Here is a 72,089-nt window from a genome sequence, read left to right on the forward strand (position 1 = left end):
CCCGCACTAAGCGAGAGGTGTGAATAATGGAGGAAGGAGGGGGTGAGTAATCTTGTTTTCGACGAATTGTTTCATTTTGACAGGAATACGTTGTTATATAAGTGGCCTAGGAGAATAGTCCTTTTAGCAATTAGATTCCTTTCGACATGCAGGCGGTGGATGGTAAAATTTTTCGTTTAAGTGAATAGTTTCAAGAGTCAATTATTTCTATTGTGCAATGAATATTTAGAAAACATTCTATCAACTTTTAATTAAATCAACGATATTTTAAGGTTATTCCATTAAGTACTCGATTTTTTTGCCATTAATGATTTAGATTTATTCCATTATTTTATAAGTAAACTTTTATACCCTAAATAGTTAAAAGGTTAAAAAAAATTATTTTAGTGATTGAAGAATCGGCTCACCAAAATGCATGTAAATTCCATTTTCTTTTGCTCATTTTAATGTTATACACCACTTTGTGAAATTAAATGGTTGAAGTGGTAACAAGATGAATAATCCTTACAACCGTTACTAAAACCATATAACTAACCGGAGCATGTCACCACAAAATATATAACGCTCTAATTCTTTTTTATTGTTATTTTTTGTGTATATAAAGCTAACCGGAGCATATCACCATAAAAGATAGTATAAGGAACTAAAAAGACCACATATACAAAACAACATTAATAAAACAAATTTTAGAGAGGGAGGGGGAGTATGCAAATTGGCAACAACCTCACCATAAATAAGTTTTTTTAACAGGAAAGAGGATTGACCAAGTACAGAAATATTAAAAAAAACATTTAAGAATTATGATTTTCTAGAACAGGGAACACAACACCATTTAAAAGGACATATATTTATCATGCAACCACCCCATCGGAAGAAAGGTCCCAAATGATCTCCAATTGAGTGAGGCAAAGCAACAGAAGAACGAAATTAACCAACTTTAACATCTGGGACAAAACAACATTAGGAGCAAAAATCGTCCAAATATGGTCTCCAATTAGGAGAGGCTTCCAACTATGTTTCAAACATGTATAATTTGTATCTTTCACCAATAAGCATGGTTCACTGTCAAGATCAACATCATTATGATCAACACATACCTAAAAAGAGAAATAAACATTAATCCATGAAATAAAATTAAAAAAACTAATAAATCATATGTTCCCAATTCTTTATAAATGATTTATTAAATTTTAGTAGATGCTTCTACTCTATTACTTTATAGCCCAAGGCTACCATAGGATTTGTGTGTGCAAGATAAAATCAAAATACTTTCATTTCTCCGATGAGGTCAAATGCAAGAAAAAGTAATGTATTGAGAGTTAAACAATAACAACCTACTTCAGTATTTTAGGAATTATTAAACCAATCGAATATACTCATATTAACATATTCAAAGTATTATGTTATAATTACCAAAACATCCTACTATACTCAAATTCATAGATTCACGGCTTCAATAAATAGCAATTTACTTTTGCATTTCCACCAAAGAGCCTCATCGCTGATAAGTTTCTGAAATATCCTCAAAAAAAAGTTAGAATATTAGAGCCTTCTTAAGCATAAGGCAATTCCCATGTCACCATCTTCCTCTAAACTGTGGATGAACCTAATATTATTCCTGGTTATGTCCTCCCACCTGTATTGAGGACACAGAAGCCTTAACTCTCAACCAATCTCTAACCTTCCATTCCATATCAGATAATTTGCTCATAAGTCATATTTGTTAAAGAACATAAAATTCCCTTAAAAAAATTTGAAAGATGTGTTTGTTGATTTACCTTAAAGTCCTCTAGTTTTTCCATGTCAAAAGGATCAGCTTGCCATGGTTTGGAATCTCAATTATCAGGAGACCATCACTTTCTATCTCAATAGTTCTTCCAACACTGTGATGTGTTTCACCATCCCAAGCATACATAGGCTCTGCAACTAATCGCTTCACACATCAGACATTTTTCAACAAAAAAATCAAACCTCTACTAAGTCATTAAACAATAACAAAAAAAAAACATTAGCCCTAAAACATTTTTTAAAACCGCATCAGACCTGACTTGCTACACCAAAAATAATACATTTTTTTGACATCGGCATTAAGCATCAGACCTTAAAATTCACAATAGACAAAAAAAGAACTTAAATGTACACTTCCATTAGAGCTTAATGATGAGAAACATAAATTGTTTTGTCCATTTGCAAGTCAAAATCATCTCATCCAAATGAAAATGGAATCCTACAACCTCATGAGTTACTTTAAGACCAAGTAATTGTTGCTATCATCACCATATTACCTTAAGACAGGCTTTCAATATCCTTTTACAACATGGTCACTACGTCTTCTTATCATGGAAGGACTGGGTTTTTCGATGCATACTTATGTTTGGCTACTGTCTGCTGAACTGACCCTCCTGCCAAAAGACACAACGACCAAATTAAAAGGCAAATCACAAATTTAAAACTAAAGAAAATCTAAAATTCCATTTTCGATTAGAACCCAAATAATAAGGTTAAACAGCTTCACTTTGGGACAATTGAGGACTTTAAACAAATAAACACATATTGAGCAAGTGAAACAGAATCCAAATGAAATATTTTTTATGCTGATATTTTTGTTTTTCTAGGAGATAAAGGGAGAGGGAGGGATCGGTAGGGATCGGTTATTGCTTTTATTGTCCCTTTGTCAATTGTTTCAGTAGGTGGTATTGCCCCATGCCTAAGGTCCAATCCAACAGGGCCTACCCAGTTGGACAAGCTTATATTCATCAGTATTGATATTCACAAAAGAGTAAAAGAATATTAGAAAACAAAATAAAGAAACAAAGTTAAGTATAAGAACCTTGTATATTAAATTGCCACTCAGTTCCATGAAGATTTTTCCTGTTACCCCCTGAGTAGGAGTTTTTTGTGTCACGTCCTGAAAATATAAGAATTTGGCGAATTGGAGCATGAAAAAGAGAGTAATGAAAGGGGTAGAGGGTTAGAGGTTACAGAACATAAGAATAAGAAAATTTACCAATATGTCTGAAGTTGTTAAGAATTTGTAGAAAGAGTGAACAGTTGGCCTTAAAGCCTCAGTTAGGCATTCATTAGGACTTGTTTGATCACCTTGTTTTGTTGGACATGTTGCATCAAGAAGAAATATAAGCACCAAAACCATTCCCCTTGGTGGAAATGACCTGTCTTTGGAGGCAGTAACAAAAATTGACAACAACAGGAAGAAATTTAGAGCAAGTGTACTAAAAAACCGTATTAAATAAAAACAACCACACCATTTATCTTAGTTCTAGATCGATTCTTGTTGATTAAAACCCAATTTTGAAAAGATGAAAGCATTTTACCAAAATCCCTATCGGGATTGAAAGCTTTGGTATCCTTGAAATTGATGGGAAATGCGAATTACATCGACTTTGAGTAGATAGAGAAAGGAGAATAATTAACCTGGATAACGCTAAGCCTCATTTACATTTCTCATTAATGGGGATAAATGTAAGCACCAGAAGATGACAGTGGTGGTCGTCGAAGTCCATTTGTCTGAGAGAGAGAGAGAGAGAGAGAGAGAGAGAGAGAGAGAATATGCTGTCAACTGATGATTTGTGCGATGGTAGGTGGCTAGATTAGGGCTTCAAAAGTTACATCTTCATTACCATTTCCTTGAGCAGAGACACAAGTGTAACATCTGTACATTGTATTTTCTATTGGTCAGGTGGCGATGGTGATTTAGACTAAAGAAATTGAGGAAGAGAGATCGAGAGATTAAGAGAGAGAAGAAGTTGGTGACTAATGAATGGTGCGATGGCGGTGGCTAGATTAGGGTTTGAAAAGTAGGATATCTGTTACCTTTTTCTTGAGCAAAGACACGTGTGCGTTGGTTGTTTTATGAAGAAAAACAGAGGTAGAGAAGGTTAACGGAGGAAGGAATGGTCGGTGAGTTATTCCAGGTTGTAGCGGAAGCGTGAGGAGGGTGGTGGCACCGGAGGGCTGCCGGAAACTTGAAAGAACAAGGAATGAGACAAAAGAGGTGTGTGTTTTGACGGCTAGAGGAAGTTAAGGTTTAGTGTTTTCAAGATCTAAAGACAGTGTAAAGATACAATGAGGTATACTGTTAGAATGGAAGCTTGATAAGATTGTACGTTATGTTGTAATGGGTATACCTTTTAATTTTCAAGAAATGGGTAATATGTTTAATAATAGAGTATATATATATATATATATATTGTGTGGTTTGAGATAATCTACGAGTTTGATCCTTAACTTTTTTTTTTAACTCGAACAGTCATTATTACAACTTTTTGTTGTGCGTTTGGTCCGAGGTTCTATTTTAATTTGTTTATTCGAGCAAAATATATTTAAAAAAATATTATATAATGTGACCGAACAGAACTAAAAAAAAGGTATATTAAATTGTATATTCGAATATGACGGCAAAAATATTAAAAGACTTTTAAACCCTAAAACAAATATGAATAAATAAAGGTAAGAATAAATAATAATAAGAATAATAATAAATTGTTAAAAGAAAATGAAAAAGGAAGAATAAGTTATTATTTTTAAATGAAACAAGGACCAAAAATGTAATATTTATAAATTATAGAGATGCAATCTATTAATTTTTAAATTTAGAATACAAAAATGTGAATGAGACAAAAGCTCAAGAACCATTTCTATAATTTATTCTAAAAAGAACATGAAACTATTTTTTTGAAAAGTGGACACGGTTATCATATCTACACTCATTTCATTTTTAATAATTTTTTAATTGAATTACCATCGATTCAAACCCACCGATTCAAAACCCACCGATAAACTTAATTAAAAAATCATTAAAAGTTAACGACACACAGACAGTGTCCGTTTTTCAAAAGCATTTTCATGTCTTTTTAGAATAAATTACAGAAATGGTCCTTGAGCTTTAGTCTGATTCATAGTTTTGGTCCTAAGTTTAAAAATTAACAGATTATATCCCTATGATTTATAAATATTATAGTTTTGGTCATTGTTTCATATAAAAATACTAACTTATTCTTCCTTTTTCTTTTCCATTTTTATTTAACATTTTATTATTATTATTATTATTATTATTAGTAGTAGTAGAAAAAACTGCAAAAATGGTCCCTGTGGTATGCGTTTTTTTGGGGTTTTAGTCCAAACCATGACTTTTTTGGATTGGTGGTCCTTTTGAGCTAGTTTCGTTGCGTTTTTGGTCCCTCCAGATAGTGAAATGACTGTTATACCCTTGGGGTATTTATTTTCCATTTTTCTTTCATTTTTTTAAATATAATACTAATTTATTTATTTTAATAATTAAAAAAATAAAAAAAGGGCCCCTCTCTCTCTCTCTCTCTCTCTCTCTCTCTCTCTCTCTCTCTCTCTCTCTCTCTCTCTCTCTCTCTCTCTCTCTCTCTCTCTCTCTCTCGGTCACCGGAAAAACACAACCTCAAACATAAATGTTGCCTCCCTCGATTCCACCCCTTTTATCCCCTTTATTTCGATGGCAAGACGACTCAACCACCTCCAGATCACCACCGTTGCCAGCTGAAGAAATCCCATATCACAAACAGTCCCTGACGGCTTTGTTCAATGGGGAAGAAGAAGCGTCCACCAATTAACCTCCTATCTTCTTCTGTTTTCAACCACCGTCCACCACACACACACACACACACACAAAACCCAAAAATCGATTCTCTCTCACTCACATTGATTTGAAACACCATTTTTCTTCTTTTTCTATCTCTATCTCTCACAGATCTGAGGTGGTGTTTGAAACCAGACCTGAAATGTTAGTGTGTTGTCAACAGTGGTGCCAGAAACCACAAGTCGTCGTCTCTACTAGGGTTTGTAGAGCCGCTGCTGGTTACCGGTGCCGAGGGCTAGGGTTTTGCGATGAGAAGAAGAATAGAAAGAGGGAGGAGATACATGGGGCTATCGTGATGAAGTAGGAGGGTCGAAAGGGTGGTTGAAGCGGCTGGAGTTTATTGCGAAAGGAAGTGGCAGTCGGTGGTTCCGACGTGCTCTTTCTTGTCCAAAACTCCTTCACCGGGGTAGTTTCCGATCTAAGATAGAGCAACAGCGATCAGGGGTGTTATAATCAAATATACAATTTAATATTTTTTTTTAAGTTTTGTTCGTTCACATTATATATATATATATATATATATATATATATATATATATATATATATATATATATATATATATATATATATATATATATATATATATATATATATATATATATATATATATATATATATGCTCGAATAAACAAATTAAAATAGAACTCCGGATAACTATCAAATATCAAATATAATTATTTAATTTTTTTTATATGTTTTTCGTTTACATCATTCGTTTATATGTTTTACTTTTTTTTATTCAACTTTAAGAGGTTTTATTGTTACTTTTTAAACGAATAATCTTAAATATAAGAAAAAAAACAACTATTATACTGTTATAACAACTATATTTTAATAATTATTTGTTAAAAGAATAATCTTAAATAAAATCTACCACTTTTTAATACCCAATAAGTATATATTGCCTTAAATATTAAAAAAAATCCCCTCGTATTTTAATTTAAATCATATTTCTTTTGTTAAAATAAAGACGAAGAGAATTTTTTATTATTTCAGACAATATATACTTAATAGGTATTAATAGGCGGTGGATTTATTTAAGATTATTCTTTTAACAAACAGTTGTTAAAATATAATTATTATTTTGATAGTTGTTTATCATAACAGTTAAGATCACACATTTAAAAAGTAACAATAAAACCTCTTCAGGCTGAATTAAAAAAATAAAACACATAAACTAATGATATAACAAAATAGACAAAAAAAACTACATTAAATAGTTATTGTATTTTTATTTAACTATACATAAAAAATGGATTTGATATAATAATTATTATATTTTTATTTATCTTTGATTATTTTCATATAAATATTTTGTTTTAATTTCTATATTGATTAAGCTCATATTAATCTACGATTATTCCTTAATCGATACGGTAAGTTAAATAACTATAAATATAAATATAGTTATTTGTAAATAAAATATTAATTAAAATAGTTAATAAGATAATAACAGTCTTTTTAGGTAAGATTAAGCGTACAACAAAAAGATTTAATAGAGACTGTCCAAGTTAAGAAAAAATTTAGGGACCTAACTCATAGATTACCCTAAATCATAGGGACCATTTGTGTATATATATATATAAAATGTGTGTGAAAAAGTTGAAGTATCAATATATACTAAATTAAAGTAAGGACTAAAAGTAATTTTTTTTAAATAGAAAATGATATAAAGTAAATATATATTTTAACTATAAGGATAAAAATGTTAAAATTATTTAATTTATATAAATTGATTGTTTGATAAGCTGCGAAGAAAATCAAAACACGATATTTATTATCTTTAAGTCACATCAGTCACATTAAATTAAATTATTTTATCAAAGTCAAAGTCAAAATGGTTTTTGACGGTGGTTTTTACCCATAAATCAGGTGCCAATAGCAACACCCGAAGACGACGACACCTTTTATGAATGGGTCAACTAGACGACTCATGCTCAAACTCCTCGCATCAAACATGCGCCCACAGGAGCGTGCAATCAAAACACTTGTTTCCTCCTCAGGCCTTCTTGTCTCCATCGATTTTTCGCAGCTTTAATACAATGAAATGTGACAAACGACTAAACGAGTCCTCCCCGTGAAACACGGCGGCCGGACCTCACATTCGTCGATCTCACATTCTCACGTCTTTTGCGCTCCACAACTCAACATAGAAGAAGGAAAATCGTGCAATTATTTGAGAATAATGATCTTCTTCTCGGAAAAAGCTTTAGCAAATCAGAAAATGCGGTAACTCCGCTCATTTTACCACCACCATCTGACCACCACCACCACCACCACCGCCGCCGCCTCCACCCATCCAGAACGAAGAACATGTACCCAACTCCGCTCAAATCGACAAAGAGAAAAATAGACAAACAAACCCCATAATTGATAACGAAAAGGAAGAGAAAACAAGAAAAAAAGTTTGTCGCTTTGGGTATTCCCACCAAGATCTCATATGAGTTGTGTTTCGTCGGGTGTTTTAGGGTTCGGGGTGTACCATTATTGAATCAATTGGATCGGTTCAAAGAACAAAAAGAAAAAACTCACGAATTTCAAGTTTTGTTTGAAGAGATAAGTTAACAAGAGATGATGAATATATTGTGGAAAGACCCAGGGCTTCCGACAGATTCATTTTATGAAGTTCGAGCTGAATGCACCGATGTTCCTAAAAACAAATTTAAAATCAAGGTAAACCCATCTCTCTTCTATAATCATATTTATATATATACCAATCAATTTCACTGTTTGCTAAAAGTTCTTTTCTTCATGTTGGATCTACGAGGAAGACGACGAACATGTTTAAAATTACAAATTGGAATTTGATTTATCCTAACGTTTTAAATTGATTCTTTTTAAGGCTTCTAATTCGTAAAATGCTTATCTAGTAGGGGAAGACTCTTAGTGTAAGGAAGTGGTAATCAGCATTCAGTCCAGACGGTCATCTTGATATAGGCCAAACCCTTGGTCGAATTTATCATGGTGTACGTTTTTATTTTCCCAGCCAAATTACTAACGTAAATTTGAAATTTCTATTAAATTTGTACTTAATTTGACATTTTTTGATGAATCGTTGATATAACTAAGGGGATACATCCAGCGATTAGAGGAGAAGTATGAGAATTTTTACTCGGTTGTTTTGATCCCAAGAGTACATATGAGGAGAGAAAAGAGATACGCCTAACAAGAAGGTATTTAAGTATTTTCTCTTTATAATTCTTTTTTTTTTATGATGATCACTTTTATATATATATATATATATATATATATATATATATATATATATATATATATATATATATATATATTCGTTTTTATGATTTTATAGAAGAATATGGAAGACTAAAAGAATTATGCACATACATGTTTCCACTTGTTGGAAGTGGCAAGTTTATAACTGCTCTTGTAATAACAGAAGATGAAACCCCAACTCAAGATCCAATAGTGCTTCTAGAAGCAAACCCTGAGAAACTTATGACACCAACAACTCAAGCAACAAGTAATCTTTTTTTCCCCTTTTGACAAATGTCACAAATTAATAGTTGTTTAAATGGTTTTACACTTTTACTAATGCATACATTTCATATATTGTAGTCAATTCAGGCAAAGAAATATCTGTCCCAAAGGAAGAAGACAATAAGATAATCCAATGGAAACTTACCCTACATCAAATAGGTTGATATATAAAGATTCTATCATGTACATGTTTTAAAATCATTTCATTTTCAAGTTCCAACATTGTTTAATAATTATAATGTAGTGTTTTTTTTTATCTTTGGATTTTACTATTTATAATAGGTCTTGATGTGGTTCGAACAGACAGGATACTTGTGTTTTATGAAAAACAGGAGAACTTGTCAAAATTGTGGGATGTTCTTTCGGTGTATGCTTGGTTTGATAAAGAAGTCGGTTATGGTCAAGGTGGATGTTGATTTAATCATTTAAATTTTTCTTTTTCTTGAAGGTTTTTTTTATTATTATATTTTGTAAAACCCTTTTAAAAATGGTATGTGAAATATTCTAATTATGATTTGTATGTTTTGTAAACGTATCAAAACAGGAATGAGTGATCTTTGTTCTCCTATGATTATGCTTCTTGAAGATGAAGCAGATGCATTTTAGTGCTTTGAACGTTTAATGCGTAGATTGGTATTTATATATATATATATATATATATATATATATATATATATATATATATATATATATATATATATATATATATATATTCATTTACCCTAACGTATTATCATTTGTAAAGCTATGAGTAATGAATTAATGATTGTATGTCAAGAAATTAAATGTGATTTTATTTATGGGTTTGAAGAGAGGGAATTTCAAATGCGTAGGGGCATCTGTTGGGGTTGAGTCACAACTTTGCAATTTAGCAAATGTTATTCAAGTTGTTGACCCTAAGCTTCATCAACACTTGGGTACTTTCTTAATAACTTTTTAACCTTTTTACATTTTTTATAATAATAAAAATGCTAAAAAAAACTAATATTAACATGAATGCAAATCACCTAGGTGGTGGTGATTATTTATTCGCATTCAGAATGTGTGACACCCCCGAACCAGACGGCGGAAACGTCCGGGGGCTGTCGTGACTCAATTGAATACCATAACATTGAATATATATGAAACATAACAACATTCGTCACCATTCATTAACATAGTACAACCAGTAGCGTTTACATGTCATACATTGTTTAAACATTACATTCCCAAAATTAAATTGTTCGATTCATACATAAATAAACTGCAACCGTCACCGAATGTGATTTCTTTTGATTCACTGGTTCCCTGAGAATACAAGTATTTTGAAAATCGTCAACATATGAAATGTTGGTGAGTTCATAAGTAGTGTTTGAAATCCAATGTTTTGTATTGTTTGAAAACCACCAGAAAATCCGATATTTTCTGAACAGAAAAGCTTTTGAAAATGTTGTGAAGATCCATAGGTATGCTTGTTTGTTTCTATACTTAAAGAAAATTTGTTCATCAAGGTTGTATGCGTTTTGAATCTGTATGTATTAAAACAAAACCCTAGGAAAACCCGATGTTCTCCTAGTTCCTTGAATTACGTGAAGTTACATTGAAACCATTGCATAGCGTATAGTGTCAGTCCCAGGCGACGTTGGAAGGTTCTCGAGCAGGATTATTTACTACAAACCCGCGTTACACAAACGCCCAGTTTATAGTTATACTAACGAACCCGAAGGCGTCGTCAGTACTAATCGCGTTATCCAATCGCCCTGACTAGGTGTAGTCCCACATCCGAAGAGAAAGAGGTCACGAAGACCCCGGTGACTCCATTAACCGGTTGGGGATAAAAATGTACGAGGGGTCCCAGACCCGCCTCGCAAAAAGGCAGACTCCACTGGCGACACTAAAGGACCCTTGGGGACCAGTAGTCTACAGCCATTGAAAGTCCGGTTACGTCGTGTCGGATTGGTAAAACCCAACACTTCGTAAGATAGAGGTCTTCGGGCCTTAAGATCAGGTCATTGGGCTAGCTAGGCTCAACGAACAAGATTTTACACTTTTGGGGCCCAAAGATGGTGCGTAGACGTCTGTGCACACTCGTATGTATAGTGAATTCCAAATCGTTAGTTGTATGAATCGTAGTGTCGTAGTGTCATAGCGTCATAGGGTCGTAGTGTCATAGTGTCGTAGTGTTAGTAGTTTCGGATTTTATTGGTTCGAGACCGAACCAATTCGTTTAACAACGACTTTTGGTATTGTAGTGTATTGTATTTCGTCGATAGCCGCGATGCCATTATTTAATCAAATTGTGTATATTGAACTAGCCTTGAAATATTCCTGTTTTCAGCCCCTCATTATTTGTAAAATTTACATTTTCAACCCTTTTTATTAAATACTTCCCGGTTTGGTCCTTAAACTATTTTTCTTGACATTTTAACACCAAAAATTGTTGAAATTAATATTTTTCAGCATATTTTTCATAGAAAACAGTTTAGGTCCCTGAAAATACAATTTTCTAGGTTTTAACCTCTTCTTTTCGCAACTTTGACAATTTTGGCCCAAATCGTGAAACTTTTGCAACTTTGGTCCTTTTTAAATTTAAAAAGCATTTTAAACCTTTGAAAAGGATTTGGGACACTTATAGTCCACTGTTTTACAGAAAATTACAGTTTTGGCCCTCCAAAACAGAAAAATTCGCATAATGGGCCTCATTGGGCCGAAATTTTCATTTTTAGCCCATTAAGCTTGAAATTTATGTTTTTAACCCTCTAATTGAGTATAATTCCAGAAATAGTTTTATGGATACTGTTTTGGCACACTTCGTCCATCAGAATCTGTGAAATGTCAATTTGGGCCCTTAATTTTGTATTTTTCACATTTTTGGCCCAAAATTTGGGTTTTTAGCTTAAAGAAAATTGTTACTAAAACATTTAGCTATCTTTCTTGAAACACTTTGTATATAGAAATACATTTCATGCTAAAATCATAAAACTTAAGTTATATCTCGATTTGGAGGAGTTTTATGGCTAGATCCAACATTAAAACACATAAAAGCATACATATAAGCATGGAAATCATACAAGGCATACAAAACACGTATAGATCTACACTTTCACTTGTATTCCCCCCCCCCCCCCCCCCCACAAAACTCATAAAAACAGAAAATAGGGGGTATGAAGCTCACCTTAGGTGTTGATTCGGTTTTTGAAGAAAGATTGGAAGAAATGAAGTGATTTTTGGCCTTTGCACTCCTTGATGAACTTTTCGAGATTGTGGGGGTTTCTAGAGTGCAAGATCATGATTTTTGCATGGATTAGGAAGAGATGTTTGATAAATAAGGAATACAAGTCATAGATCCAAGCAAAACCTTACCTTAGATGATGATTTTTGTGGAAGAACCTTCTTGAATGCTTCCTAATTTTCGAGATTTTGGATGGAGAGGGAGAGATGTTCTTGAGTGATCTAGAGAGAATTTGTGAGAGATTTTTGGTGTGTGTGTGTGTATGGCCGAGAGTGAGAGAGAGGAGAGAAGAAGAGGTGATATTTGAAGTGATATGCATGGAAGAATGGGAAATAATGCATGGAAGTCCTATGGGTAATAGTGAGGTGGCAACCAAAGTCAACTTCTCTTCTTATCCTCTTGAGTTTGGGCCTTGGGCCGAGAATGGTGGGGAAAAAAAAAGATTTTTGGGCTTTTTGCCCTTAAGCCCAATATTTGAGGTAGTTTGGGTGTTCATTGGCCTTATAAAATAAAATTGTGATTTTTATGCTTTATTAAGCTAGGTTAGGTTAAATTATGGATCAAAGCTTGTGATTTATTTCATTCTAGGTCCAACATGGCCCAAAATGTTGAAATAAATAAGTGTGGGTCCAATTAGAGCCCAATTAGGGTTCTAAGCCCATGATAGTCTAATTGGAAGCTTATTGGTCCGTTTGGATCCAATAAGGGAGTCCTAATCCAAAATGGACTTAACAAGGACTTTTAGGGTCTCCAATTGTTTGATGACTATTTGTAGTTCTAGCATGTTGTATTTGATTGAAGTTTTTGATTCCCATTAACTTGAATGTATAGATTACATGGCTCAAAATTTTCAGTTGTGACATCATCCCCCCGTTAGAGGGAATTTCGTCCCGAAATTCTGTTTGAAAGCTAGATTTGAGAATGCTAGAATAGGTGAGGGTACTTCTGCTTCATTTGATCCTCGCGTTCCCATGTGAATTCTGGTCCACGCTTTGCGTTCCACCGTACTTTCACGATCGGGATGCGACTCTGCTTAGTACGCTTCACCTCCCTGTCCATGACTTCGACTGGTTCTTCGACGAACAGGAGATTCTCATTGATTTCGATTTCGTCAAGAGGAATGACAAGGGTTTCATCTGATAGGCACTTTTTCAGATTAGAGACATGAAACACGGGGTGTACACCGTTTAGCTCCGCGGGTAGTTGTAGTCTGTAGGCTACCGGGCCTATTCGGGCGACGATTTCGAAAGGTCCAATGTATCGCGGGTTCAGCTTTCCCCGTTTTCCGAAACGTATAACCCCTTTCCAGGGTGAGACCTTCAATAATACTCGATCACCGACCTGGAATTCTAAGGGCTTTCGTCGTTTGTCGGCGTAGCTCTTTTGTCGGTCACGCGATGCTTGTAATCGAGCTTTGATCTGGACAATTTTTTTCTGTGGTCTCGCGAATGATTTCCGGTCCTGTTATTGCCCTATCCGACGTATGCGTTCTTGCTAGCTAGGTGTCACCTACTTCAGCCCAACATAACGGTGATCTACATTTACGCCCGTACAGTGCTTCGAAAGGGGCCACCTTGATGCTCGAATGATAACTATTGTTATATGAGAATTCGATCAACGGCAGGTGGGTATCCCAAGACTTTCCAAAGTCTATCACACATGCACGAAGCATGTCCTCGAGCGTCTGGATGGTTCGTTCGCTCTGACCGTCCGTTTGTGGGTGATACGCGGTGCTCATATCGAGATGAGTCCCCATTGCCTTGTGGAGTGATTGCCAAAACCGCGACGTGAATCTACTGTCCCTATCCGAGATGATAGATTTTGGCACTCCATGGAGTCTTACGATCTCTCGTAGGTACAACCGCGTCAATCTCTCCATCTTGTAGGACTCTTTGATTGGCAGGAAATGGGCCGATTTCGTCAGTCGGTCGATTATTACCCATATGGTGTCTAATCCGTTCGACGTCTTGGGCAGCTTGGTCATGAAATCCATAGAAATCCCTTCCCATTTCCACTCGGGAATTGCCGGTTGTTGTAACAATCCGGAAGGTTTCTGGTACTCCACTTTTACTTTGGCGCACGTAAGGCACTTACCAACATAAGTAGCGATTTCCGCCTTCATGTTAGGCCACCAATAGTGTTGCTTGATGTCCAAATACATCTTGTCCGAACCGGGATGAATGGAGTATCGTGTCTTGTGGGCTTCCTTCATAACGGTCTCCCTAAACCCTCCGACTTTTGGGACCCAAATACGGTTCATGAAGTAGTATACCCCATTCTCTTTGACTTCCAGGTTCTTCTCCATTCCACGTAATGCTTCGCTAGTTCTATTTTCCACTTTCATAGCCTCTGCCTGGACTGATGCAATTTGAGTGGCCAAATGAGACTGAATGGTTATCGAGTGCGTTTTCGTACGGCGATTAGAGTACTCCTTCCGACTTAAGGCATCGGCTACTACGTTGGCCTTGCCTGGATGGTACTTGATCTCGCATTCATAGTCGTTTAACAATTCCACCCATCTTCGTTGTCTCATGTTCAACTCTTTCTGATTCAAGATGTGCTGGAGGCTCTTGTGGTCCGTGAAGATGGTGCACTTTGTACCGTACAGGTAGTGCCTCCAAATTTTCAAAGCGAAGACCACGGCTCCCAGTTCTAGGTCATGGGTTGTGTAATTTACTTCGTGCGTCTTTAGTTGACGGGACGCATATGCTATCACTCTTCCACGTTGCATGAGAACGCAACCTAAGCCTTGATTTGACGCATCACAGTAAACTACAAAATCTTCCGTTCCTTCAGGTAGGGATAGCACAGGAGCGCTACAGAGAGCTTGCTTCAAGGTTCGAAACGCAATCTCTTGTCGGTCTGTCCACTTGAATGGCACGCTCTTTTGCGTAAGCAAGGTAAGTGGCTTGGCGTTTTTAGAGAAGTTTTGGATGAATCTCCTATAGTAGCCTGCTAGGCCTAAAAATTGACGAATTTCTGTGGGCGTAGTCGGAGTTGCCCATCCCTCCACAGCCTTGACCTTAGAGGGGTCCACATGAATTCCGTCTTGGCTAACCACGTGGCCTAGGAAATTCACACTCCGAAGCCAGAACTCACACTTGGAGAGTTTGGCGTAAAGTTTTTCCGATCGCAGCGTCTCTAGGACTTGTCGGAGATGTTGGCCATGCTCCTCTTTGCTTCGAGAATAAACGAGAATGTCATCGATAAACACAATGACGAAGTTGTCCAGGAACGGTCGACAGATTCGATTCATTAGGTCCATAAATACGGCGGGTGCATTTGTTAGACCGAAGGGCATTACGACGAATTCATAATGTCCGTAGCGGGTTCGAAAAGCGGTTTTAGGAATATCTTCTTCTCGGACTTTGAGTTGGTGATATCCAGACCGTAAATCTATTTTAGAAAAATAGCTAGCTCCTTGGAGCTGGTCGAATAGATCATCGATTCTCGGGAGTGGGTAGCGGTTTTTAACAGTTAGTTTATTCAACTCTCTGTAATCGATGCACATTCTGAAAGATCCGTCCTTCTTTTTGACAAAGAGCACCGGAGCTCCCCACGGCGAGTAGCTAGGTCGGATAAATCCCTTGTCCAGAAGCTCACTGAGTTGGCTGGATAATTCCTGCATTTCAGCAGGTGCCAACCGATATGGTGATTTAGCGAGGGGAGTTGCTCCTGGAACGAGGTCGATTCGGAACTCAACCTGTCTCTCTGGGGGTACTCCTGGAAGATCTTCGGGAAACACGTCCGGAAATTCACACGCTACCGGAATGTCTTGGATGTTAGTTTCTTCTTTGGTCTTGTCCAGTATGTGAGCCAAGAACGCCAAATTGTTCTTTCGCAAGTGTTTTTGTGCTTTGATGCACGAGATGAGACGAAGATTCGTATTGGGTTTTTCTCCGTAAATTACTAGGGTTTCGTGATTTGGGAGACGAAGGCGAACGGCCTTCTCATGGCACATAATCTCAGCATGGTGGGGGCTTAACCAATCCATGCCGATAATCACATCGAAACTCCTAATTGATACTGGCATCAGATCTATTCGTAAGACGTGTTGATTTAGGGTTAGGGTACATCCGATGTAGATTTCCCTAGTGGATTCGGTTTTCCCATTGGCCATTTCCACCGTATAGGTTTCATTTAGCTTCTGGGGTTGTTGTTTTAATAAATGCTTAAACTTCTCGCTTACGAAACTTCGCTCCGCTCCGGTATCAAATAAGATGCATGCATAAGTGTGGTTTAGGAGGAACGTACCGGTCACAACTGCGGGGTCCTGAACTGCATCACTCTGACCCATAGTCAGCATTCTTCCTTCTCCTCTGTTTCCTGAGTTGTTGTTGTTAGGGCAATCTCGACGGAAATGTCCCGTCCTTCCACACCCAAAACAGGTGTGGCTAGGCCCTGCGTTGTTGCCGCCGGTATGGGTGTTGATGTTATTGCGGGGGTGGTTGTTGTTCTGGTTGTTTCCCTGACTCTGGTTCTGAGAAGGATAAGTCCTGCAGAACCTTGCAGTGTGTCCCCTTCGGTTGCAACTGGTGCAATGGAGTTCCCGGCATTCTCCTTGGTGATGGAAACTGCACTTGTTGCATTTGGGAAGACTACCGGAATAGGGTCTTGAAGCATTTGAAGCAGCTGAGGCTGGAGCATGTGGGGTGACTGGAACCGGTGCGGTGACAGCGTTAACTGCCACTGTTTGCTGCCTTTTAGAGGTCTCGGGGCCCTGACGCCCCTTCCTCTTGGGGTTCTTCCCTCTCCTGCCATCACCCTCCTTTTTCTTCTCAGTCTCTATTGGTTTCTCACCTCTTTTGTTGTTATGATCGTACAGCCTCTTTGCCAATCTCTTCGCACTGTCAAAAGTTTCAGGGTTCGCAGCTATCACATTCCCTTGAATGGGGGATGTCAGTCCCCAAACGAATCGTTCGATCTTCTTTCCCTCTGATGTGATCATTCCCGGGCACAACAGAGATAGTTCACTGAATCTCGATATGTAAGCATCGATGTTCCCGTTCTGCACCGTGAGATTCCACAGTTCCTGCTCCATCTTCTGTATTTCACCTCGGGGGCAGTACTCAGCCGTTAACATCTCTTTCATTTATACCCAGGGTATAGAGTTGGCTACAGGGAGCGTCATAGCTTCTACGTGGCCATTCCACCAAGTGAGTGCTTGGTCCACGAAAGTGCAGGCCGCGAACTTCACCTTCATCTGCTCGGGGCACTCGCATATCTCGAATACCGACTCTACCTTCTCGATCCATCGTTTCAGCGCGATCACTCCTCCAGTGCCGTTGAAAGTTCGGGGTTTGGCGTTCGCAAAATCCTTGTAGGTGCACGTTTTAGTGAGTCCTTGGTTCGTCCCGTTGTTCGAACTTCCGGAGCCTTGACCATTGCCTCCTCCATTGTTTCCTCGGTGAAGTTGTGCCATAGCTGCTGTGACCGTAGCAGACACGGCTGCCTGGAAAGCAGTGGAGTCAACTTCGGGCGGGATTGGTTCGGGATTTCCGCGAGTAGGTCGGCGAGGCATCCTCTTGTCACGAATCGGAAAGATGTTGAGTGTACGTGGTTTCCGTGAGGTTGTGGTCCTACTGACTAGGCGTATGGCTCGAACTTAAGTACTTCTATCATTTAGCATACAATCATTTAAATTGATTCTTTTTAAGGCTTCTAATTCGTAAAATGCTTATCTAGTAGGGGAAGACTCTTAGTGTAAGGAAGTGGTAATCAGCATTCAGTCCAGACGGTCATCTTGATATAGGCCAAACCCTTGGTCGAATTTATCATGGTGTACGTTTTTATTTTCCCAGCCAAATTACTAACGTAAATTTGAAATTTCTATTAAATTTGTACTTAATTTGACATTTTTTGATGAATCGTTGATATAACTAAGGGGATACATCCAACGATTAGAGGAGAAGTATGAGAATTTTTACTCGGTTGTTTTGATCCCAAGAGTACATATGAGGAGAGAAAAGAGATACGCCTAACAAGAAGGTATTTAAGTATTTTCTCTTTATAATTCTTTTTTTTTTATGATGATCACTTTTATATATATATATATATATATATATATATATATATATATATATATATATATATATATATATATATATATTCGTTTTTATGATTTTATAGAAGAATATGGAAGACTAAAAGAATTATGCACATACATGTTTCCACTTGTTGGAAGTGGCAAGTTTATAACTGCTCTTGTAATAACAGAAGATGAAACCCCAACTCAAGATCCAATAGTGCTTCTAGAAGCAAACCCTGAGAAACTTATGACACCAACAACTCAAGCAACAAGTAATCTTTTTTTCCCCTTTTGACAAATGTCACAAATTAATAGTTGTTTAAATGGTTTTACACTTTTACTAATGCATACATTTCATATATTGTAGTCAATTCAGGCAAAGAAATATCTGTCCCAAAGGAAGAAGACAATAAGATAATCCAATGGAAACTTACCCTACATCAAATAGGTTGATATATAAAGATTCTATCATGTACATGTTTTAAAATCATTTCATTTTCAAGTTCCAACATTGTTTAATAATTATAATGTAGTGTTTTTTTTTATCTTTGGATTTTACTATTTATAATAGGTCTTGATGTGGTTCGAACAGACAGGATACTTGTGTTTTATGAAAAACAGGAGAACTTGTCAAAATTGTGGGATGTTCTTTCGGTGTATGCTTGGTTTGATAAAGAAGTCGGTTATGGTCAAGGTGGATGTTGATTTAATCATTTAAATTTTTCTTTTTCTTGAAGGTTTTTTTTATTATTATATTTTGTAAAACCCTTTTAAAAATGGTATGTGAAATATTCTAATTATGATTTGTATGTTTTGTAAACGTATCAAAACAGGAATGAGTGATCTTTGTTCTCCTATGATTATGCTTCTTGAAGATGAAGCAGATGCATTTTAGTGCTTTGAACGTTTAATGCGTAGATTGGTATTTATATATATATATATATATATATATATATATATATATATATATATATATATATATATATATATATATATATATATATATATATATATATATATATTCATTTACCCTAACGTATTATCATTTGTAAAGCTATGAGTAATGAATTAATGATTGTATGTCAAGAAATTAAATGTGATTTTATTTATGGGTTTGAAGAGAGGGAATTTCAAATGCGTAGGGGCATCTGTTGGGGTTGAGTCACAACTTTGCAATTTAGCAAATGTTATTCAAGTTGTTGACCCTAAGCTTCATCAACACTTGGGTACTTTCTTAATAACTTTTTAACCTTTTTACATTTTTTATAATAATAAAAATGCTAAAAAAAACTAATATTAACATGAATGCAAATCACCTAGGTGGTGGTGATTATTTATTCGCATTCAGAATGTGTGACACCCCCGAACCAGACGGCGGAAACGTCCGGGGGCTGTCGTGACTCAATTGAATACCATAACATTGAATATATATGAAACATAACAACATTCGTCACCATTCATTAACATAGTACAACCAGTAGCGTTTACATGTCATACATTGTTTAAACATTACATTCCCAAAATTAAATTGTTCGATTCATACATAAATAAACTGCAACCGTCACCGAATGTGATTTCTTTTGATTCACTGGTTCCCTGAGAATACAAGTATTTTGAAAATCGTCAACATATGAAATGTTGGTGAGTTCATAAGTAGTGTTTGAAATCCAATGTTTTGTATTGTTTGAAAACCACCAGAAAATCCGATATTTTCTGAACAGAAAAGCTTTTGAAAATGTTGTGAAGATCCATAGGTATGCTTGTTTGTTTCTATACTTAAAGAAAATTTGTTCATCAAGGTTGTATGCGTTTTGAATCTGTATGTATTAAAACAAAACCCTAGGAAAACCCGATGTTCTCCTAGTTCCTTGAATTACGTGAAGTTACATTGAAACCATTGCATAGCGTATAGTGTCAGTCCCAGGCGACGTTGGAAGGTTCTCGAGCAGGATTATTTACTACAAACCCGCGTTACACAAACGCCCAGTTTATAGTTATACTAACGAACCCGAAGGCGTCGTCAGTACTAATCGCGTTATCCAATCGCCCTGACTAGGTGTAGTCCCACATCCGAAGAGAAAGAGGTCACGAAGACCCCGGTGACTCCATTAACCGGTTGGGGATAAAAATGTACGAGGGGTCCCAGACCCGCCTCGCAAAAAGGCAGACTCCACTGGCGACACTAAAGGACCCTTGGGGACCAGTAGTCTACAGCCATTGAAAGTCCGGTTACGTCGTGTCGGATTGGTAAAACCCAACACTTCGTAAGATAGAGGTCTTCGGGCCTTAAGATCAGGTCATTGGGCTAGCTAGGCTCAACGAACAAGATTTTACACTTTTGGGGCCCAAAGATGGTGCGTAGACGTCTGTGCACACTCGTATGTATAGTGAATTCCAAATCGTTAGTTGTATGAATCGTAGTGTCGTAGTGTCATAGCGTCATAGGGTCGTAGTGTCATAGTGTCGTAGTGTTAGTAGTTTCGGATTTTATTGGTTCGAGACCGAACCAATTCGTTTAACAACGACTTTTGGTATTGTAGTGTATTGTATTTCGTCGATAGCCGCGATGCCATTATTTAATCAAATTGTGTATATTGAACTAGCCTTGAAATATTCCTGTTTTCAGCCCCTCATTATTTGTAAAATTTACATTTTCAACCCTTTTTATTAAATACTTCCCGGTTTGGTCCTTAAACTATTTTTCTTGACATTTTAACACCAAAAATTGTTGAAATTAATATTTTTCAGCATATTTTTCATAGAAAACAGTTTACGTCCCTGAAAATACAATTTTCTAGGTTTTAACCTCTTCTTTTCGCAACTTTGACAATTTTGGCCCAAATCGTGAAACTTTTGCAACTTTGGTCCTTTTTAAATTTAAAAAGCATTTTAAACCTTTGAAAAGGATTTGGGACACTTATAGTCCACTGTTTTACAGAAAATTACAGTTTTGGCCCTCCAAAACAGAAAAATTCGCATAATGGGCCTCATTGGGCCGAAATTTTCATTTTTAGCCCATTAAGCTTGAAATTTATGTTTTTAACCCTCTAATTGAGTATAATTCCAGAAATAGTTTTATGGATACTGTTTTGGCACACTTCGTCCATCAGAATCTGTGAAATGTCAATTTGGGCCCTTAATTTTGTATTTTTCACATTTTTGGCCCCAAATTTGGGTTTTTAGCTTAAAGAAAATTGTTACTAAACCATTTAGCTATCTTTCTTGAAACACTTTGTATATAGAAATACATTTCATGCTAAAATCATAAAACTTAAGTTATATCTCGATTTGGAGGAGTTTTATGGCTAGATCCAACATTAAAACACATAAAAGCATACATATAAGCATGGAAATCATACAAGGCATACAAAACACGTATAGATCTACACTTTCACTTGTATTCCCCCCCCCCCCCCCACAAAACTCATAAAAACAGAAAATAGGGGGTATGAAGCTCACCTTAGGTGTTGATTCGGTTTTTGAAGAAAGATTGGAAGAAATGAAGTGATTTTTGGCCTTTGCACTCCTTGATGAACTTTTCGAGATTGTGGGGGTTTCTAGAGTGCAAGATCATGATTTTTGCATGGATTAGGAAGAGATGTTTGATAAATAAGGAATACAAGTCATAGATCCAAGCAAAACCTTACCTTAGATGATGATTTTTGTGGAAGAACCTTCTTGAATGCTTCCTAATTTTCGAGATTTTGGATGGAGAGGGAGAGATGTTCTTGAGTGATCTAGAGAGAATTTGTGAGAGATTTTTGGTGTGTGTGTGTGTATGGCCGAGAGTGAGAGAGAGGAGAGAAGAAGAGGTGATATTTGAAGTGATATGCATGGAAGAATGGGAAATAATGCATGGAAGTCCTATGGGTAATAGTGAGGTGGCAACCAAAGTCAACTTCTCTTCTTATCCTCTTGAGTTTGGGCCTTGGGCCGAGAATGGTGGGGAAAAAAAAAGATTTTTGGGCTTTTTGCCCTTAAGCCCAATATTTGAGGTAGTTTGGGTGTTCATTGGCCTTATAAAATAAAATTGTGATTTTTATGCTTTATTAAGCTAGGTTAGGTTAAATTATGGATCAAAGCTTGTGATTTATTTCATTCTAGGTCCAACATGGCCCAAAATGTTGAAATAAATAAGTGTGGGTCCAATTAGAGCCCAATTAGGGTTCTAAGCCCATGATAGTCTAATTGGAAGCTTATTGGTCCGTTTGGATCCAATAAGGGAGTCCTAATCCAAAATGGACTTAACAAGGACTTTTAGGGTCTCCAATTGTTTGATGACTATTTGTAGTTCTAGCATGTTGTATTTGATTGAAGTTTTTGATTCCCATTAACTTGAATGTATAGATTACATGGCTCAAAATTTTCAGTTGTGACAGAATGCTTATGGTTTTGTTCAGAAGAGAACTTTCTTTTGGTGATTCGTTGTATTTATGGGAGGTAATAAATAATAATAATAACCTTATAAAGACACCAAACTTTATTCAGACAAACATCATTACTCATTTAGCCACTTTACTCAATACATGACTTAATGAATTTGAAACAGATGATGTGGGCTTTGGAGTATGATCCTGATCTTTACAATTTATATGAGGAACCTGATTCTGATAGACCTGAAGATGCTAAAGCAAAACCAAAATCATCACGACAATGTGGCAAATTTGAAAGGGAAATTTTGAGAAGTGGGGCTAAAGATGAAGAAACTCTCCCCATTTCTGTGTTTCTTGTTGCAAGTGTCCTCAAGGAGAAAAGTGTCAAATTGCTCACAGAAGCCAAGGGACTCGATGATGTTGTCAAGGTCAAACCTTTTTCTTTTTCATTTCTTAACAACACAAAAGTTTCCTTCAACATTTTCATCATGATGATGTGTTTCTTGATTGATTGATTCATCTTTTTTGACAGATATTGAATGACACTTCATGGAATTTGGATGCTAAGAAATCTTGCTCGGGGGCTATGACACTTCACAAAAAGTATCTGAAAAAGGTATAAACTTGTTGGTTCTTGATGGATTGTTATTAAAAGTGTGGGATTTTTTTGGTTTTTTGATGAATTTTGGTTGTGTTTTAGGTGAAATTGGAAAATGCAACTTCATTATAGGATGATGAGTTTTGAGTGTTTGACTTGTGTTAATGATGAAATATAGAGGTTGGAGACAATTTTTGTTTGTAATTTGTAAAGACTACTAATGTATGTTGTGTACAATTACAGTCGATTCTTATTGAAGCAATGTGTATTAAACTACATACTGTATTCTGTATATGTGAAACCATGAAGATGACTAAATTATACAATATATTTTTTTAGACAAAATTACATAAATGGTCCTCATGGTTGACAAAATCGACCAATTATGGTTCTTATGACGAATTCTTTACACAAATGGTCCCTGTGGTTTCAAAATCTTGCAAAGACGGTCCTTTTGACTAACGGCGTTAACTTTTTCAGTTAAGTCCTATGTGAAATGACATATTTTCCCTTCATGCATAAGGACGCTTTATGTAATATGTTTCTACCACAGGGACCATTTATGTAATTTTCTCTATTATTTATTATTTTTTATTTATTTTAATTATATATTTAAGGATTTAGATTTGTTTAAATTTATTGTTTAATATATATATATATATATATATATATATATATATATATATATATATATGCTAACATTTTTTAACGTTTTGCTCAAATTATTTTTTCTAATCTTTTTGACATTTTCTTCAAATAAATTTATTAATGTTTTTTATGTTGACGTTTTATTCGAATATTATTTATTTATTTATTTATTTATTTGACGTTATGTTTGAATACATTTTTCAACATATAGTATGTTTATATTTGTTAAAGGATTTCACGACTATTGTAATTATAATTCGTAACTTAATTCACTTTTAATTATGTTTTCATTTTTTTTTCTTTTATCAGGTTATATAATTATTATTTTTTAATTCAAATATTTAAGTATATAAGGTTATATAATTATTATTTTTGTAAGATAATTTATTAACATTTTTTTATAAAAAAAAGTGTAAAATGGTTGTTAAACGTGAATATGATTAATATAGATTAGGTAGACATAGGCTACGCTGAGACCGCCTCAAAATGTTGCCAAGAACGTCTAGGTCATTTCACATTGGATTTAAATGTAACTATTTCGAGGGTTTTTTTTTTTTTTTTTTTTTTAGCAGTGTTATAAAAAAATCACAATTAGGTCCCGATTAATCTCAGTTTAATCCCTAAGCGCTACCTGACCGATTAGAGGCCCTTGCGTTGTGATTTTTTACAACACTGCTAAAAACAAAAAAAAATCACTCAAAACAATTACATTTAAATCCAATGTGAAATGACTTGGTCGTTCTCGGCAACGTTGTGAGGCGGTCTCAGCTTAACCTATGTCTACCTAATCTATATTAATCATATTTACGTTTAACAAATATTTTACACTTTTTTGTAAAAAATGTTAATAAATTAGTTTACAAAAATAATAATTATACAACCTTATATAGTTAAATATTTGAATTAAAAAATAATAATTATATAACCTGATAAAAGAAAAAAAAATGAAAACATAATTAAAAGTGAATTAAGTTACGAATTATAATTACAATAGCCGTGAAATCCTTTAACAAATATAAACATACTATATGTTGAAAAATGTATTCGAACATAATGTCAAAAAAATAGATAAATAATACTCGAATAAAACGTCAACATAAAAAACATTAATAAATTTACTTGAAGAAAATGTCAAAAAGATTAGAAAAAATAATTTGAGCAAAACGTTAAAAAATGTTAGCATGTATATATATATATATATATATATATATATATATATATATATATATATATATATATATATATATTAAACAATAAATTTAAACAAATCTAAATCCTTAAATATATAATTAAAATAAATAAAAAAATAATAAATAATAGAGAAAATTACATAAATGGTCCCTGTGGTATAAACATATTACATAAAGCGTCCTTATGCATGAAGGACAAATATGTCATTTCACATAGGACTCAACTGAAAAAGTTAACGCCGTTAGTCAAAAGGACTGTCTTTGCAAGATTTTGAAACCACAGGGACCATCTGTGTAAAGAATTCGTCATAAGGACCATAATTGGTCGATTTTGTCAACCATGAGGACCATTTATGTAATTTTGTCATTTTTTTATGAATAAAAGAAACTTCTTATCAACTTTGTTTGTTACTTGTATAATTAATGTGATATCAGTGAAACATGAATTGGTTAAGAAGAATTCATCTTACAGAAACTTAACTCCCCATTTCAAATTCGAAAACGTTAAATTAAACTCTTCAATGTTGCAACTTATAGCATAACAAATCCAAGTGTTGAGTTGTTATTCGAATCGAATATCATAAGTGGTGTGCACTCTGAATTTCTTGAGCTTCATTTGGCGACATTGAGGTAGGGTTTTGTTGACCATCAAAACGAAATCCGAACCGGATTGATTAACAACATTTCGTTCAAAATTGACATGTCCATACATGTTCCTATCGTTTGGAGAGTGTACCTGTTCTTATGGTGCATTTTGTAGAAGGTAAACGAGAGAGGAATTCAAGAAGCAAGCAATCTGGTAACAGACTGATTCGATCTTCTTCCACCTCCTCCATAATTTTATCAAACTTTATTCATTTTGGGGCAATTTTAAGTTTTTGTCCTTCCGCCATTTCAATAGCTGCAACCGAGCTCTCGTCGATTCTCCCGTCAGATATACAAAACTCAAATCACGGGGTGTTTGGGATAGCATTTTAAACTAAAAGGTCCTTTTTAGAAAACAAATTTTTGATTTATTTCTTTTTCCTAAAAAAATCTTTAAAATGTGTTTATGTAAACTTTTGAAGGTGCAAAGGGAAACAAGCCAAAAGTTGGTAAAAGTCACATATTCGTAACTTCTTAACCACCTCATTTTTCTTCTTCTTAAAAAATCAATTTAAAAGATCTTTTGAAGTTACCAAACAACTTTTTAAACTTTTGACTTTTTAAAAAAGCCAAAAGTCAAAAAAAGTAATTTCAAAAGGAATGTCAAACACCCTCTAAATACAAACATTTCGTTTTGACCCCTACACTTTGAAAATAAACATTTCGTTCCTATAAAAAGTTCCTTATGTTATGTTTCTTTCTTTTTCGTTTTTTTAGTTTTCTAAGGGCTTAAAGTCTATATTACCTTCTAAAAGGAGCATGACTTGTTATAGCCTGTTTTTATTGATAACGTAGCATTTTCTTTAGCAAAAAAAAAAAATCAACGCAGCCTGTTGCTCAACCCCAAGCGAAAATTCATGCCTTTCTTCGTCAGCCAAGTAAGGGGTACAACAACCTTGGAGAAATCCTGAATAAATCTCCGATAATATCTTGCTAAACCTAGAAAGCTTATGATTTCCAAAGTAGACTTTGGGACCTCCCACTGCATAACAACCTCCATCTTGGTAAGGTCGACCAGAATCCCATTCTGGTTAACGAGGTGTCCTAAGAACTGGACCTCCCGTAACCAAAATTCACACTTCGAGAACTTGACATAAAGCCTCTCCCGTCTCAAAACTCCCAGAAGCTCTCGAAGGTGCACCTCATGCTGCTCCCTGGTCTTGGAATAGACCAGGATATCATCGATAAAAACAATGACTGAACGATCAAGCATTGGCTTGCACACTTGATTCATCAAATCCATAAATTCCGAATGTGCGTTGGTGAGCCCAAACGGCATCACCACGAACTCGTAATGACCATAACGAGTTTAAAACGTTGTCTTCTCTAAGTCTTCATCTCTAACCTTCATCTGATGATACCATGACCTTAAATCGATCTTGGAGAACCAAGATGCATTCTAAAGCTGATCAGAGAGATCATGAATCCGTGGAAATGGGTAACGGTTCTTCACAGTCAACTTGTTCAACTCCTGATAATTGATACACATATGGTGAGACCCATCCTTCTTCTTCACAAACAAGATCAGTGCTCCCAAGGCGAACTGCTCGGTCTGATAAATTGTTTGCCAAACAACTCCTGAAGCTGAGAGGACAACTCATGCATCTCTAGTGGTGCTAATCGGTACGACGCCTTAGCAATTGGGGCCACACCAAAAATCAGATCAATCCTAAACTCCACTTGCCTCGCGGGAGGCACACCGGGTAGTTCATATGTGAATACATCTGGGAACTCTCTGACTACAGGTACAACTGAAACTGAAACCCCCTTCTCTACCCGAGTGTCAATCACATATACATGATATCCCAAACATCCATGTTGTAGATACTGTTGAGCCCTGTTAGCAGAACAAAAGGCTGATCCAACATTGGTACCCTCTCCATAAATAATCAGTTCTCCCCCACTTGGGGTTTGGACTACAACTCGCTGCCCCTCACAATCTATCAGGTCACCAAATTTTCTAAACTAATCCATCCCTATTATCATACATACATCCCTCATAGGAATAGGGATCAAATCGATCGGGGTAAGACACCCCAAAAATCTCCAAAGTATAATCCCAAAAAATGCTTGATGCAGAAATCCCGTGCTTGTTGGCGATGGAAAATTGCAACAAGCACTCCAACTCTCCAAGAGACATATCAAAACTCATACCGAAGGAACGAGACACAAAAGACTGACTCACACCCGAGTCAAAAAGGACAAGAGCAGCAAGGAGTTCACTAAGAAGGTACCTAATAGAAATACAATCATAAGCATACAAATAAATATCTCGATAGAATAATAAATGGAAACATACCAATAATGACATCCAGCGCCGCTCTGGCCTCCTCTACCGTGAGCGGGAAAGCACGACCTCGAGCCCTCGGGGGCTCCGCTCTGCCCTAGCATCCATTTGTAATCCTTAGAGTAGTCGGGGATGGAGGCTGCACCGGTCTTGTAACAAGCAATGAACAATTTGCCTTCACATGGACAACCTGATCATAGTGATAACAAATCCTGGTGCTCAATACTAGGCCCTGCTAATGAAAATCCTTAAAATATGGCCCTACCCGCCATATTAGTGGCACCCAGAAGAAAACCGACCAACACCCTCATGAACCTTGTCGCACTTACCACAAGTACATGAGGGTGTGGACCAAAAACACTCCAAATCACTCAAAAGCCTCAAGAATGCTCAAATGAAGGCTATGGTTTCAATTTTAGGGTTAATATTAATGGAGGCTAGAGATAATAGGGTTTGGACACAAGCTAATGTTGGATTAGCTATCTAAGCCCATAACTATAATTGGCATAAACTTGAATTGACAGTAGCATAGTCCTTTTGGGTTGCCCTCAAACCTAACAATTGAATATGATAATTTTTAGAAAGAGGGATAGAGAGAGAGAGCATGATTTATTAATTTATTATATGGTTAATAAATTAATTAGATATCAAAATAAATAATTTGTTAATATATTATAAGAATAATATATTAATTGGAATTAGTATTATTTAATTAATAATTAATCAGAAATTAATTGGATTAATTAAAAGTAGGAGGACTAAATGTGACAATGTTCAATAGTTGAGCATTGAAGAATTCTAGAACCTCCCATAAAGAGGGGGAACGAATTCTAGATCCCTTTTAGGGTTTCCTTGGGCTTTAAGGGTGCTTTGGATGCCATAGGGAGGAAGTTAATGGATTAGGGTTATCTTGGTGATACCTGCCTTATCCAATATCTTCCTAACACCTATATAAAGCCCTCTTTGAGTTTAATTTTGTCCATGCCTTATTCCTTAGAGGAAATTCCGATTTTTTCTTTTATTCTCCTCTCTCTCTCCCCCCCCCCCTCTCTCTCTTCAAGTCCCCTGGTTGTTAGGGTCTGGGTGTGGACCATTAGAGGCACGCCACTTGTGGCGCTTGCTACCAAAGGTTTTCAAGTAACGATTCAATATTGTTTACAATAACAATCGTAAAGGTTATTTTTTCTTGTTCTTATGGCTTAGTTAGTTCGTATGAAAGTTTTATAGTATTGCATTCAAAGTATGTTGCCTTTACATAAAAGACACAGATCCTATTAGGTTGCATCTGCCCTAATTAATTGAGATTTTTTTTGATTATTTTCTGCTTATGACATTGAACTTGTAACCCCAAATACCCATCGGTGGTATTAAAGCCCAGTTGTTCTTTCACGTATTTGCATATTGGTGAATCATCAAAGAAACCTGTTTACGATTTATCACAACTCACGTTGTGTGCTTGCATGCTCACGTCGTGAACCTAGACCATATCCGAAAATCTAGTGCTAATCTGCCTTAACAGCTTTTATATGATAAATACATGCCTTGTTTCATCCTTAAATCCGATTTTGATGTATCTTGTATGATAAATTAAAAGCTTAGATGTTAGGAGATTAGCATTTGACTTGATTTATTATTTTGTGATTAATATGATTAAGTTTTTAAGTGCTTAAATAATTAATTTGAATATTAATGGAACTTACTAATAAATGTCAAATAATATTTGGTTTATCTTAAATTTAAATTACCTTAATTTTAAAATTTATTACAAACCCTAGTATTCTAAAAAGTTTAAAATACATCATTATGGATCTTATTATTAATTTAATTAAAGTGATTAATTAAAAAAATAATTAATAAATCCATAAATGCTTTAAATTTAATTAAATCAAAAGTTTAATTTATTAAAAGATTAAACCCTTGTTATTTTAAAATATTTTAGAATACACCTTATACTATGTATATAATTAAAAGTTTAATTTGTATTATAGTCAGTCGAACTGTTGGTACGCCTCATTCACGAAGTCATACTATAAGTGGAGTTTAAGAAATCAGCCTATTAAAATGACCGTCATTTGGTATCCATTCTTACCCACCGCTCTCTTGTATGGTGGAGGGTCGTTAGCCGAACGAGTTTGATAGGACATAACCTCATTAAAAGTATAATGATAAAAAGTAACTAAACTATTTAAAAATGTCATTCTTAGTTACTTTAGGAAAATATGAATTTATATGCTAATCCATGAAATTGGACATTACACTTTATGAGTCGTTAGTGGAGCATGTGTGGTTAATTGGTACACTGATGGGGGACTAATAAAGGGTAGTAATGGGTGTCTCGAAATTATCATTGATTAATGGAGTGTGTGGTTAACCGGTACATTAAAACGAGATGATAAATGTCATCGATAGTGGCAAGCTAATATGCATGGTTATTCACATATCATTTGTGATACTCAGCATGTCAATCACAAAAGTGAGAGCATAATCGAGATTAAACATGTCATTAATTAGATTCAGTGAATATCAAAAGATCTAGGAGTTTCATAAGATTGAAATTGGTAAAAGCATTACCTACCTAAAATAGATTTGAATTTGATTACGACATCCTTCTTCAAAGTTCGAATCGAAAATATGGATCGTAGCATTAATTTAAATTTATGGGTTAATAATTACGGATTAAAGTCAACTAACTTGAATTCTATTTTCTCCTATTATAGATGTAAAGTTCAGACAACAATGGTCTTCATCGTTCTTTTGGAAATGGTTTTCCTCTACCATCTGAAGATGATCTTCCACTTTCTAATGGAAGTGAAAATGCTTTCTCTTCTTTGGGAAATGCTGGAATTGAACATCATGCTTCTCCAACTCTTCCTCCTCCTCCTCCTGTAATTCTCCCCATGTCATGAGTTAAGAGATTCTAAACTATTCAAACCCTATTGGCATGTAATCATAGAGATGGAAACTATGTGTGTACGCATGTTCTGAAAATGAAATCGTACATTGAAAAATTGGAAAGGATGGGTGTCATTTTCCCAAGGGAACAAGCCATTGATTTGGTTCTACCTTCGCTTCCTGAGTCATATTATTAGTTCGTCGAGGACTTTTATATGAACAACCACGACGTGACCCTAATTAATCTAACACATATGTTGATTGTTGTTGAAGCAGAAATGCTTAAGAGCACAAGTAAAGCAAAAGTGTTTGAAGGATCTAATTCCAAAGTTTCCATGGACATTAACAATGGTAACAATGGTTGTCTAGAAAATATTTCTCTTCCCAATGGAAAAGGATCAACCAAGGTCAAACTGTTTGATCGTATGGTAAAGAGAAAGGCTGGTTCTGAGATAGTTCCATGTGTTAAACCTAAGAAGTCAATATGTTTCTATTTCCAATTAAAGGGAAATTGGTTGCGAAGTTGCCTATATTACCTAAAAGATCTTAAAGATGGTAAAGTCAAGTCGTGCGACTCTACTTCAGGTACATCCATTATATAACTCCATTTTTTTAACAAGTTCTTATTCATAGATTATTAATACATGATGTGATGATCACATTTTGATGTTTTGTAGGATCTAAGAGAAAGAAGGAAGCTTAAGAAGAGTGAGCTGAATCTAATCGTGAGAGATGGATTTCGGTCGCATGGTTCGATGATTAGATTTTGGAAGCTACTGCTTAGGAGTTATGATAATTTAATAAATTGATTAGGAAATTTCTAGAGACAAAGTTTTCATTTTATTCGTTGTAAGGAAAAGTTCCAAATTTTCATTTATTATCAATAAAAGTGAATTTTTGGTTTATTTGTTGGCTTGCTTTATATTACAATGGCATTCATGAATATGTTGGTTGCATTTGTATTATTAGCAATGTTAAATATGGATTTGATTATTGTTACACATCGCTTGTGGTAATGTATTAATTAATAAAGTGCTAGATAATTCTCATCACCCAAGTTTCAATTAGATAAAAAAAACTTGGAGTCATGCAATTTGAATTGTGTGATGTATGAGAATCTTGATCGTTGGAAGATTATGATTAATTCATTGATCAGATGTTTATGTGAGTCAAAGTGAAGGATTAATGGATCTGATTCATATGATATGGACTATTCAGATCTACCATAAAGGATGAATAACTTTATTCGTCATGATTTGCTGATGTTTCAGTAAGTGTGGTTGTGTTTATAAAATTAAGCATAATTCTGATACTTTAGAAAAGTTTCAAAGAGTAGCAAAACAAATAAGAAGAATCTTTTAGGCAGAAAGATAAGGGTTCTGCAATCTGAAAGGAAAGGAGAGTACTTTAGTATCATGTTTTGTGATCATCTTAATGATTTTTGAACTATGTCTCAATTGATCCTCAAAGAACATCTTAGTGCAATTGTTTGACTAAGAAGAGGAATCATATATTATTGAAATGGTTCAATCGTGCGATGATTCATACTTCGTTTCTAATCAAGTTTTAAAGTCATGCTCTAGTTACTACACATCGTATCTTGAAACTTATTTCATACTAAGTAGGTTTATAACACCTCATATAATGTGGAGTAATAATGTTTTCTTACTTTATCACATTTGGAATTAGAAGTTATGGTGTTTTGGTTAAAACAAATGATAAACTAAGACCAGTTTCATGAAGTGTTTCTTGTTGAGAATCCACACTAACTTTTGAATATTTGTATTAGCTCGTCAAGGAATGTTCCTTGAGAGAAAAACTTATATGTCAAGAAGTCAGTGGGGGTCTTATTGATCTTGAAAATTTTCAAGAGTCAATCGAGATTAAACCTTTTATTTATCACTAGTACACGACCTGAGGTTGATAACCTATTGTGTTTAATTGCCACATTCTTGTTTCTGTACATCTTTTAGTTGACTTGGCAATGCTTATAAGTTCTATAGTTCTCATTTGACTGCAAAAGGCAAAGCATGTTGGTAAGTGAAAGTACATTGATCAATATGGGTGAGTTGTTTAACAACTTGGAAGCACTAGTAGGCCCTTGAGCAACCAGATGACAAGAAATTAAGAACAAGCAAAGTTCAGCCCATGAAAGCTAAATTTGAATTTGGTTTTTTCATAAACCTTGTCTTATGATTGACAGGTTGAAAATGATAAATTCACATGGACAGGAACATATACACCATAAAATCTAGGTGGCAAAAGGTTTCACTCTAATTTATAAGAATAATTATGAGGAAACATTTTCGCTAGTAGTTTTTAAGAATATGATAAATATCATTATGGTTAGTAGTTGTGTTAATTGAGTTCTCAAATTCTCAATATGATTGCAGCATCCCTTTTCATAGTTCGAATTGAGAGAATTGGCAAGGAACTATTTTGAACGTTTAGGACATATGGCTATAAGTTTTGAAAGGGTTTGAACACACACACACACACGTATACTATCTAATGAAAGGTGTATAAGCTTGAGAATTCTAGTTGAAGACTTAACAAAGCGTCACGTATCAGAAATATGCACTTTAGTAAGGAAGTCAAGAGTGTTGATTTCTAGAAATCCAGTTGATTTTTGGGTACATGTCAAAGCTAGTGGGAGCATAATTGTTGTGCTATTAGGAGCATAATTGTTGTGATATTAGGAGCATAATTGTTATGCTAGTGGAAGCATAATTGTTATGTTAAATGTTGCAAGTTGGCAATACTATTTATAGGAAACAAAGTTTTTAAATTTGCAAATTGCAAAGTTTGGGAATTGTTTCTCTATGATAGACTTAAGGGAGAGAGCACTCATACTTTAAATCTAAAAATTTAGATTGAAGGGTTTAATAGAACTTAGTCTTGGACATATATGAATATCATGTTGAAATGATTCAACATAGGAAATTCAATATATGGAAATATTATAGCAAGTGATACAAGGTCTTATGAATCGAGTCTCATATGCTTCAGATATAGGATCGATTGTGTATGCTATAATATTCACTTGTTTTGATTTTTCGAAAAAATTCCTTGGGCAATGAGAAGGGAAAAAGGACTAGAACTTTGTGTGACTAAAGTTCTTGAAGAACTGTCAAGAACGTTCTAAGGTTATACCAAAAGATTGGCTACTTGTAGACAGCTGGAAGTATGATATTGATTTGGACGGACCATATTGACATGATTCTGGATTGAGATTATTCTTATTCAGAATTGATGGTTATATGGAATATGGAAATGTTTCCATAGTGGGAGTTGGTTATTAAAATCTACATGTGAGTTAGGAACTTTAATGCAAGGAAGGTTTTCAAGGAGTGTATCTTGAATTTGAGACTTTGTTTCCATGGAATTGTTTTAAGTAACAAAGTTTTAACGGAAAATTTTTGTAATATCGTTGGCAAAGTCTCTGTGACTTTGAGGCTTCGACATCACAAAAGGAAATTGCATATAAAGATGGAATTCTAACACATTTGGTAGTAACAAGAATTTGGAATTATGAAATGAGCATCATTGGAATAGTGTCCAGTCGATATGTTCACAAAGGAAGGACCATAGAGAGACATAGTATGCATTTTCATAACATGGAATGATTGATGTTTTAATTCAAGTGTTTAGTTGATTACTCGAAACATTATACAGTAAATAAAGTCTTAATAAATATGGTGATTAAATAATACGAGTCTTATTGATATTAAATATTTTTGAGACCATAGTTAATTAGGTTATTATTGTGTTTCACTTTGCATGTTTTACTTCCTGAATAATATGATTATTCGAATTTCCACAGTCGATCGTACTTTTGGAAGTAAGTAGCGAATTAAGGTTGTCATGAATTTAATTCTAGATTGTCTATGGGGATTAGACATAGCAATTGTTTGCTACAATGTTCATGAGTACTTAGAAAATAGGGATTTTAAGTATTAGATAAACCTACGCTATGTGAATTACTTCATGGATTTTATCATGATTAATTTGGAGATGATAATATCTTATATTCTTTAAATGGAGATATATGAGTTGTTGTTTACAAGTCGGTTGTGCATTTATAATACATAAATGCATCAGTAACATGATGTTATAAAACGTATTGTTGTGCATGAGTTGATAAGTAAATAGTGCAAGCATATAAGTCAAAGTTTATCCTTTTCTTTTGCCCCAACGGGCCAAAAGCGATATTTTTGGGCCCCTTGTAGAATGGAGGAATATTTGATCACTTATCTTGTAAAATGGAGTTTTCTCATGTCTATATGATATCTTGTAGAACGGAGGAATATTTGATCACTTATCGTAGGACATGCTACTGACTGGGTTAAAGTTCGACAACGGCTTTTGGTAGTTACAATTTGTTGATCAGTTTGTGTAACAATTGGTAAAAATAGGAACGATCGTACGATGTTATGTTTTGATTATTAAGCAATATGAGTATTTTATCAAGAATGGTTGAAGGAATTTAACCTCTTTTATTTAAATAAGTTATTGTGAAATATAAAACAAGTAACTATTGATAAATTTCGTTATGATGTATGACTACGAACCATCACCGGTTTGTGAAATTAGCATATAACATCATTTAAACGCAACAATCTTAATTTTTGTATCAACATGTCTCTAGTTGATAAGTAAGTTAGGTTCTATGTAAAACGTTTGCTTAATAGATGTGGAGAATCTAAATTTGACAAATATACGTACCAAAGTGATAAAACGTGTTTAACGACATGGTTAACCGATTAAATGTCATGAAATTATACATTGGTCAATAAATTTTATATTTAAATAAATAAAAATATAAAATGAATTATTATAAGGTATAATTATAATGTATTTAAGTGTTTTTGAATAAAAAGAATAAAACATAAACATTAAAGTTCAAATACACAAAAACTACATTGTTATTTTATACTAAGTATACATGTATGTATTTGTACATATGTATTATTATCTAGTGAATGACTAGTTATGGGTCATGATTTAAGTGATTTCATGTAAGGAATATGATTTCTAAATCAATTAAGATAAGAGAATTGTTGGAGATATGTGCCAACTTAACTAATAAGTGCTTAATCACTTAAGACATTTTACTAAGAATGCTTATTAATCCCTCTTCTAATTTCCGAGATTAAGACCTTCCCTCTCCTTAACTAGAACTCCTAACTAACTAAATAACTAGTAGTTAGTTAGTTAACTAACTCTATCTCTAAGCAACCACCCAAGCAAGTGGCTAGACAAGATCACATCACTTAAACTCACATCCCATCACAAGCTAGTCTAGGTTTTGTCCCCTTATCCTCTTCCACCCTTTCCTCCTTCATAATCACGAAGTTTCCTCATCTTTTTACCCTAAATTCACCAGCCAATACTCTAGGGAATTACTCTCAACCTTCATCTCATTTTCAGCCACAAGAACTTCCTTCCAAAGCCATCAAAACCATGAACTAAAGGGTTGTTGTCCCTTTTGTGTTTCAGCCACCATTTCACCCATCTACACCTTCCTTTTGCTTGATATTTTTACCACCAAATACCCCTGAAAGCTAATTTTTATGATACTCAAAATTATTGATTCAAAACAGTGAGTAAACTACCCTTTTTCTTACTCTTTTGCTGTAAAGTTTTCGTGACAGCAACATAGCCAAAACAGTGGCTGTTTTGGAGCATCAAACCAACACCCAAAAGTTCTTCATCTTCAAGCTTCCATTCTTCAAGTATTCACATAAGGTGAGTTCATACCCCTACATTTTCATGTTTTCTTCAAGTTTTAAGGGAGGGAATACAAGTTAGAACACTAAACATAACTTAAATTTAAATGACAGCTTTCTATAGAAAAGTTGAGTCCTGTTCACGGACTGTTTTGACCATCTTAAACTTAATATCTTTCAAAACTGTAAAATATGAAAATAGTTCAAGTTTATACCTTTCTAAGGACTACTCGCACGCGTTCATACGATTTTTCTACAATTTATGGCGATTTTTATAAAACTGCCTATCATTTCAGAAGTGATTTCGGACCAATCTATGAAGATGTTCATTTTCACACTAGTTTGAGACCACTAAAAATCATAATAAAAATTATGAATAAAGTAGACTCATTTTATAAACTCTCAGAGGTGACGGATTCAGTTTTTGACTTACGATGATTTTGCTATGAGTTTTCTAAAAATAGGGACAGTAAAGGGTAAAACTGTCAAAAGTGGTTTATAGATTTATTAACACCTTCTAATATTTTTGAGCAATGTTTATACATTAAGGAAGTTAAAAAACAATCATTTAAATATGTTTAATTACCATTTTTACAAAAGTGATAAGTACAAAAAGGTCTTTAGTATCAAACTTAAGGATTATTTCATGCAAAGTTTCTAATAAAAACGTAAAAATATGAACAACAATTACGAAACATACCAAATCATCTTTTAAAATCTATACATACATATACATATATATATATATATATATATATATATATATATATATATATATATATATATATATATATATATATAACCATTTACATATATATGTTTTGTTTACAAACTTGTCTTCTACATCGAAAATATACATATATAGTTTACGAAACTCTACTCCATTTGTATCCTGTTGAGCAAATGGTAAAATATTGTCAAATGTATATCTAAAGATTTCACGTCGTTTTTCATAGCTATCCCAGTCTTAGGGGATAATCATTTATACAAACATTTTCAACACAAAAACACGTAAACTCGTTGAACAAATTTAGTGAGTTTTGTCTTCACGATACCTTATAAAGTACACACGAAAGTCCTGTTAAATATAACCAGAGTCTCTTGTAGGGAGAGCATGATAGTTGTGTATAGATCTATACTGGGACCGACAATCCTACACCTTAGCTGCTTGCAACAGCTAGACCGGTAGGTCTAGGGGTGACAAATGTCATAACGAAATCGACGCCTGAAGAACGTTGCGAACAAGGCAGTCTGGGTCAATCAAGCATGGTTATAAGATAAAAATTAAAACTCACGTAAAACAACAATGACACTTTTAGTTTACACGAAGACAGTCTTCAAACAGTTTTATATACAAACAAAACTACATAACATCATTTTAAGTAGGAAAATTACTTATACGCTTCGGTCTTGGTTCATTTAAGGCCACATCTCATTTTAGGGAAAATATAGGATTTTCCGGAAAACAAACATTACTACATTTCATAGAAAAGGTTTACAAATATACATACAAATGCTTATGAACTCACCAACTTAAATGTTGATACTCTCTTTTCAAATAACTTGTATTCTCAGGAAATCAGTAAATCAGGTAACAACTGGCTTTGACGATGGGACGCTTAGGCGTCTAAACAAATCTTTTAACAACATATTGTAATTGATATTTTGAAACATGTAATACATACAAATGATGTAACTTTTTCAATTATATATATGTTGGTTGTGTTTTCTTTGAACCTTTATACTCAACGGTTATGATACACTACATGATAGTCACCCGCCCCTGGACATTTCCGCCATCCTGGTTTGGGGGTGTGACAGTTTGGAAGTTATACTGGCAGTTATAGTTATTAGACTTATCCAAGTGGGAGACTATTGGATTAGGTATCTAAGACCATAACTATAATTGATATAAACTTGAATTTATAATAGCACAGTCCTTTTAGGTTCCCCTCAAACCTAGCAATTGAATAGAGGCGCGACACTTGTGGTGCTTGCTTACCAAAGGTTTTCAAGTAAGGATTCAAGATTATTTTCAATAAAAATATTAAAGGTTAGTTTTCTTGTTCTTATGACTTAGTTAGTTCATAGGAAAGTTCTATAGGATTGCATTCAAAGTATGTTGCCTTTACATGAAAGACATAAATCCTATTAGGTTGCATGTACCCTAATTAATTGAAATTGTTTTTTGATTATTTTCCGTTTGTGGCATTGATCTTGTAACCCTAAATACCTATCAGTTAAGGCCTTTAAATAAGGTCCAAGACCCTAAGTTAGGGTTTGCACGTGATATTTTATGATTAGGATGCTAGTTGTGTGTATGAATCTTGCATGTGTAGTATATGATATGTATACCGAGCAGGGTCTGATGTCAGGCGAGGCCTGATGGATGTATTGTATGATATTTATCTTAGTGATTCTTGCATGTATTTATGTGTCTGTATGAATGTCAGGCGGGGCCTGATGCTAGGATAGGCCTGAAGAATGTGATGGGCGGGGCCTATCTCATGTTCTGACAGATCTGTTCCGAGTAGGGCTCGATGTCGGGCGCGGCACAATGGTTGTGGGGAATGGATCATTTTATGTTTGATATGTATGATACGGGGGTATTTTGGGGAACTCACTAAGATTTGTGTTTATGGTTTTCAGTTTATGTTTCAGGTACTTCCTGATTAAAGGGGAAGGGCTCAGGATGATCGCATCGCACACACCATATTGTTTCGCATTTTGTTGACCTTATGCATTTGAATGATTATTGGCATACTCTGAATTTCTTTTATGGTATTATGAACATGTTTTGGATGATGTTTTATTATTATAAAAATGAAATTTTTGGCCTTAAATTTTGGGATGTTACTTCATCTTGAGAGCTCATTTTCCTAGATTATTTGTGTTTCCAGTTAACATAGATTTCTTAGTTAGTAATTATGGGGACAATCACACAGGTGAGAGATTCCTTGGAATCATCCTATTGGTGGTGGAATATTAGCTTCTCAGTTTCAACAATTAATGGATGTGCTAAATCTGGTTCATATTTCAGAGCAGACTGACACTTGGAGATGAGATTTTGGGTTGGATAATGTTTTTTTCGGTTAAAGACACAATATCTCATTTGGATCTTTTGGTCCTTCATTTTGCTGATGGTATTACTAGGTGGAATATATTTCTTTCGATTAAAGTTATCCTTTTATTTGGAGACTTATTCTTAATAGACTACCTACTAGATGCAACTAGATAGAAGAAGTGGTGATGTGGATTCAGTGATATATATGTGTTGTCGTGTTGAGCAAGAGTATGTGGAACATTTGTGCTTAAAATACACTTTGGCTCGACAACTTTGGAAAAAGCTTACGGTTAGGATAAACCGATAAACCAATCAGTTCCTCTTTTTTATTCTTTTCAAGATTTGTTGCAATAATTGATAGCCAAGTTGTAACAAGTTTCCGAAGGGTGATTATGGAGACGATTTGTGTTACTTTGATTTGGGTTCTTTGGACATATCGGAACACGATAATTTTCAGGAACGTGAATTACATAAAAGAGTTTATTTGTTCCGCTATTTCCGTGGTTGCAAAACCCCCTCATGAACTAATTATTTGTTCCTTTGCTAGTTTCTAGCTAGCATTTTTTTAATACATATAGTTGTTCCAAAAAAGGAAGACTAATGGAAAAAGGAGGATATCACACTTCCGTATTCAATATCGATTTGGACTAATGAAAAAATGGTCCTGTGTTGTTGTATAAAACATAGTCAAATCGAGATCATAATGAACGGCCAACAATTAAAAAGACGTTAATAATCACATTGCAAATATCATACAAGTACCCAAAGATATTATCTCAAAATCTTTGAATAACCTTTGAATAGACCGAAGTATGTTTCCTTGAGACTCTCTAGTGATATTAAATTCTTACTGCATGATTGAACGGTACGTTGCGAATAAACCATTAGTACTCTTGAGAGGAAAAATTATTGAGTTTTATTCGATGAAGATCAATGAATCTAGCATAAATATTTATCATGAACAAAAAATTATACCTGTGATTATATATATATATATATATATATATATATATATATATATATATATATATATATATATATATATATATATATATATATATATATAAAAGGGCGGAGCCATCTTAGAACCACGGTAGGCCCATGCCCACCCCCAAATTTTCATTTTTTTTTTGCATATAGATATATATATATATATATATATATATATATATACCTATTTGGGGGTAAGTTATTCAATAAACACATGTAGCTTAGCGGCAAGGCACTATATCTCTATTCCATAGTTTAAGAGTTCAATCCTAATGCCATTTAATTCCTATGTTTTTTTTGTAATTCATTTCTAAAATTACAGTTCAGCTCATTATATTTGGAGGTTAAATTCTTTTAATAAGTAAGTTTTCAAAATTTACATATTTCACACATCAACTTTTATAAATTTGCATAATTCCATTTTCAGCTAATTTAATTTATTTTTTAGTTTTTCTTTTTTAGATTTATTTTTATTATATATATATATATATATATATATATATAATATAAAATTGTATTTAAAAGTCCATTTTTTGTATCTCTCTCTCTCTCTCTCTCTCTCTCTCTATATATATATATATATATATATATATATATATATATATATATATATATTTCAATTATTTTATAAGGAACACCCTAAAAAAAAATTTGGCTCCGCCCTTGTATATATAAGGGAAAGTGAATATATCCTTAAGGGTATATAAACGTAGGTACCCAAACTCATTATAGTGGTTTTGTATCATATATATATATATATATACTAGGCGAATGCCCGCGCGTTGCGCAGAAGCATCTATATAGCTGAAATATCTACCAATACATGTTTTTTTAAATATAACAATAATGTGGTTATTAAATTTGATATAATAATTCGTATTTTAAATTGATATAATATATTGATTATATATACATCTATTAAAACCGCATAATCTCAATCTTTAGAATGGCCTCTACCCGTGGGTTATTCATGAATAAAATTAAATGTAATATATGGTTTAATGTTATTTATAGTTTTTGTTATTGTTAATTATTTTTTTTTAATTTATTTGCTTAACGTTTTAATTTCTATCATTGTAATTATTTAAAACATCAAACAAATTTTTTTTTATTTTAAAGGTAACAATATAATCATTTATATAGAGTTATTTTTAACTATTTTTATTGTAAGTTATTTTAAGCTATTTGTGTGAAAACTTTTAACGATTATAAGAATATCTTTAAGAAATATTTTAGTTAAATTGATACTACAATTTTATTTTTGTACTTAGCACTACAATTTTTCATTTTTAACTATTCACAAAATATTCTTTGAGTTTTAAGTAGAACTGAAATTTATATTGAAGTTGACTTTGTAACGTTATATTTAAATTAACAATTTAAGTATTTTGTCTAAATTATTCAAAAGTTGTAGCTTTAAATTGAGAATGGTTTGCATACAACAACATATTAAATCTAATAAATTAAGTATAATATGTTAAAAGTTAACGACAAAACATTCTAAGTAGAAGTAAAAATATTATTTTAATATTGAAATTTAGTTTATTTATAATTACACTTTAGGTTTGATACTTATTTAACCTTATTAACCAACTTATAATCATTATTAGAAAGACACTACAATTTATCACTTTTAACTATTTACAAAATATTTTTTAGGTTACTTAAGTTTAACTAAAATTTATTTAAGTTGATATTGTACGGTTATATTTAAAATAACAATTTAAGTGTTTTACACAAATTGTTCAAAAGTTGTATCTTTAAAATAATAATGGTTTACATATAACAACATATTAGACCTAATAAATTAAGTATAATATGTTAAATGTTAAAAACATAACTTTATAAATAGAAGTCAATATATTCTTTTAATATTGAAATTTAGTTTATATATGATTACACTTTAGGTTTCATATTTATTTAAGCTTATTAACCAACTTATAATCATTATTAGAAAGAAATTGAAAAGTAATGGGAGTTTCAAATGAATGTGGTTAAAGGAAAAATAAATGAGAGTTTCAAATGCATGAGATTCAAGAAAAAATGCTAGCTTTATAAGTATATAATGATAATGATATATATATATATATATATATATATATATATATATATATATATATATACACACACACACACATTGTAATTGTCTAATGTTCTTATAATTCAACTTCTAATTTGATATACTTCTATGATTTTTTATAAATTTCACATTTATCTTCCTCTTATATAATTTTCATGATCAACTATAATATATATATATATATATATATATATATATATATATATATATATATATATATATATATATATATATATAACATATGAGGTGTTCGGCAAAAAGATGTGATGTAAGAGGAAGATACTAGTGAAATTTCGAAAATATTGAAAGTAAATCAAGTTAGGGGTTGATGTTTAAGAGCATTATAATGAATATATAAAACAAAACGATGTATTTTGGTGGGTTAGGTACCTAAGCTTATATACCTTCAAGGGTATATTCAGTTTTCATATATATATATATATATATATATATATATATATATATATATATATATATATATATATATATATATATATATATATATATATATATATATATATATATTGCATTGTGTCGTAACAAAAACTTGTCCGCAAATGGTATTTTTTATGTTAATGACCAAAAAATGGATTTATGATAAAACACTACCATTTTATATTATATGAATAACTCACAAATCAATGTTTTGTTTTAACAAAATCTCAAAACAAACCCAAACCTCAGACTTATTCTTAATAGGCTACCTACTAGATGCAATCTAGATAGAAGAGGTGTTGATATGGATTCAGTGATATACCCATGTTGTCGTGTTGAGCAAGAGTATGTGGAGCATTTGTTCTTAAAATACACTTTGGCTCGACAACTTTGGAAAAAGATTACGGTTAGGATTGTAACAGCCCAAAATACAACCCAAAAATTTTCGTTTTTAAAACATTACTAAACCATAAATATCAAATATCAAAAGATAAAAACCATGAATCGTGTATCCCTATTGTCATAATAAATTATCAAATCAAAACTAGTGTCAAGACCATATCAAAATATAAGAGTCAATCTCCCAGGCTAAACTGCGGTGTGTGCCATGCCATCATCCCGAGCCCTTCCCTTTGCTAGCTGAAGTACCTGAAACCAAAACTGAAACTGTAAGCACGAAACTTAGTGAGCTCTCCCAAACTACCACATACCATACAATAGCATATAAACACATATTGGGCCTTACCCACTACATCAGACCGAAGTCCGGAACCAACCAGGGGCTTGCCCTCTGCATCAGACCGAAATCCGGAAACTGCATCGGACCGAAGTCCGGAACTAACCAGGGCCTTTCCCTCTGCATCGGACCGAAGTCCGGAAACTGAATGAACATAGCATAGCATAATCATAACTACTAGCATAAACACATACTGCATACTGCATTGGACCGAAGTTCGGAACACAAAACACAAAAACATGCTTGAATCACAAAGACATCAAGCACACTGAACTACTGCATCGGACCGAAGTCCGGAACTACTGCTAAATAAACGGGCCGACATTGTGGCCGTAGACCCATTCCTACTGGAAAGAAACTCACCTCGTAATGCTGGCTGCTGAGATGCTAAATCGGAAACTGTCTGACTGCTGCTCCGGAACTCCCCGGCTACAAATCCCATAAACACTAAATCAAATACTGATAACTAATCTCAGGGTATCATGACTATTTTACCCCTGTTCAAAGTCAACTTTCAGTTGACCGGACTCGCCGAGTTGGGCCGCCAACTCACCGAGTCCCTATCATCTGACTCACCGAGTTGTATGAACAACTCGTCGAGTTCTCCTTCATCATATGAACATGTCCAGTCTGTGACTCGCCAAGTTGTATAAACAACTCGTCGAGTCTGTTCTTAAGGCAAGAAGATTGCCTTGGACTCGCCGGGTCATGGCGTAGACTCGCCGAGTCCCTCCATCTCTAATTCTGCTTCCTAACTCACCGATTCAAATCTTCATTCCCTCGTCCAACTCGTACACTAAAAAGGGGAAAATAATTAGGGATTATGAACCGACTCGTCGAGTCTCATGCATGCCATTACTATATAGTCGATTCAAGTCGATTTCAGTGCATCCAATTCATAGATTTGGGCTTCTAGGGCTGGTTTTACACGTAAAGTTTACAACTTTACGTGCATGCACAAGAGAATGGGGCTTAAACACCAAAACCATCCAATAATAAGCACTTAGGGTTTGGAACAAGGCTATATTTGCATAAAGGTAGCTACATTGAGCTCCTAGAGCTCAATAACATCCAGATCTATGGTTTCCACCTTAATGAGAGTTCAATTCTCGAGTTTGAATCATATAAAGTTCCAAGAGAAACATAAACAAGCATAAAAGAGGGTTTAATGGAAGAATAAGCAAGGTGATAACTTTATTACCAGAATATGTAGCAAATGGAAGCTAGATTATGGATCTCCTTTCTCTTCTATTGGTCATCTTTCCTTCCTTCTCTTCTACAACTTCCAAGCAGGAATGGGGCGTTACAAGGATAGACCAATCGGTTCCTCTTTTTTATTTTTTTCAAGATTTGTTGCACTGGTTTGATAGCCAAGTTGTAACAAGTTTCCAAAGGGTGATTATGGAGACGATTTGTGTTACTTTCATTTGGTTTTTTTGGACGTATCAGAACACGATAATTTTCGGGAATATGAATTACAGAAAAGAGTTTATGTTTGATTCCGTTGTTTTCGTGGATGCAAACCCCTCGTGAACTAATTGTTTATTCATTTGCTAGTTTCTAGCTAGCATTTTTTAATACATATAGTTGTTCCAAAAAAGAAGAGTAATTGCAAAAAGAGGATATCGTGCTTTCGTATTCAATATTGACATGGAGACGAAACTATCCTATGTTGTATAAAAATAATCAAATCGAGATCATAATCAACAATCAACAATTAAAAAGACATTAATAATCAGATTGCAAATATTAGACAAGTACCCAAAAATATAATCTCAAAATATTTGAATAATCCTTATATTAATAAAAGAATAGTTTTAATCTCCTTTTGACATGTGTCACTCTAACACAACTCCACATTAATATTATACCATGTGCCAAAAGATATATTAGGCAAATCACTATCACAATTAATGAGGTTAAGGTTTTAAATAAGAGATTTAAAACTTTTTATAGAAACATTTATTTTTTTTTAATTATATGTTAAATTTGAAGTTATAACTAACTTTAAAATTTTTGCATATCTTTTAATTAATAATTTATTTAAAATAATTGATTAATAATTAAGGATTTTTACTATGAAAATTAAATTAATTTTATAACTGTGATTTCCACGGGTTATATACTAATCTTTTATTAGACCGAAATATGTTTAGTTGCATTTCTCTAGTGATAATTTGTTATGTTTTGACAAACACAAAAAAAACTCCAAGAAGAAAAAGAGAAATACGGGCCTGGCCAGATGGATGGGAGGGACCGTGGAGTAACCGGCCCGCCAAGTCCATCAGCTCAGGGGACAATAAAAAAGACGACAGCCCAAACAAGCGAATTAATTCTGCAGTGACAGACGTGACGCAAGAGATATTCCCAGGCTTCGATTGCTGGGTTCGCAGATGTTAGTTGATTCTCCAGCTCTAAAACGGAGGAGATTCGCCGTTGCTGATCAACTTGCTATGGTTTGTGTTGCGTTTTTGTTCTAGTTTCTCCGTAACGTTGATCGAATCTGATAGGGGTTTATCTTGTTTGAATCTTTGTGTCTTCTGTAAAGTATTCCTATCGATTTCATAAGAATCACGGAAAATCAATCAATTAGGGTTCAAGAATTATTATCCGATTCAAGATTGTTGGTCAGCATAATCAATGACCAATACATTATTTTAAGTATCGGATAAAAAATCAATTAACTCAGGAACATAAGAACAACATTGTGTAACTTATTTTTGTCTTTTCGATTTGGAATATCTACTAGGTTCCTTACATACAAAGTTATTTGTATTGATCCTTATCTTGTTTGGAACTGCTAGAATTTGAATATACAATCAATTGAAGCATTAAGAAAAGTAAAGAATTAACAAAAGACAAGACCTCAAGTTCTTGTAGCTATTATATCTTGGATCTATAATGCTTGATGTTTTGCAATGATGATACTTAGTGTTGATGATATCTGTTGTAATTCAGGAAAAGCTTGTTGCTGCAAAGCAAACTTATGGTCGGGAAATCCGTGTATTCGAGACAACAACAGCAACAATCTCCCAAACATCAAATGATGTCTCTGGCAGTGGTAGGAAGTTCACTTCCCCTGTAACTAACAAGTATTATTTGATTTCACAGTTAGCTTTATGATTTCACATGAACATGTTCTTTATCATTTGGACAGAGGAACCAGATGACCTGGAATTCACCACTGCAGATTATTATCGCATCCTGGCTACTAAAAAAGAAGGTGGGTGTAATTATATATATATATATATATATATATATATATATATATATATATATATATATATATATATATATCTGTTCTATTAGCTATTGTTGCTATAATATTTGCTCTTTTCATCACACATTATGTGCAATTGTGAGCAGATAAATATTTGAAAACAAAGAAAATTCGAGACGCAGAAACAGCAGCTAGTAGATCAAGAATTACCAAGGTAGATGTTAACTTAAATCAGGAAGCAACTTCTTTTTATCTTTTGTAAAATTTTAATTTTCAGATTATCATTTTAAGTAACTATATTATTTTCATCAATTCATTTATTTATATAATATACAGGCAGTGATTCGTGTAAGGTTCCCAGATAACCACACATTAGAAGCCACATTCCACCCAACAGAGACAATGCAAAGTTTAGTTGATCTTCTTGTGAAAGTTGTGGCTCGACCAGACCTCCCTTTCTATATATGTGAGCATATATACAATATAACTTAATAAAGCATAGTGAAAATGAATAAATATATTATATATAAGGGCATTCTTGGCCTTTTTTTTCCCTTACAGATACTATACCTCCCAAGAAGCAAATAAAGAACATGTCTCAGGATTTCTATTCTGCTGGTTTTGCTCCTGGTGCAATCGTCTATTTTTCATATGACCTACCACAAGGTTGATACTTGTTGTGCATTCTCCTACAATATCTAAATAAAATATTGTATAAAGCTTGATGAAATGGTCTGTTTGTATGTGAAGGTGATGATACTATTGTTGCACAAGGCCCATTTCTTAAAGAGGATGTCATGGCTTTAAAAGATCTAGACAGCCTTATACCCGACCCTGATCAACCTGCTCCCGAGCCTGTTGTGATGGCTGCTACTCCAGTACAGAAGCCAGCTGGCGAGAAGAAAATGGTGAAGCCAAAATGGTTGAAAATGTGACATTTCAAGGTAAAAAAAAAAAAAAAAAGTCTTTTATAAATTGTAATCTAAATGGAACTTTATTTGGTTTGTAAAGCACTATTAGAAGGGGAGAATGGAGATCATCTTTATTGATTTTCTTGTTAAGGTTTAAGTTGTAATTGTAAAGTATTACCAAGTGTTTATCAATTCATTGTTTGGAACTAATTTAATTTCAACTTGTCTTTTATGTTAATAGATGTAACGTTATTGTATATAAGTTTTGTTAAGGGAGTTTTAGGATGTGCATTCACAAGGTGATACATATATAGACGTTTTGAAAATGCTAATAAGATAATTAGTTACAACAAATGATTGAAGATATAAATTTATATTTACTCTTGGAAATTGTTTTATTTTGGCAGCAATTCCACAAGCTTCTAAAAATCGTTTTGGCTTGGTTATTAATGGGTCAAACTCAAATAGAAATAGATTACTGAACTGATCCTATTGAACATTGGATTAGATTGGTTTTAACAGTCGGATATTTATTATTTGTTTTCCATTATGTCCGATTGGATTCATGCAATGTCCATTCATTTTGTATCATTTTTTTTTTGTTTAAACACATTATATTTGACCTCTTAAATTTGTCTTTAGCTATGTGGCAGTCCCTTAATGCGTACATTTGTCTCTGTCATTGTGTCTTGACTGACCTACTATGTCTTGTTGGGCTGTACCTATCATTCACATCAAAGTCAATGACTTGGAAACAAATGCACAAAGAAAACCAAATGTATAACCTTAACTAATTTGGTGCTAAATGCATAGCAAGATTTTTAAAAAATTTAAACCTCAATTAGTAAAATCAACTTTATCATGTTTTATATATACAGTTGTTCAATGCAAACAGATAAAGCGAACATTTAAGCCACATGTGATCATAGATCTATTTCTTTACTAAGCAAACAAAATCTGCTAAAGAGCCAACCCAAGATAGATAAACAGTGGCCAAGATGATTTTTTTTTCTTTGGTTGCAAATTTATGCAATTATTCCATTTCATCAATAAAAAGACAAATACAAGCTTTGATTTATAGAAAAATAAATTACAAAACAGTTCAAACTGATAATCTCTCAACCAACAATTAAAAAAAATACAATCAAGTAATTTATCATAGTTGATTTCAAAGAAAAAGACAAAATTGCAAAAATGGTCCCTGTGGTATGCATTTTTTTGGGGTTTTAGTCCAAATCACAACTTTTTTGGATTGGTGGTCCTTTTGAGGTAGTTTCATTGCGTTTTTGGCCCCCCAGTAAACTGAAATGACTGTAATGCCCTTGGGGTATTTATTTTTCATTTTTCTTTCATTCTTTTAAAATCTAATTGTTTTCTATTTATTTTAATAATTAAAAAAGTGGGGCCACCTCTCTCTCTCTCTCTCTCTCTCTCTCTCTCTCTCTCTCTCTCTCTCTCTCTCTCTCTCTCTCTCTCTCTCTCTCTCTCTCCGTTATCATCCCAAACTAATGAACCCAAATCTGATGAGGTAGTGTCGAAATCTGATCAAGGAAAAAGCCATGATTCAAAAGACACAAAGATGAACTATTATTCAACATACATACATTGATGAACCTTGAAAAAAAATCCTAAGTTCTCAGATTCGATAAACATATTCATCGCACAACACATCGTTCAACAAACTGCACACATCGATTCAACTTGTTATGAGGTTTCACAGACTGGTGAACTTGATTCAACACACACACATACATGCTGATGAAACCAAATATCAAACACCGGACCGACCTGTTGCACCTACGATCAAACACATCATACCATTCTTTCACCTTCATCTCCCAACAGTTCCCCACCCCTGTACAAACCAATTTTGGAATTGATTTTTCCAGATACAAAAAGGGGAAACATCATAGGTCTTGCCTAAAATCAAAATAAAACCTGTTGTAGAGCCAGTGAGTTCCCCACCCACATTGGTTAGTCTTCGGTCAAAGAAGCATAATGCTCCAACACCTGCACCCGTAATGGCGTCATCACGTGCTCCCACTGAATATCCTGGGTCGAGCATCGATTCCCCTTCTCTGTTCAAGTTCTAAAAAACGTAAGAAAAAACTTCTCCAGGTTGCAGTGGATTTGGGGTTTGTTTACTAGAGTCAAGAACACGAACTGGGTTGCGGGAGCTATATTGATGAATTCCAAGCAAAAATAGTTGTGCTTTCCAAAGTTTGTCATTGGTGCCTGATGGAGAGAAATCGGTGAGTTCATGTGAGGATTTAGGGAAAAGAAGGGAAGGAGCAGGCCTATTGGCGGCGATGAGAGGGAAAACAGGTTAGGGCAAAAGAAGGGAAGGAGCAGGCGGCGACGGTGTGGGGGGAGGAAGTAGACGACAGTTGTGTGGTGAGGGGGGAAGGAAGAATCGTCGACGATGATGGGTTATTCAAGGGTGGAGATCATCAAAAACATTGCGTCTTCAGTGGTTTATTTGAGAGAGAGAGAGAGAGAGAGAGAGAGAGAGAGAGAGAGGATGTGGGCCCAAATTAATTAATTAATTTCTTTTTCATTTAAATTAGTCATTTCAATTTTACAAGGGACCAAATTTACATAAAAACATGGCTAAAAGGACCACTAATCCAAAAAAGTCGAGGTTTTGACTAAAACCCCAAAAAATTGCATACTATAGGGGCCATTTTTGTAATTTTGTCAAAGAAAAATATACATCCACTTGTTAGACTTAGGGCTCCAAACGGTTAATAAGTTTATTTACAGGTTATTTCAAATCGTTTTTGTCGAGTTTGAGGACAAAAAGCAAATTCGGAACATATTATAAGTTAAGTTCAAGCTTATAGAGACTTACTTCGAATTATAATAGAGCATATTTAGCTTTATGTGATCATTTGTAATTAAAATTTGCTAAAGAGCCAAGGACTCTTTGAAGAAGAAACTTATTTGAGGGAGCAAACATGTCTATTATACGAACTTCTGGGTTTAAAATGCTCTTTCATTTAAACAAAGTTATGGGATGAAGCCATATACCGAAAACAATATACAGGACATATGCGTCGTCTACGACAGTCGGTCCAATAAGCGGAAAACGTCCGGCAATCACTACATATCTGTTCGTCGGTGAAGAACACAGTGTCCTAACAGTTTCAGATTCCTTAGAGCTATCCTTCTAATCACGATTAATAACATCAGCGAGCTCGCAATACCTCACGAATTTAGAGATTATTGATTTCAGTTATCATGATTTAATTGATCTTCACTTGACATCGTGTTGTGATCAGGTAAATACTATGTTTGAAATAATATTGCTAGATTTGAACTGCTTTTTTGGTCATATATTGAATTCATTTTGATAAAGTCCACTCCACTACATTTCTCTCCTATCACTATGTACAGTTTAGAATGCATAGCATTCTTTTGGTTATATATAAATCTCTATGGTTATTAACTGAAATTTAGAGAAGAATTGGTAAATTGTCTTTGCTAACTTATAGGTTTAGTATAACACTGTTTATGTTTAATCTCATTTGTGAAATTTGATTGTATTTCTGATGATAAGTAACTGATTTTCTTTCGAATTATTTCTAGTTAGTTTGTTTTGTTTGTTCTGTATAATCAAGCGTACGTGATATACTTCATCTTTCAAGCCTTAACTATAGAACGGACACAGTCACAAGGTGCCTATCAATTATTGTGCTTGGAGCTTCTGGTGATCTTTCCCTGCACTCTTTCATCTCCATTGCCAAGGTTTTATTCATTCAAATGATGTGCACATATATATATATATATATATATATATATATATATATATATATATATATATATATATATATATATATATATATATATATATATATATATATATATATATATATATATATTTGGTTATGTCAGGAGCAAAATGTAAGATGATGATTTGAGGGAGTTTTTCATGACATTTAACACACGTATTTGTTGGGAATTCACACAAATTAACTCAAATTACGTACATAACCTCATTATAATTAGAAGCTCCATAGATCCATACACTGTCTGTTGGTAATACTAGTAATCAATAACTAGTTGAAATGAAGAAAAAGAACAAAGCGGCAACTCAAGTGTACATTCGGCTTAATCATGCAACAAAAAAATAAAATCAAGCATATACAGCTGCGATAATTAGCATCAACGGGTACAACAAGTAGACCATGGAATTTCCTAAGCTTTGGGAATCACTTGTACCTGAAACACACATGAAGATTATACTTAGTTTACTGAAGAGAAACAAGAAAGATAGAAAAAGGCCGGGGGGAATGTATATATGATGGTGATACCTGGAGTAGTCTTAGAGGTGGAGGTGATGCATGAGATCGGGTTGACACGTTGACCACATCTTGCTGGTAATTCTTGGGCCTTAGTGACATTGATACCAGCATTCTCAGCATTTTTAGTACCTTGATTGCTTATCATACTACATAAGCACTCTGGATTGGATTTTATCACTGATTTCAATGGATCACAACAGCTATCAGGGGGATCCTGTCCCTGCCCTTGATTATTCAGATAGTTCAGGCAAGGAATTAGCTGATTCAGGCAGGCTGAGCCACCACCACCACCACCACCACCACCACCGCTTCCTTGTGCGTTTCCTTCTTCCATAAATACCCCTGCCAACGTTATCATTATTATCAACAACATACCTTGCATCGAAACCTTCATTTCCAACTCTTACGTGATTTGTTTCTCTTTCTTTTCTATCAGCTATATATTAATTTCTTTGAATCTTTGTGAGGATTTAGATATAATACACACATACAAATAGGGGATGATGCATGATATTTGTTGGTGAACGTAGTTGATCAAACTGAGAGCATGTTGACTTTTTATATTAAATGCACAAACTGTCACGGAGCTTCCCAAATAGGTTGAACTACCCAAACCCCAAATAGAAATAGATAGAGACGATGCCAACTATTATTATATTATTTGTGGTAGAATTAACAAATGATCATGTTTCTAGAAATTCTTTGCAGTTGTAAAGCTACATGTTACCCACTTTTCAAATTGGAGAACTATTTAATGAATCACAGATCTACCGTATTGAGTATTGATCACTATTTGGAAAAGGAGTTGGTGCAGAATTTGTTAATAGAAATGAGAGTAAATTAAAAATTTGGACCTTGTACTTTATTCAAAATCATAAGTTTGGTCCATTTTATTTACATCTTCTTAAGTCGTATTTATGTTTGCACTTTGTTGTGGATTCGGTTGTTGAAATTAATCATGATTTGGTTCATGTTTAACTCAGTGTTTAATGCATTAAAAATGAATAAGTGGTTACCATATTATTAGGTGAATGTGGTTAACCAGGTAGTAAAGTATTTCAGTGTTAATTCTTTAGTTTAAAGCTTTTTATTTCAGCTTTCAATGTAGTGGTCTATAAATTTCTAATCTCTGTTTTACTGTTAATAGAGCATAAGAATAAAAAACTTCCTAAAGTTCTTCCATGTGTGTGTACCTCTGATTCCTAACTCAATTTACATGTTTGAGTGTGTAGCTTGATCTCATGCTGTTTGATTTCCAACATTTGGTATCAGAGCATACGGTTCATGCCCAAATACATCCGCTACAAATCCATGTTATCATCCAGCCAACTTGTTACAAGAGAGAATGGTGGAGTGCCATTTCAATGTCCGATCTTGACTCCCACGAACTACACCACGTGGGCGATCAAGATGGAAGCTATAATGGATGCCCAGGGATATGGGAATCCATTGAACCAGTAGAGGGAGTAGTTGTGGATGAGAAAAAGAACAAGTCGGCTCGGGCTTTTCTTTTCCAAGCAATACCAGAACACATCTTGTTACAGATGGCAAAGAAGAAGACAACAAAGGAGGTGTGGGATTCTTTAAAAACAAGGTATATTGGTGTTGATCGAGTACAAAAGGCAAGATTACATACTCTTAAAAGCGAGTTTGAGGCGTTGCGAATGAAAGACGAAGAGTCTATAGACGAGTTCGCGGGTAAATTGAGCGGTGTGATCTCAAACTACAGCAGCCTTAGCGATACCCTTGAAGATGAAGTATTAGTTAGAAAGCTTCTCGACTTGGTACCAGATAAGTATCTCCAACTGGTGCATCTATCGAACAGTACTCGGACATCGATACTATGTCGTTTGAAGAAGCCATTGGTAGACTCAAGGCGTATGAGGATCGCATTCGACTCCTGAGTGGGATTGCAAGCACGAAGGGAAGTCTTCTTCTTTCTACAACCGACGGTCAAACTGTGCAGAAAACTTTAGGTGGAAGTTCATCGAATGGGGGAGTTCGTGGTTCAGCGTCCCATGACAGAGGTGGACAGAATGGTGGACGTGGCAGAGGGAGTACTAGGGGTAAGGGAGGACGTGGAGGTTCCAGATGGCAGAAAAATACAGGGAACAACTATCAGAAGGGTAGAGATAAGAAGCATATAAAATGCTTCAACTGTGAAGAATATGGCCATTACGCGTCTGAATGTAAAGCACCAAAGAAGAATGGAGATGAAGCTAACTTAACTCAGACACAAGAAGAGGAACTTGCCTTAAACAAAGAGAATGTGTTTTCGAGAAAAAATGAGGCAAAGAATGAGAGGGGCGAAGATATATGGTATTTAGATAATGGGGCAAGCAAACATAGGACAATAGTTCGTGAGTTTTTTTGCCGAGCTTAATGAAAACATTACCGGGCAGGTACGGTTTGGTGAAGGGTCTAGAGTTCAAATAGCGGGAAAGTGTTCGATTTTGTTGCAATGCAAAAATGGTGAACAACAATTGATCACTAATGTGTATTTCATACCAACTTTATGTAGCAACATCTTAAGTTTGGGACAACTGACTGAAATTGAGTATAAAATCGAAATGTTTCAGGAGTACTTGAGAGTACACGATGAAGGCGGTCGTTTAATTATGAAGGTGCTAAGATAAAAGAACCGGTTGTATAAGATCGTGCTTCAAACCTCTAAACCCGTGATCTCTTAGCAAGTCTTGATGACACAACATGGTTGTGGCATGCCAGACTAGGCCACATAAAATTTCAAATTATAGAGTCCATGGTACGGAAAAACTTGGTGTGGGGTGTTCCACGCATAAGGCGTCCTGCACAACTAAACTTTGCATTGTATCATTTGATGCATTGTCCGATACGTAACCAGGTGATGTGAATGGTGGTGATGGCGGGACATTCACGTTGCCTTGATGGGTAGGGTTTTCAACATGGCCGCCAATTGTTTGCTGGTGGGCTTCTCTTCCATATTTATTATTAATAAATGTTTGAAACCAAGACTGGTATGATGTGGGCTCATCTCCTCAAGCCACGAACCAATCCCACTTTTTTTTCTCTTCAAAAACATCACGTGTAACCACAACTCTATTTTCTTTACTTCCTGGTTCCGTTCCCAAATGCACCATCATCGTACTCCGATCACTTAGTTTTGTGGAATGATTAGCCGGCTTCTTCACATGTCCAATGCACCCAAAGACTTTCAAATGCTCCAGTTTCTTTCCTTTCCACCCTTCATATGGAGCCATACCCTTCACCCCCTTTGTCAGAATACGATTTAACAAGCAGACTGCATGATGGACAACCTCCCCCCACATCATGTCTGGTACACTCATTGATTTCAAAAGGGACCTTGTAGCCTCAAGGGTGGTACGGTTTCAACGTTCCACCATGTCGTTTTGTGGTGGTGCGTATGGAGTTGTTAGTTGTCTCTTGATTCCATGTTGTTTGCAAAATACAGTGAACTGTTGGGCGGTGAACTCTCCTCCCCGATCAGTTCTCATGCCCTTCAATTTGAAAATGCTTTCATTTTTCACATGTGTCTTAAAACTTTTGAAGGTTGCAAAGGCTTCATCATTCGTCTTTATCATTGAAACCCACATATAACGACTGTAATCGTCAACTAATACCATACACCCTTCACATATTTGTGCAGGACGCCTTATGCGTGGAACACCCCGCACCAAGTTTTTCATTACCATGGACTCTATAATTTGAAAATTTATGTGGCCTAGTCTGGCATGCCACAACCATGATGTGTCATCAAGACTTGCTAAGAGATCACGGGTTTAGAGGTTTGAAGCACTATCTTATACAACCAGTTCTTTTATCTTAGCACCTTCATAATTAAACGACCGCCTTCATCGTGTACGCTCAAGTACTCCTAAAACATTTCGATTTTATACACAATTTCAGTCAGTTGTCCCAGATTTAAGATGTTGCTACATAATGTTGGGATGAAATACACACCAGTGATCAATTGTTGTTCACCATTTTTGCATTGCAACAAAACCGAACCCTTTCCCGCTATTTGAACTCTAGACCCTTCACCAAACCGTACCTGCCCGGTAATGTTTTCATCAAGCTCGGAAAAAAACTCACGAACTCTTGCTTGCCCCATTATCTAAATACCATATATCTTCGTCCTTCTCATTCTTTGCCTCATTTTTTTCTCGAAAACACATTCTCTTTGTTTAACAACACCATGTTATTGTCTTCTTCTCCATATCAGGCCGGTCTTGGTTTCAAACATTTATTAATAATAAATATGGAAGAGAAGCCCACCAGCAAATAATTGGCGGCTATGTTTAAAACCCTACCCATCAAGACAATGTGAATGCTCCACCATCACCACCATTCACATCACCTGGTTACTTATCAGACAATGCATCAAATGAGACACACCAAAACAAGAGCCCCTCTAGATATGATAATAGCCCGTTCGAGGTTTTTGAAATTTTTTTGGAATCTATGGCGAGACAGAGCCAATAGAACTTGAGCCAGAAGAGTTATTGTTTTTTGGTGAAGAACCAACGAGTTACTCAGAGGCAACAAATGATCAGGCCTGGCGGGAAGCAATGAAGAAGGAACTTGATTCAATTGTTAAGAATCAAATGTGGAGACTTACTTACCTTCCGAAAGGTAAAAAACCAATCGGTTTGAAATGAGTCTTCAAGCAAAAAAAGGATGTAAATGGTAAATATTAAACAACACAAAGTTCGGTTAGTCGCGAAGGGATTTGTACAACAAAAACGAATTGATTACGATGAGTTTTTTATGTCGGTAGCTCGTTTGGAAATGATCCAACTGTTACTAACCATAGCAACTAAAGAGGGTTGGGGAGTTCATCACTTAGACGTGAAATTAGCCTTCTTAAATGGTGAGTTACAAGAAGTTTATGTATCCCAACCAAACGGTTTTCAGATTAAAAGGAAGGAACTAGTGTTCTAAAAGGCGCGCCATGGCGTGAGGCGTGGCTCCGCCGTTACAAAAAGTCTCATAACGTTGCTGTTAGGCGTGGCGCGTGACAAGGCGTGATATGGCGTGCCATGGCGCGTTATGGCATGTTATGGCGCGTGTTTTTTCCTTTGAGACACAGTTTTTTGCTCTTTGTTATGTCTTTTCTAATCGGAGATACAAGTATTGTGGTTTTTGTTAAAATTTTGTTACTAGTTATTGATCTAACACTTCTAAAAAGTAGTTATATTTAATATAAATTTATATTTATGTGGTAATATAATTTTAAATTAATACAAAATCGCCGCCTTACATCACGCCTTGAAAAACGTCATGGCTCGCCATGGCTCGTTAAGCTTGAGGCTTGACCTTTCCGCCACGCCACGCCTCACGCCATTTAGAACCTTGGAAGGAACATTTGGTCTACCGTCTAACCAAATCCTTATATGGGTTGCGACAGGCTCCAAGATCGTAGAGCATCCGACTTGATCAAGCACTCAAGGAACTGGGATTTTAAATAATTTTTGTTACTTAATAATCCTTTTTAATAAATTTTGTTACTTAATAATCCTTTTTGCATATAAGATCAAAATAAAAAATAATAATAATTTCGCAGAGATGAACATCGATCCTTAGATGGGGCTCTGTGGATCTGTTCTTGAGCAAAACACCTATGCGGATTTGTTCTTAGCAGAAACGATATTTCCATGGCAAAAATCGGGCACAAATTTGGGATTTACTAATCACTAAACTATCATACATTCATACAAACTATCATACACCCTAACAATATATAATTAACTCGAAAAACGAGCAATTACGTTTTCATGCCTAAAAATTTGGCACTATGTTTTGCTCAAGAACAGATCCTCAGAGCCATTAAGTGATTGTCACACCCCCAAACCGAGACAGCGGAAACGTTCGGGGGAAAAGGACGTCATATACAATATCATCACAATTGAATAATAGTAATCAAAGAAACAACAACCATTGTATTGATAACATGGTATTTACATTGTATTTGAAACATAGCTTGAATGACTTCCAAATGTATATAGTAAAAACTAAGAATAGAAGCTATTATGCTCCGTCTTCTTGAAAGCCTGCACGTGTACCTGCCTACTGGTTTCTTGAGAATACAAGTAATTTTGAAAGTGTATCAACATTTAAGTTGGTGGGTTCATAAGTAGTTTGTTTTAGAAAATAAGTTCTTTGTTCCTTGAAAATGTTCGTATGTTCCTCCAGAAAATTCTATATTTTCTTAGTAAAATGGAATGTGGTCTTAGTCCCTTTGGACCAAAATGTATAAATGTTATCGTATTCTTAAGTAGTAATATTACGTGGATTTTAAATATGTATGAAAACCCGTTGGATGCATGATTTCCGAAATGAAAGTTGTTTTGTACTTGAAAATAGTGCAATGTAGTTTTATGATAATACAACCCTTATGTATGCATGCTCTCGGGTAAAAGTTACTCCATATATGTGAGTTTTTGTGTCTTAAAATAGTGTACTCCTGAAAGACCTATAACTTCCTTCTATAATCCCCGAGTGTATATAAGTTATATAAAAATCGAGATAGAATAAACTGTCGAATATAATGGGTCTGCCTTAAGCCCACAACCAAACTAGGAACATGATCTAAGGCATACCCAACCATTTCCAAGTAGATCGTGTCTAAATTTTATATAACCCTGTCGTATACACGTAGCAATTATGGATGGAGTCTAACCATTCTAGACGAAATGTAGTCTTAACTACCCTAAGACCAATAAGAGTAAGTGTTTGTTCATGGAAATAGTATACTGTAGTAGTAGTACTACATAAAGAAAACTTCTTTATTTATAAATGTAATGTATAATCAAGAAAAATCCAACATTTTCCTTATAGATTGAGTCGTAGTCTTAAGGATCAAAGACCGAATTGTACAAGTATGTTCCATACTTACGATAGTAAGTGCAGTTTTAACTGAATAAAACCATTATGAAGTAGGAACTACTGTAAATTGTATGTGTCGTTGTTTCCCTATGTGAGTTATTATAACCGTGCAATTGACATAGTAGCCTGTTACGACGTTCTTCGGGCATCAGAATGTTTTGACATTTGTCACCCCAGACTTGTCGGTCTAGCTGTTGCAAGCAGCTTAGGTGCGGGATTGTCAGTACCGATATAGATCTATACACAAGGGTTACGCTCTCCATACAAGAGATTATGGTTATAATACAGGGCTTTAACCAGTACTCTAAGAGTATAACGAAGTAGTGTCTCACAAATTTGATTCTACGAGTTTACGTATAGAGTGAATGAATACCCTTTTCGAAATATAGGAATCCCCGTAAACTATATGTGTCGTTGTTTCCCTATGTGAGTTATTGTAACGACCCAATTTTCAAGTCCGAAAATTTTCATTTTTAATTAAACACTTTGCAAAACATTTGAAAATAAACATCATTCGATCATATCCTTTCCCTTCGCTGCAGAGGTACCTGAAACCAAAACTAAAAACTGTAAGCACGAAGCTTAGTGAGTTCCCCCACAATACCTCATACCAAGCAATCATACAATGAACAGCTAGGATTGCCCATACTCATGGAGATGCAGGCCTCGCCCACACTCCGCTATCTGAGAGATACGGGCCTCGCCCACACTCCGCTATCTGAGAGATACGGTCCTCGCCCACACTCTGTTATCTGAGAGATACGGGCCTCGCCCACACTCCGCTAGCTGAGAGATACGGGCCTCGCACATACTCCGCTACTAAACCATAGCATACAAGTATCACACAGACAACGAGTATAAACAATTCTATCATACTGGCATATATCATAATCAAACTCAACTATGAGATACGGGCTCTGCCCACACTCAGATACTAACATATCGTCTATACGGGTCGGCCTTGGTGCCTTAGACCCGTTCCTACTGGAAGGAAACTCACCTCGAAAATTAGCTACTGAAAGTCTGACTGCTAGACGTCTGACTGCTGCACCGGTAATCCTCCGGCTATAAATCCATAAACATAGATTAGCCACTCATAAATACCCTTAGGTAAAATGACGGACCCACCCCTGGTCCAAGGTCAACTCCTTGGTCAAAGTCAACTTCCAGTTGACTGGACTCGCCGAGTCATGGGACAGACTCGCCGAGTCCTTCTCCTACTAACTCGGTCCTACTCGTCAAATCCCTCTTCCCACTCACTGAGTCACCCTTAACTCACTACTTGGGACGATTGAACCGACTTGCGTTCCGAATCACCAAGTCCAAGAACAACTCGCCGAGTCCCCACGAGCAGATCTCCTACTCGCTTCCAAATCCTCAACAGAGCATCCTTTATGAGGATTGGGTTTTTGGGAATATTGCTACACGTTAAATTGCTAATTTCGCGTGCAGATACGAAGGGTTGGACCATCAACACTTAAACCCCTCTTACTCAGTAACAGTTCATATGACTCGCCGAGTTTGAAGAACAACTCGTCGAGTTCCAGGCAATCTTCATAGGACTCGCTGAGTTGTTCATCCAACTCGCAGAGTCTAATACCATCTTCATAGAACTCGCCGAGTTCCACTTTGGGACTCGCCGAGTCCCTTCGACCCATTTCCCATACAGACCAAATCTGAGACATGCAACGCTTCCAAACCATAGATCTATGTTTCTTGGGCATGCTTATCACGTAAAGTTGCAAACTTTACATGCATGCATGGCCCTATAAGCTCAAAAGGCAAATCCAAGCTCTTTATGAGGTCATACACTTAATTGGGACCTCAATCACTTCAACCACAGAGACTTTATACTTCTAAGATGCCCATAAGGTCCAGATCTGAAGTCCTTTCGGAACATAGAGCATAAACACATGGAGTTTGAGGTTTTAGGGCTTGAAAACCACCAATTTGGGACAAAAAGGGGATCTAATGAACTAGTGATCAAGGTAAGAACTTTTCTACCTGAATGAAAGCTTCTCACAGTGTAGATTCCGGATCTACCTCCCCTACTTGCACACTTCAACCTCTTCCTTCTTCTTCTAAGCTCCAAACCTCCTTCACAAAGCCAAAATCACTCACAAGAACAATATGGGGGCTAGGGTTTCGCTCTACATCTCTCTGGAAGTGTTAGGGACAAAGGAGGCAAAGTTAGAGCATTTAAATAGGGTGCAAACACCCGAATTAGGGTTTTTTTTTGCCCAAACAGGGTCTACTCGCCGAGTCCGAGAATCGACTCGCCGAGTCCAAAGCTCAGACCCCACGTCTTATCCCGCTCCGACTCGATGAGTTGGTCCTTTAACTCGCCGAATCCAAGGCAAAAATGCATTATTTTAAAAAATATTAATTACAGGGAATACGTACCAGGAACCAGGTGCTACAGTTATTATAACCGTCCAATTGACATAGTAGCTTGTTACGACATTCTTCGGGCGTCAGAATGTTTTGACATTTGTCACCCCAGACTTTCTGGTCTAGTTGTTGCAGACAGCTTAGGTGCGGGATTGTTAGTCCCAATATATATATATATATATATATATATATATATATATATATATATATATACACACACACACACACACACAAGGGTTGTAACACCCAGAAACAGAAAGACCAAGAAAAGAAAGGAAAGGCTCTAAGTCAATAGTAACCTCGTCGAGTCCAAGGAGGAACTCGACGAGTCAGAGCGGGATCCGGGGGATTGATTAAGTAACCGACTCGGCGAGTCCGGTCTGAAGAGGGAAACCCTAAATCTGGGACTTTGTGCACTATTTAAGCATCTTATTCTCTCCCTTAGGGTTCCTTATAGCCTCTCTTATCCAGAATACGAAACCCTAAGCCTCTATTGTTGCACATTCAAGCTTTCTTTCCATTTTGGGTGATTTGAAGGAAGAAGGAAGAAGGGAACCATTGGGGGTTCAAGGATTGGCAGTAGATCCAGAGTTTGTGGGATTTTCCAGAGCATTTGAAGGTAATGAGTCGCTACCTTCACTCTTTTGCATATAGATCAACCTTTAGCATGAGATTTGGGGCTTTTAGGGCAAGTTTAAGAACCATTTCGAGTTAGAAGCCCAGATCTGAAGTTGCTACTTCATATCTAAGTGTATCTTGGCCTAGAGAATCATAAAGCATCAGCCTATGGGTTGATTGTAAAGCCTATTTGTCTTAAACCATAAGTTTATAGTGTTTTGAGCCTAGATCTCCTTAGCTACACGTAATGTTTGCCACTTTACGTGAGGAATGGGCTTTAGAAGAGTCGATCTACAGTTTGGAGTCCATGCATGAGTCAAAAGCCTCTGAATATATGAAGGACTGAATAGACTCGGTGAGTCCTTAGAGTGGACTCGGTGAGTAGTATGAAGATGGAGATGGACTCGACAAGTTGGATGAACAACTCGGCGAGTCTGTTGAAGATTTCCTTGGACTCGGCGAGTCAAGTCGCGAAACCCCAAACCCTTCGAGTTAAGACTCAGATCAGTGAGTTGAGTGGGGACTCATTGAGTTGGACAGGACAGGACTCGAAAATCGGTAGACTCGGCGAGTCAGGGGCTTACTCGGCGAGTCGAGTTGCGAATGAAAGGATTCTGAGCGTATGAACTCGACGAGTCAGTAGGCAGACTCGGCTAGTAGGGTTGACCTGGAAGGTTGACTTTAACCAGGACTTTGACTTTGACCAGAGTGGACTAAGTTGACTTCTGGAGGACAGTTAGACTAAGTGTTATATTGATATTGGTAGCTCAGGGAGCTAGTGGAGCAGTGGTTCAGAGAATTATCGGACAGCAACCAGAGGACTATCAGCAAGCTCAGCAGTGTAGGTGAGTCTCTTCACTGTTTGTATGGGTCTACGGCCACAATGTCGGCCCAGTATGTTATGTATGATAGGAAGACCCGGGGGTTAGCCCTAGGCATTTTGCATGAAAGACCAGGAGGCGACACCTGGCACACAGTATGTTATAATGTATGATATGAAGACCTGGGGGTTAGCCCTAGGCAATATGTAAGAAAGATCAGGAGGTGACTTCTGGCGTACTGTATGCTATTATGTATGAAAGACCAGGAGGTGGCTCCTGGCACACTATATGCGGAGTAGCCTAGTAGATTAGTATGTATAGTTGTCTTTGTGATACTTGCATGAAAGACCAGGGGGTGGCCCTTGGCACTTGTTTGTAAGACCCAGCGAGTGGCCCCAGGCTTGACCAGGAAGACCACGTGCGGCCCGTGGCATAACCGCAAGACTATGTTTGGCACATAGCACCTTAGCAAGACTATGTTTGGCACATAGCACCTTACTTGATTATGGATATGTTGGTTATGTATGGCATGTATGGATCAGTTGGTTTATATGGTATGTGGTATCTGGGGAACTCACTAAGCTTCGTGCTTACGGTTTTCAGTTTTGGTTTTAGGTACTTTGTTTTCAAGGAAAGGAGTCGGCTCGATCGCAACCCATCACACTATGTTTTCCGCACATGAGATCCTTGGGATTACACTCTGATATGGTTTTATGATAATATGTTTTGATTACTGATACTTTGGTTTGACACGAGATATTATTATGAATGTGTTTATACTGATGGTTTATGTAATAACTTATTTAAAATGGAATTTTTGGCCTTGGATTTTGGGATGTTACAAGTTGGTATCAGAGCCTTGGTTTGAGGGATTCAGACATACCCTTAGGTGTGTCTGAACTCAAACTAAGGGCTATGAAAGTTTTCAAAAGGAAAACCATTTTTTAAAAATGAGTTTGAAAAGAATCTGGAAGGAGAAAAGAACTTTGAGAAGAACAAAGTGTGTGATGCATGCAATCAGCCGAGCTCAAGTTAGTTCCCCAAAATACCCATACAAGTTTATGTTATGATTATCAGTTAATAGAACAGCATGCTAGATTAGGATTAAGGATCTAGGGAGGATGCCTTATGTGCCTGTTATATGTGCTTTTGAGCTGCATAGTACTAGTTAGACAGTAGTAGGATAGCATGTTGAGTTTATGAGCTTATGTTGCATGCTAGTGCAGATTCTTGATATTGTTGGATTAGTGTCTAAGTCCATAACTATTTTGGTATGTACTTGACCCGATGGTGCATGGTCCTTTTGGGTTGCCTTCACCAAAGCAACTTGATAGGATGAATTATGGAGAGAAAGGATTAAATATGATTTATTAATATATTATGGGAATAATATATTAAAGCAGAAATCATATTGTTTAATTAATATTAGTCAATAATTAATTGGTAATTAGTTTTGTGACTAAAAGAGATTAATTAAACTTAAGGGACTAGAATTGTAATTATAAGATAATTGCAATTTGGGCCATGGATTGCCTTATATTAAGGAGTGGATGAATTCTATGAGGGAAGCCCATTAGAAATCGTCCAAGGCCTTAAGGAAAAGGCTCCATGGGTTGCTTAGGGCTTAAGCAACCAAATTAGGGTTTCCTTGTTAGATAACCCTAATAGCCTCACTATATAAAGAACCCTTAAGGCTTAAAAACGTGGGAGAACTTCTTTTCTAGGGTTAGAACACAGTTTTGGCAGCCTCCATCCTCTCTCCTCTTCATCCTCTTGCTTATGGTGTTTGTGAACCATTAGAGGAGTGACACTTGTGACTCTAAGCCTTCCAAAGTCAATTCAAAGGAGGAATTGGGATTGTTATTGCTACATAACAATCAAGGTAATATCTTAAACCTAATTATATGTTAATATTGATTTCCATATGCTAGAATTAGGGTTTATAGTCTTGGATTCAAAGCATGTACAATAGAGAAACCTAGATCCAAGCATTAGGGTTTGTATGAGCACATAGGATGTCTTATGACCAAAACCCATCAGTGGTATCAGAGCCTAGCTTGGTTTCAATTGTATTGATGCATTGTATAACTGGAAAATTCGATTTTTTGGATTCTGGAGGCTGGACTCGCCGAGTCCATGGCTGAACTCGCCGAGTCCATGCAGACTCGACGAGTCCCAGCCTGACTCGACGAGTCAACTCGTCAGATGGAGGGTATTTCGCGATTTCTTGCTGGTTTTGCTTATGGATAGTTACCTTATCATGTTAGATCAATATTAATCCGATTATATGATATATTTGACTATATTTTTGATCTAATTGAAGATATTTATCAATTAATAAGATAATTGTTTCCTTATAAGATAATTGATTGATTATTTTGACTAAATTGATAAATTGTTTTGCAAGAAATCATTAAATAAATCAAATATGGATAATTATGTGATTAATTGTTAATTTAGATTATTTGTTATTTGATCCTTGTTGTTATGAAAAGTTTCATATTTTGCCCTTTAGGTTTTATAGTTTAAATTTGAACCCAAAAGTTTTGTTGTTTTGAAATTTAAATAGTTAAAACCCAAATGTTTTGAAAAAGGTTTCAAAACTTGCCCTCAAGTTTTGGAATTTAAATTTTGATTAAATAGTTTAATTTTGATGTATATTTAAATTCTAAACCCTAATGTGTTGAAATGTTTCAAAACTTGCCCTTAAGTTTTGGAATTTAAAAGTTGATTAAAAGTTTAATTAGGAATGTTAAATTCTAAAACCCTAGCATAGTTTTGAAAAAGTTCAAATCACACCCTTATGGTTTTATTAATTAATTAAGGTGTATAATTAAAAGAGGTTTAATAAATCCATAAAAGTTTAGGTCTACAATTTAATTAAATTAAAAGTATAATTGTTAAATTAGACCACCTAGTATTTTGAAAGTATAAAATACACCCTATACTATATATAACATTAAAAGTCTAACATTATATATATATGTATGAGTAAAAGTCAGTCTTACCGTTAGAAGGCCTCATTCACGAAGCTGGTCTATAAGGGGTGTTTAAGGAAATTGCCTATAAAATGGCGATTGAATGGGTATCCACTCTTACCCACCGCACTCTTGACTAGTGGAGGGTCGTTAGCCGAACGGGTAGGATAGGACAAAACCTTCCATTATAAGTATAATGAAGTATAAAAGTAACTAAATGTTTTCATAAAATTCCCAATCTTAGTTACTTAGGCAAAAGTGAATTGATGCAATTCCATGAAATTACACTTTGTGCCCTTGCGAAGACGTTAGTGGAGCATGTATGGTTTATCGGCACACTAAATGGTTCTAAGCAAAGGTAGCAAAGGGTGACTCAATGTTTGTCATAGTTCGGTGGAGCGTGTGTGGTTTACCGGCACATCGAATAGGTGACTGTAACATGTGAGGGCACCATGTAAGTTTGCATGGTTATTCACACCCGCTTTGTGATCCTCGGCATCCCCGTCACAAACAAGAGGGGCATATCGAGATTTAAACATGCCATTGAAAGTTCAATGAATCTCAAAGGATCTAGGAGTTTTCATAGATTTAAAAACTTAAATTTCTTTTTCGTTTTTCGTGGTGGAAATTAGTGAATCGTCATTCACTTACCTTCAAATATTCTGCAATTAGGGTTACGGCATCCCTCTCCCGAGTTGTGGAATATTGTGTTGGGTCCTAGCCTTAGTATCTCATTTGGGTGATTTACTAAGGACTCATTCAATCAACTAACTTGAATTCGTTTTCTCCCGTTTTGTAGATGTCAAGGTTTGAAAACTATGGTTTTCCCAAATCCCGTGGAACAAGCATTCCACATGAAGATGATATTCCACGATTCGATCAAGGAACAAGAAATCATGCTTCACTTCCTCCTCCTCCTCCAATTATTCTCCCTAACCCACAAGTTCAAAGGCTTGAAAAGTTCAAGATCACTCAAGCCCTTTTGGCAAGTAAACATAAAGAAGGAAAGTCGGTGTGTGCACACGTCCTAGGGATGAAGCCACACATTGATAGGTTAAGAATGTTGGGATCCATTGTCTGTGAGGAAATGGCTGTTGATTGGGTTCTTCAGTCACTTCCTAACTCATATAGTGAGTTCGTAAGAGAGTACTATATGATGAACTACGACGTGAACCTTATAGATCTCACCTATATGCTTGTTGCTGCTGAATCAACAATGGTTTGGCGCAATAGAAAAGCAAAGTTGATTGGTGAATTTGCCTTCAAGACCTCTATGGATATAGACAATGGCAACGAAAGACATGATATGATCGAAAAGTTTGATCATAAGAAAAAGGCAATGTCTGAAGTAGTTCCATGTCATGTTCCAAAAGAGTCAATTTGCTTTTATTGCCAAGAGAAGGGGCATCGGAGACGAAGTTACCCTATTTACCTAAGAGATCTAAGAGATGGGAGATTCAAAACGTATGGCTTTGCTTTAGGTAAAATCCATTGACTAACTATTTTAAGCTTCATTCTAGATTCTTAATACATAATGTGATAAGATTACAATTGATGTTTTGTAGGATCGAAAAAAAGAAAGGAAGCTTAAGGGAAGAAGTGAGCAGAATCTAACCGTGAAGAAATGGATTTCGATCGCATTACTTGAAGGTTAGATTCTTGAGCTACTACTTAGAGTTAGAATTAGATTGCTAAGAAATATGTATTAGCATAGTTTTTCAATGAATTGCGTTGTAAGGACAAATTTTTCCGCAATAAAATAAATTTTGATTTTATATTATTTATTTATCCTTGCAATGGCGTGTATGAAAAATTGATGTTTGAATATTTCTAATATTAGCAATAATGGATTTGATTCTTAGTTATGTTGTTTATGGAAATGTCGAAAATTTACCAAATAGGGAGAGTTTCTCATCGCCCAAGTTTCCATTGGACAGAAATTTGGAATCATGCAACTTTTTTGCACGATGAATGGGAAATTTCATATTTGAAAATTAGACTAATTCATTGACAAAGTGTCAAGTGAAGAACTTGGAGATCGAATACACAAAGTTGCGTGTTGATCAAGTCCACCATAAGAGTAACAAAGATATTTGTCATGATTTACTAAAGGTTTAGTAAATATGATTATACTTACAAGATTAAGTGTAATTCTGAATTGATTAAAGGGTTTAGATCAATAGCAGAACGAATAACAAGAATCAAGTAGGTAGAAAGATAAAAGTTTCTCCATTCTAAGAAGAAGGGAGAGTACCTTTTATGCTTTATGATAGGTCTTAATGATTAAGAACCATATTTCAATTGATCCTCTAAGTACAATTGTATGTTTAAGAAGAGGAATCAAGAATTGAAGAAATGGTTAAATCAAAAAGTCAATCATACTTCGTTCCAAAACAAGTCTTAAAGTTAAGATTGTGACATTGAGTGAAAAAGTATTAAGAAGGTTTATAACATTCATTAAATGTGGAAAGTTGTGATGTCTTGGATAAGACAAAGACCAACTAGGACCAATTTATGAAGACTTTTTGATAAAAGCTAAACTAACTCTTGAATATTTGTTTGTCAAGAAATGTTTTGACAAGAGAATCTTATATGTCAAGGAGTCAGTGGGAGTCTTAATGCTCTTGAAAGGTTTCAAGAACAAATCAAATAAACCTTATCAATCATCACTAGCACACGAGTTGAGGTTTACAACCTATCGTGTTGACATTATTTTGTTTCTATGCAGTTCCAATTGAGTTAATTATGCATATGAGTTCTATGAGTTCTCGTTCTAATGCATAAAAGGCAAGGACCTTGATCAATGAAGAGTACATTGATAGGAAAGGGTGAGCTACTTAACTACTTGGAAGACGTGGTGGCTAGTTAACTACTTGGAAGACGTGGTGGGCAGCTGTGCTACCATAAGGCAAGAAATCAAGATTAAGAAAGTTCGATCCATATGAGTTTGAATTTGTCGTAAACTTTGGTTTTGACAAATTCACATGGATAGGAATAAATACACCGTTTAAATCTAAGTGTCATAAGATTTCCTCCTTCATGAAAATGATTGTGAGGAAATGCTTTCACTAAGAAAGATTTTAAGAAGATAGTGATTGTAAAATTGCATTCTCGAATTCGATTATGGTTACGGTATCCCTTTCCATAATTTGAATTGTGAGGTTTGGCAATTGTTTACACACACATATGAACTATCTAAGGCAAAGGTGTATCAGTTCAAGAAGCCTTGATAAAAGATTATCAAAGCATTAAGTATTAGAAACATGGACTTAAGAAATTCAATAAGCATTGTTTTTCTGAAAGTTAAGATGTTTATGAATACATGTCAAAGCTAGTGGGAGAATAAGCATTATGTTTATAATAATCATCATGATAGTGGGAGCATAAATGTTATGAATGTATGATTATTAAGGCACATATTAATTATAGAAAACAAGAGTCATACCTTGCAAAGTAGTAAGGGTTGTAGAGTTGTTTTGCTATAATTAAGGGAGAGAATATTATGCTTCATTTCAAATCTAAAGGCTTAGGTTGTGGAATGTTAATAAAATTAGTCAAAGGTATATAGTGTGTTCTTAAAATTTTCGAATATGATTACGGCATTCCTCTTCACAATTCGATTTTTTGAGAACATAGCAAATAAAACATTATGCATTGTGTCCCATACGCTTTGGGTATAGGATCGATTGCATAGGCTATAATATTTGACCATTCTAAAATTTTCCAAATGTCTAGCGCATTTAGAGGGAAAAGGACAAGAATCGGTTTTGACTAAGATAATTAAACAACTATCAAAGGACAATCCAAAGTTCGCCGAGGATTGGTCGCTTGTGAGTAGTTGGAAGTATAGTATTAGAAAATATGGAAATGTTTCCATATTGGATGGACCATATCGACATTATTATGAATAGATAAGATTCTATTAAGAATGAGTTGTCATATGGAAAATATGGAAATGTGTCCATATTGGAAATTGAATATTGAAAAATCTATGACTAGATTAGAAACTTTTATGCAAAAGGATGTTCAAAGGAATGTACTTTGAGTGAGAGACATCATATCTAAGGAATTGTCTTGTAACAATCTCCGATAGAGAACTTTGTAATATCATTGGCAATAGTCTTTGTGACTTTGGTGCAGTGACATTACGAAAGGATCGTTGCATAGAATGTTAGAATCTAGCATATTCTATAAGTAGCAAGAATTTGATATTCTTTCACTTATGAAGAAGGATTTGGAGTTGTGAAATGAGAATGATTGGAAATGTGCTCAATTTGGTCTATTTCACAAAGTAAGAACCATAGGTAAGCATTGTGTGCATGCTAAGAGCATGGGACAAGTGTAATAATTCAAGTAAGAAGTTGATTACCCGAAACGACAAATAATGAGTAATCGATATGGTGATAAATAAAAGGTGTTTTATTTATACTCAAAGGTTTGAGGCCATATGGGATTAGTATTATTCTTGTGTTTCACTTTGCATGTTTTGACTTCCAGAATAATTGAGTTTATTAAGAATAATCGAATTATTCAAACAGGCCACAGTCGTTCATATGATGGAAGTAGATATGAATGAAGACTGTCGTGAATTGGTGTGTGGATTGTCTAGAAAAATATTAGACATAAGCAAATGTTTTCTGCAACGTTCATGAGTGCTTACGAATATGATTTGAGCATTGGATTAAACCCACGCTCACTTGGATCACTCCATGGATTGTATCACGAGTGATTGGTGAGACGATAACATCTTATATTCTTGAAACCGAGATGTGTGAGTTGTATCTTGCAAATCGATTGCACATTGATAATATGTAAACGCACTAGTAACTTGGTGTTATAAAACATATTGTTGTGTGTGATTTGGTTAGTAAGTGCAAGCAAGCATTGTATCAAAGTTTATCCGTTCCTTTTATCCAAAGTAGGATAAAAGCGATATCTTTTGGGCCCCTCGATGGTTTAGTGATGACAAACGTAAATGCTCGGCCGGGCTAGGGCTGATTTGATTTGTTCAATTAGTCAGTCGTCATAAATCAGAAATCGAGATATAGTACAAAGAGAATGATTTGAAATCATTTCTCATATGATATCTAGAATGGAGGAATATATGATCCCTTATCTAAGGACACGCGTATCTGATAGGATCAGAGTTGACAGCGGCTTTGGAAAGCTACGATTGCAGATCAGGATCTGAAGTCATACGCATAATAGTTGTTAGACTTATCCAAGTGGGAGACTGTTGGATTAGTGTCTAAGTCCATAACTATTTTGGTATGTACTTGACCTGATGGTGCATGGTCCTTTTGGGTTGCCTTCACCAAAGCAACTTGATAGGATGAATTATGGAGAGAAAGGATTAAATATGATTTATTAGTATATTATGGGAATAATATATTAAAGGAGAAATCATATTGTTTAATTAATATTAGTCAATAATTAATTGGTAATTAGTTTTGTGACTAAAAGAGATTAATTAAACCTAAGGGACTGGAATTGTAATTATAAGATAATTGCAATTTGGGCCATGGATTGCCTTATATTAAGGAGTGGACGAATTCTATGGGGGAAGCCCCTTAGAAATCGTCCAAGGCCTTAAGGAAAAGGCTCCATGGGTTGCTTAGGGCTTAAGCAACCAAATTAGGGTTTCCTTGTTAGATAACCCTAATAGCCTCACTATATAAAGAACCCTTAAGGCTCAAAAACGTGGGAGAACTTCTTTTCTAGGGTTAGAAAACGGTTTTGGTAGCCTCCATCCTCTCTCCTCTTCATCCTCTTGCTTATGGTGTTTGTGAACCATTAGAGGAGTGACACTTGTGACTCTAAGCCTTCCAAAGTCAATTCAAATGAGGAATTGGGATTATTATTGCTACATAACAATCAAGGTAATATCTTAAACCTAATTATATGTTAATATTGATTTCCATATGCTAGAA

At 35.1% G+C, this 72,089-nt stretch overlaps 2 protein-coding genes, 1 long non-coding RNA gene and 2 pseudogenes across 11 annotated transcripts; 3 read left to right on the forward strand and 2 right to left on the reverse strand.

The window, feature by feature from the left end:
• Positions 1-704: 704 nt before the first annotated feature.
• On the reverse strand, positions 705-4,139 carry LOC111921708 (uncharacterized). 9 transcript variants are annotated; one of them, XR_002860263.3, is made up of 5 exons: positions 3,832-4,139; positions 3,008-3,670; positions 2,831-2,908; positions 2,286-2,402; positions 705-1,926 (listed from the first exon to the last, which is right to left on the reverse strand). It is a non-coding gene; the product is annotated as an uncharacterized LOC111921708 (long non-coding RNA). The 9 variants fall into 9 exon arrangements; XR_006191118.2 differs by having other exon boundaries at positions 705-1,681; positions 1,779-1,926; positions 3,008-4,131; XR_002860262.3 differs by having other exon boundaries at positions 705-1,097; positions 1,473-1,926; positions 3,008-4,131.
• Positions 4,140-7,729: 3,590 nt separating this feature from the next.
• Positions 7,730-10,631, forward strand: LOC128125890 (uncharacterized; annotated as a pseudogene).
• A 7,595-nt stretch (positions 10,632-18,226) lies between these two features.
• Positions 18,227-23,359, forward strand: LOC111921935 (uncharacterized; annotated as a pseudogene).
• A 22,970-nt stretch (positions 23,360-46,329) lies between these two features.
• LOC111921696 (plant UBX domain-containing protein 1) lies at positions 46,330-48,383 on the forward strand. Its single transcript, XM_023917285.3, has 7 exons — positions 46,330-46,487; positions 46,990-47,092; positions 47,189-47,254; positions 47,398-47,465; positions 47,588-47,717; positions 47,813-47,917; positions 48,002-48,383. The coding sequence occupies exons 1-7, from the start codon at positions 46,425-46,427 to the stop codon at positions 48,184-48,186; spliced, it is 720 nt and encodes a 239-aa protein (XP_023773053.1). The 5' UTR covers positions 46,330-46,424; the 3' UTR covers positions 48,187-48,383.
• Positions 48,384-52,133: 3,750 nt separating this feature from the next.
• Positions 52,134-52,933, reverse strand: LOC111921808 (non-specific lipid transfer protein GPI-anchored 30). The gene is made up of 2 exons (XM_023917391.2): positions 52,476-52,933; positions 52,134-52,383 (listed from the first exon to the last, which is right to left on the reverse strand). The coding sequence occupies exons 1-2, from the start codon at positions 52,858-52,860 to the stop codon at positions 52,298-52,300; spliced, it is 471 nt and encodes a 156-aa protein (XP_023773159.1). The 5' UTR covers positions 52,861-52,933; the 3' UTR covers positions 52,134-52,297.
• Between the last annotated feature and the right edge of the window lie 19,156 nt (positions 52,934-72,089).

This window comes from Lactuca sativa, chromosome 4, assembly GCF_002870075.4.
Source record: "Lactuca sativa cultivar Salinas chromosome 4, Lsat_Salinas_v11, whole genome shotgun sequence".
Taxonomy (NCBI): domain Eukaryota; kingdom Viridiplantae; phylum Streptophyta; class Magnoliopsida; order Asterales; family Asteraceae; genus Lactuca; species Lactuca sativa.

Bases quoted from the DNA above. Each gene is read 5' to 3' on its own strand.
- LOC111921696 (XM_023917285.3), top strand. From the start codon at position 46,425: ATGTTAGTTGATTCTCCAGCTCTAAAACGGAGGAGATTCGCCGTTGCT. The intron at 46,488-46,989 runs GTTTGTGTTGCG...GTTGTAATTCAG, and splicing joins TTGCTGATCAACTTGCTATG to GAAAAGCTTGTTGCTGCAAA. The intron at 47,093-47,188 runs GTAGGAAGTTCA...TCATTTGGACAG, and splicing joins AAATGATGTCTCTGGCAGTG to AGGAACCAGATGACCTGGAA.
- LOC111921808 (XM_023917391.2), bottom strand. From the start codon at position 52,860: ATGAAGGTTTCGATGCAAGGTATGTTGTTGATAATAATGATAACGTTG. The intron at 52,384-52,475 runs GTATCACCATCA...TGTGTGTTTCAG, and splicing joins CACCTCTAAGACTACTCCAG to GTACAAGTGATTCCCAAAGC.